The sequence below is a fragment of the Amborella trichopoda genome, chromosome 3 (assembly GCF_054954075.1).
Source record: "Amborella trichopoda isolate Santa Cruz 75 chromosome 3, AtrichopodaSantaCruz75HAP2 v2.0, whole genome shotgun sequence".
Taxonomy (NCBI): Eukaryota; Viridiplantae; Streptophyta; class Magnoliopsida; order Amborellales; family Amborellaceae; genus Amborella; species Amborella trichopoda.
Window position 1 is genome coordinate 49,488,671 of NC_142338.1, and position 72,089 is coordinate 49,560,759.

Consider the following 72,089-nt stretch of genomic DNA (forward strand, 5'->3'; position numbering starts at 1 on the left):
TCATCATAAGCTGCTTTCTCTTGATGATAGGTATGTCGTAGCACTTTTGGAAAGTACTGCAATCCTAAGGATCATGGAAAAAGGAAAACCATAGTCTAGTTAACTCTTTTTAAACTTCATTGCATTCTTTATTTCTTTTTTTAGCTACATCACGTAATTGCATTTTCCTAGACAAGAAAAATGGGGAACTATCAGTTAGTTATTTCTTGGGTGGGTAAACTGGGTTTGGAACACATGACCATGGAGCAACGGTCCGTATGACCTTGCCAGAAAGCCATGAGGGCAAACGCCTGTGTTGGTTAGTTTCAGTGAAATGCTGTCGAGTCAAGGTCATGTATGAATGCAGTGAATCAGCTGATACTTTTTAAGTCCTATAAATAAAAAGCTTTATTTCTTGAGTTATAGCTGGTTGATTAGGCTCATATCTTGAACAACATGGATAATGTTCCGAATTGCTTGAGTCCAGGTGTTAGTTAACTTTTCACCTTTGGAAGTCCCATGACACTTACCCATTCCTTTCCTCTTCTGTTCTGATAAATTCCCATTTTTTTCATCTTACCTGGTTGTAGAGGAACAAATGGAAAGTCACTGCCAGAGTTGCTACTGGCTGAACCTGAGCTCTCTCAATTATGCAGGCAAGTGATACTCAAAATGAGTTTCATGGAGGTGTTAATCCTCTTTTCTTATATCCATTATGTGAATTTTTTCCTATTTTCACATGTTTGTGTTTGTAGGGCAATAGAGAGAGAGAGAGAGAGAGAGAGAGAGAGAGAGAGAGAGATCCAATCACGCGTCATTTGTCCCCATTAATATTGAATTCAGGTTGGACTTTACAGGGTTGGGAGAAACTTGGCTGAGACTGTGGAGGATGAGATCTAGTTACCATTCTCTTGCACAATCCATAATTGGGCATGGGGTATTCCTATAGTTATTCTTGTTCACCATGTACAGTCATTGTTTTGATGTTTTGATTATGCATGTCAAGGAAATGCCACATGCTCCATTTATCGACAAAGATGAAGACTGCCTTCACATTAACATGTTGATGAGTTAAGGATGAGATTTTGCTTCCATTCGACGAAGTTTTGTGGCACATGGATGATGACATTGGGGTGGCATTCTTACATTCCATTGTTGTTGAGTATGATAGCGTAGCCTCTCTCTCTTTCTCTCTCTGGTGCATGGGTGATGATTTTTAAATATTCTTCTGTTATCGGGTCAGATAATAACGCATCTCTCTCTCTCATGCACGGATGATGATTTTTTCATATTCTTCTGTTGTGTCAGACATCTCTCTCTCTCTCTCTCTCTCTCTAAGATGACTATCAGCATTTGAGTGGCATGAGGCTTTCACTTATCAGGTTGTTTATATGTTGTTTGCACTGCACCTGGGGCAACACTTTTTGAGTGAAAGTATTGTTTGTACTAGTGTTTTAGAAATTGGATCGGTGGGGCTGATCATTCACCCACAGATCCGCGTCGAATTATTAAATCAATGATTTGGATTAGGTCTGGATTGTTCCCAATCGACAATTCAACAAATAAAAAATAAATGACAAGATAATAACTAAAATATGTGTTTTTTGGTGGGGATTTAGAAGGGATCCAAGAAACCATTAGATAAGAAAAAAAAAAGGATACAAATATTTAAGGGGCTGTTTGGATCCCTTGAAATACATTGTCTAGGAAAATTTATTTCTTACATAATATATTTCATTCGAAATGTAGTTCCTTGAAGAAAGATTTCTGCTGTTTGGATAGCATATGGATGCAACTTGAAGATTTTTGCTTCTAATTATCCTCATACTTATTATGTTACATTTATCATATTATTTTTTATTGTTATTATGATAATGTTATTTTTTTAATGCATTGTTACCCAAATATCTATCGTTTCTTATAGGTCACATCGCAGCAATTTTCTTAAAATCGGCTGGCACAAAAGCATCAAACAAGCAAATATAAAAATATATGCCAAAGGCCGAATAATTTATATTTAATTGGAATTAATAAAGATGATATCATCATAAAACACTATGTAATGAGATCAAGGTAAAAAATGAACATGCAGAGATTTACATACATCAATTCTACCATAAATCCATCTTGATCTCAACTTTATGAGAACAATGAATGGATATCAAATAAGAATAGGTCATGTAGCAAAAGCACATTTGGTGATTGGTGTCATGTCCTCCGGCCAAAAGAATATGTGTCGAGCCAAAAAACACAACATGCTAGCACTGGTGGTGTCTGTGAGCTCATAAAATAGCTTCTGATAGAGGCCTTCAATCTGAGAAAGAGTTTGTTGGATCCCTCGCCAACTGAATTGATCCTAAAGCCTCTGCAACTGAGCCAACAGTGTCAAACAAAGTTTAAACTTTTTCTTCGTCGAAGATTTAGAAAATGATGCTCTAGCCGCAGTTGCAGTATTCCTTCCGGTTGTTCTAGACTAGACTGTGTAGGTGTCTTTGATACTTCCACATCCTCTTCGACATCAACAGTCCATGTGCCACCCCGACCCTCTTCGTTGGATTCCTCTCCGCTCCGCTCCGCTCCGCTTCTAGCATGGCCGTCCTCCTAGCCTCAAACCCCACTACCCCAATCATTACTGACAATTATGCTCATCTCCCTCCCTCACTCCAATATTTATAATTTATAGCCTTTGTCTTGAAATAGATGCGCATCTTGATGTTTCTGCAGGAGTATTATCCACAAATTTAAGTGACTTGGAATGGTATATCAAATGACAAAATTAAAAACAAAGGAAGATACATACCTTACACATATCCTCCCAAAATGCACCATCAGCATTAAACTTTTCCTTTGCCCCATCCTATCCCATCCCATCCATACCGCTTTCATTCTTTAAATCACATACTGTCTTGTAGTGTGCTTTCATTGTTCTCAATTTGTTTTGGAAAGCATCCCATTTTAGGGGCATTCCAAGTTCGGCAAAAAAAAATTTCCCCTATCTTAACCCATTGCATGTTCTTGAAATCGGATCGGTCACTTGAATCGGCATCACCTCGGATCAGATAATCGGTGGAATCAACTTTTGTCTCAAAATCTTTTCAAAAAATTACTATAAATATTTTAAAAATAATGTTCTTTTACTTCCTAAACGTAATTAAGAGTAACGCATTATATACTTTCATTACTTTGTAAAAATAGGTGACTACTGAGACGTTGTTTTCCTGTATAGATGTATGTATAATTATTAATTATAATATAATATTATAATATTGCAACAAAATAATTTAAAAATATTAGAAAACATTTTCTTATTTTAATATTATCCAGTATCGAATCCAACATTTATTAATTCTCTTTACTCCTCCAAAATTATCACAACTTAACTAACAATAATATTATACATTGAAATAGAAATTATCGGTTTATACTTTATAATAATTTTACTATTTAAATAAGAATAAACTTTAAAATCTAATTTACAACTATAACAAAAGACACTAAATTATATAATTTATAATAATAATATATTAATAAATAATATATAAGATTTGGTTATCAATATAATTAGTAAAATTATTAATTATAATATTATACTAAACGTGATTCAAAAAAAAAGATGGCCCTTGTATGTATATTTTTTATAATAAAAAATAATTTATTATAAAAGACTTGCTCTATTAAATAAATATTTTTTATAATAAACATAATTTACTAAAAGACTTGTTTTATTAATTTAATAAACATTTTTTATAATAAAATGGATTCCACATGGAAGACGCCCACTAGTTTAATAGGTTTACAATAAACTGGATTCCACATGGAAGACACGCTATTTTAATGGGTTTGCATAGTTTAATAGGTTTGTAGTTTGCATGCTAATAGGTTTGTTCTCAAATTGCTATGAGAATTGTCCCATATCGAAAACTTTAAGAAGATTTCACTTCTATAAAAAGCCTGAGGACTACTATATCACCCTGTGACGATTGAATGGGACATGGGGCCACGATATTGTTTTTGCGCATTGATATATGGTATCATACTGTGTAGAAATGCCGAGTCATGACATCACCTACCGATTTTGTACAATAAAAACGGTAGATCCCATTTTATAGTCAGAACCGGAACGATCTAGCCTGTACCCGATCCAGATCGCTTAATTCCCGATCGGACCACCCATTTTGTAAACGCATTGAGCTCAACACAATTAGCTAACATACGGGGGGATTGTCATATATGTCATGCATTGCACCAAAGAGAGAGAGAGATACCTAAAAGAATAAGCAAGACATTTACAAGCATATGAGAAACATAAAGAAAATAAAAAACAAAGAAACTTGTTAATTGGTCCTTGTCCTGTTCTTTTTAAGTCTGAAACAAGATTAGTTCTTGCCATGCATCCACTTGAAATCATGTACAAGCAAATTATACAACCTTATATAACATTGGAATAAATAAATGTTACTCATCAGGTTGGGAGACGGATATTTGGCAGAAACAGGTATGGTGTCGTATGACATTGAAAAGGAAGAGAGAGAAGAGGCCCTTGGGCGTCACAGTGAGAAGTTGGCCATGGATTTCACGGAATTATGAAGACCATTCAAAAACTCGGTAAATTTATCAGTAAGTTCGGCACATTATGAGCTTCTCTATGACCATTAAAGATATTTCCAAGCAATATCTAGACACAAGGGATATCTTACACCCATGAAAGTAACATTGAGGCACCACCGACGAGCAAAAACACTCAACTCTCTAAGGTTCACAAAATAATAGAAAGTTGTAGAAAAAATATTTTTCTTATTTATTATGTTTAAATGTTCTTATGTATGAAAAAAAAAAAAATTTCGATTTTTTTCCAAGGTTTCAAAAAATGCTAGGCGGCCTGCCTGGAGCCTAGTGCCTAGGTGGCCTGCTTGGGCGCCCTATAGTGCAAATTCTTAGAATTTTTTTATATATTTGCTATCCAAATGCACATATATGCATATATTTGTGTCAAATTTTGTAATTTATTCCATTTGAGAATATCGCAAGTTCTCAACATATGTTTTTATATACAAACATATCTTATATCTCAAATTTCAAACATACAAAAGTAACAAAACATTTAAAAGTCTAATAGGCTATTGTAAAGTCTCCAACTCTCATATTCTCCATATTCCATATCCATAAAATTAACCATAATAACATCCGAGTCTCCAACTCTTGAAGTTTTCAACAAATTGACTTCCAAAACTATAAAAAATAATTAAGATCTTGGGCTTAGTGGTATCAGAGCCAATTTAGTATTACAGTAGTAAACTGTTGATGATTATATTGTTCTAAGGCCAAGGACTTTAATAAAATTTTATCATTAGAGATAAGTCCGAGAGTTGAGACCAAAGTCGTCGTAACCCTATTGCCGACTAAGGCCAGGAGAGCCTCTCAGGCGCAGTGGTATAAATCGATTGACTCGTGTACTCATCTGTTATCTCAATGAAAAATTTTATTAAAACATTGTCCAACAAATCAGCATCATCATCAAACAATACCTTAAGAATAAAAAATAAGGAAGAAATAATTATTGATAACATTGAAAAACAAATACAGAATTGGAACATCCCAAGAGTTCCTATTACAGACATATATAAAAGGGGTACATTTGAATTTAGAACAAGTTATGCAATAAAGACTATAGAACAAAGTATATCAGTTAATAATGAACAGGAAAATTTCCAGTTACTTTCAGAAAGAACGATCCAGGATCATAAGTCCAAAGACTATAAATATTTAGATATAAGGTTAATTCAGATAGCAATTAAACCTTTAACTAGATTAGGATTAAATAACTCTATACTATTATGTCTTAGAGATAGCCGTCATAATAAATTCTCTAACTCTATATTAGGTGTTGTAGAATCTAGTCTTTGTAATGGCCCTGTATATTTCAATTGTTTTCCCAATTTCTCCATCTCTTTAACTGACCCTAATTTACTTAAAGTCCTTACTTTAAATTTAAAAACACAAGGGTTTGATATGAACCCTGGCTCCCAGAATATTGCTTTAATATATCGAATATGTTATAAGGTGATGAACACCTTGAGTCCAAATGTTCTTCAAATGGATACAAAAGGACAAACGGTATTCTTCCAAACAAATGTGGAAAAATCCAATACGGTCGTACCTAAGTCTGTAAATTGGTCCTAGATTATATTTCCGAATAACTGGTCTATACAAATGAGAACCAACAATATAGGACTCCAGTTAATCAAGAACCAGATCAAATTATAGAGTATCCAGATGGTAATATTGAAATCCAATTCAATTCTAACAGAAGAACTAGACTTAACTTTTCTGAAGGAACAATAAGAACCCCCAGTAGGATACCTATTCCTTCAAGGCATTCTACTTCGTCCATAGCAGACAGACCAATAATAGAAGGATTGACTCGAACGAATAATAATATCCATATACCAGAATACAAAGCATATGAACCTAATATATCTATTAATGAACCAACCCCATCAGATCTGGACTTTAACATCTTAACCCTGCATAAAGAGGAAAAGTTAGTTATAGAATTAATAAAAAATGATTATCTTTCTGAAGAAAATAAGGAAATCCGTGACTGGTATTTAGCAGAGTTTCCAAAAGAAATGCTAAATGCCCTTCATAAAAGGTTCAATAAATTTATAAAAAAGAATAAAAAAAATATAGGATTTTTTGCATGGTTGACATCAGTTTTAGAAGAAAAGGAAATTCCAATACCAGACTTTAGAATCAATACCTTAGAAAAACAATATCAAGTCTACAATACTATTGAAGGAGAAGAAGTATATAGTATACATCCTCCAGAAAGCAGCCTTCAATTAAAAGGAACATTGAAAGATAAACCTGAAACAAAGGCCTCCCCATATAAAATCGTGCTCAAAGAGAATGAGCATCATACCCATAAAATAGATGTAATACCACATTTAATTGAGCAAAATAATTATACTAATTTGTGTGTCCAATCCATTGGAAAACAAAATACTAGGATTGAAAACATAGTAAATAAATCTCAAGATAAAAAAGAAGATGTTCTAAAAAGGCTGTATTGTTTAAACACCCTCCGGAGATTAATAAAGGAAGATTTAGTTTAGAAGGGATAAAAAAGAAAGAGGAAAATAAAGACCTAATTGATGAATTAGTCAAAAAATTATCCAAGTTAAATATAAAAGGAAAAGGGATTGTGGTTGAATCAGAAGCAATGGTCTTACAAGAAGATTCGACCAATGATGAGATACAAAATATGGAAGAAGCTTTCAAAGACGACAACTTGGAGATCAATAAAATAGACTATGGTAAAAAATGGAGACCTAGTTCTCATACAAGAATGTACCATACTAGGCCTACCCCAGTAGATATACAGTTTGAAGAAGATTTGATATCTAGCATTGTAGCCTACTCGGGAAGGACAATTGTAAATTGGAATATAGACGGTATGTCTGACCATCAAATATTAGATACAATGAAGCACATGACTTTGTATGCTATAGCTTGTAAAATAGCCGAAAATCATGACCAAGAAGTAGCCAAAGCAATTGTATGCGGTTTTATTGGTTGGCTAAGAGGTTGGTGGGACTTTCATATGGATGAAACCTCTAAAAGAGAAATATTAACCGCCACACGACAGTGGACGGTAAAAAATGAATTTGGCCAGGATATACCAAATAGTGAAAGTGATGCAGTAAATACTCTTATTTATACAATAACCCTTCATTCTGTCGGAAGTACAACTCTTTAGACGCTAGATCTGAAGATCTTCTTTCTAATCTTAGATGTCCAACTTTATCACATTATAAGTGGTATAAGGATGTGTTGTTTTCCAGACTACTTTCTCGAGAAGGCAGTAGGGTTGATCATTGGAAATAAAAGTTTATAGCAGGATTGCCATACTTGTTCGCCGAAAAGGTTAAAAATAGACGGAAAAATAAACATGGCAGAATAATACCATATTCCTTGTATACACTAGAAGAACTGTCTGCAGAAATATGCTCAGAAGGACTTGCCCTGTGCACTGATTTAAAATTAAAGAGACAATTAGATAAACAAAGGATGACAGGCAAAAAGGAATAAGGAGACTTCTGCGAACAATTCGGTTATAATACTTTACCTATATCCAATAAACCTGAGAAAAGAAAATATAAAAATAAAAAATATAAGTCTAGCAAAAAAAGAAGTAATGAAGAAAAATTTACTAAGAAGTTTGCTCCAAAACATAATTTTAAAAAATCAAAAGGCAAAAAGAGGTGTAACAATCCTAAAATTTCAAAAAAAAAAAAAAAAAAAAAAAAAAGGAGAAAAGATACTTTTAAATAGGTGATGGTCTGTTTGAGTATGATGGTCCTTGGGGACCATCACTATTTTCAAAAGTTTTTACTTGGTTTAAACTTTTGCTTGCCTGCTTTTGCTTGCTGCTGCTTTTGCCTACTGTTGCTTGCTGCTTGCCACGTCCTTTAGTGGACGTGGTTTTCGTATGTTAAAAGCAGACTCTTAACGCGACACCTCAGGTATGAGGTAGAGCGTAATAAAATAATATAATAATACGTTATAAGAATTTAAATAGGGGAGGTGAGCACTCCCACCCTAAAAAATTTCTGATCTCTTTCTCTCTGGTCGAAACACAGTGAACTCCTCTTTCGAACCGAATTTTTATCGGAAGCTCCCTCTCAAATATTTGTGAGTAAGTGACATCGTCTTCCTGAAAAATAGTATGTTTTTAATAAATAGTGATATTTCCGTCCAGGATTTTTATTTTATAAGTTTTGTGTGTAATTGACCCCAATGTCTCGAAAAATAATCCATTCTTTTTAAAAATGAAATGAAATAATTATTTCTGCTTATTATCATGAATTTTAAGCGTGATAAATTTTATGCTCACGTGACCTCATTATCTTGAAAAATAATCTTTTTAATAAAAATTGTGATATTTTATCTATGTTAGAAATTTGAATGCTGTAAATTAGAAAAATAAATTTATTTATTTTTCTTATTTATTGTTAGAAATAAATGTGATATTTCTGCTTTTAGTAAAATTGTGATATTTCTTTCTACTGTTCTGAATATTTAGACATTGTAAAATTCATGTGCAAATGACTGCCTTATTATTTAAAAAAATTGACATTTTTGCAATTGATTATAGTATTGTTGTGAAATGTTTATTTGTGGATTGATATCCCATAAATTGTGATAATTTCGTATTCTTGAATTTTTATAAGAGTTTTTCTATACATATTAAATTGGCAATTATGCTAGAATGCCTTTACAAACTGCTACCTTTCTAAATTTGAGCCCAAAATATTTAATTGGTTATTTTTGAAATGTTATAGAGAGTGACTGTTATTAATGGTTTAAGTGAAATTCATATTAATGATTTCAGTGATATGTTGAGTACATGATATGACTGCTTTCGAATGTTTAAAGAGATTTAGAAATAATTTAAGTATGCAAGTGGACTCATCCGGTTCGCCGGTGAGGTATAAGTGGACCTATCTGGGACGCCGGTAGGGATTAAGTGGACTCATCCGGTATACCGGTGAAGTATAAGTGGACATGCAGGGATTAAGTGGACCTATCTGGGACGCCGATAGGGATTAAGTGGACCCATCAAGACGCTGATGGGGTATATAGGTGACCTACTTGGGACACCAGTAGGGTATTTTGTGAAATCCTTTGAATTATGTACTGCCGTTAAAAGTGTTATAAGCATTTCAATTACTCGGATTATACTTAATTATGCATTTATTGAAAGTGAAACTGTTGATGCATTTCTGTTAATAGATCTCATTTTGGAAAATATTGATATCTTTCAATCATGATTATTTTTAGGATTATGATGATCACTTACTGAGTAGCCAAACTCATCAAACTATGGTAAACATTTTTTCAGGATAACTGCGGATTCATTTTGAGTGCTAGTCAAGATCAACCTTGGAAGATATTGTTGTTGTGCTAGCTTTCTTTATTTACTTTGTAAGACCTCGCCACTGTAAATTTGTCCTATCAATAGATGTATATATGTTTTGTCTGTCACATCTCAGGAATAACAGTACTGTAAATTCTTGGGGTGTGACAGTAGGACACTACAAAAACAAATGTAAAATAAAAAAGAAAATCAATGCATTACAAGTAGAAGAAGATATTAAAAATCACTTATACCAAATATTACAAATAGAAGGGGAATTTGATGATAGCTCATCAAGTTCTGATACGGAACCCCTTATTGGGGAAATAGAACACGAAAATTTAATATTTAGTAGTTCAGACTCAGACGAACAAATGGAAAATTGTTTCTGTAATACCCTTACTGAAGAAGAAAATTTGATAATAGAATTAATAGATAAAATAACAGATCCGAAAACTAAAAAAGAAGCATTAACCCAATATATTCACATAGCCAAAACAAAAAAGAAACCTTCTCCTCTAATAAAACCTCAAGGAGAATATAGCTTAGCAGAAATTCTAAAAAGAATTAATAAAAATAATATCCAAAAACAACCATCTATTGCTGACCTTAAGCATGAGATAACTGAGGTAAAAATGAACTGATAATTCTTAAGAATAGAATACAAGTTTTGGAGTTAGCATCTAATCTCCAAAATACTCCTGATATCATGGATGAGGAAATAGAATTTGATAATATTATAAGTAACTATAAAAAACCTTTATCTCCGATAGAAGAAATACCAGAATCTTCTAGTTCTCGACAAACTACTACTGATCTACAAACTAAAAATTATGTAAACATGCTTGACACAGTTATTACACAAAAATGGTTTACATTAATAAGAATAATTGTTAATAAAGAATATAGTTTTCAGTCTTTAGCACTAATAGACTCTGGAGCAGATCTTAATTGTATAAATGAAGGACTACTGGCTACAAAATATTTTAGTAAGACAACTCAAATATTAAATACAGCTGATGGTAGTAAATTATTAATAAATTATAAATTATCAAACGCAGCAGTATGTAATAATGGTAACTGTTTTGAAATGCCTTTCATCATGGTCAAAGGTTTAAGCCAAGCAGTAATACTTGGAACCCTATTTTTAAATCTATTATATCCATTAAAAATAGATAGTTCAAGAATTGAATCAAATAAAGAAGGACACAATGTAAAGTTTGAGTTTATAGATAAACCAAAAATAAGAGAGGTTATTAATGTCAAACAAATTATATCTAATAAAGAAAAATTATTGTGCCATCTAAAAAAGGAATTAAAATATAAAATAATAGAAGAGAAACTCTCCTTGCCAGAAAATACAAAATGTATTGCAAAAATTAAAAATAAAATAGAAAAAGAAATTTGTGCAGATTTACCTAGTGCTTTTTGGAACAGAGAAAAGCATATAGTAAGTTTACCATATGAAGAAGATTTTAATGAAAGTAAAATACCGACAAAAGCTAGGCCAATCCAAATGAATCCTCGACTACTCGAAATATGTAAAAAAGAAATTGATGATTTGTTACAGAAACAGGTAATTAGAAAGAGTTCATCTCTCTGGAACTGTTCAGCATTCTACGTCGAGAAGGCCTCCGAAAAAGAAAGAGGAGCACCCCGACTGGTAATAAATTATAAACCTCTTAATAAGGTATTAAAATGGATAAGGTATCCAATCCCTAAAAAGGATTTATCAGAAAGGCTGGTAAATGCTTGTATATTTTCTAAATTTGACTTAAAATTAAGTTATTGGCAAGTACAGATTTTTGAAAAGGATAGATATAAGACTGCTTTTAATGTCCCGTTTGGACAATATGAATGGAACGTAATGCCCTTCGGGCTTAAAAACGCTCCTTGAATGATATATTCAACCCTTATATGAAGTTTATGATTGTCTATATAGATGATGTTTTAATATTTCCCGACAACATTGAGCAGCACTTTAAACATATAAATGTTTTTATAAATGCAATAAAAGCTGCAGGCCTAGTAGTCTCAGCTAAGAAAATCAATCTTTGCCAAACCAGAATAAGATTTTTGGGTCATAATATCTTCCAAGGCAGTATTATTCCAACAGATAGAGCAATAGAATTTGCTGATAAATTTCCAAACATTATTTTAGACAAAACCGAACTACAAAGGTTTTTGGGCTGTCTAAATTATATTTATGATTTTTATAAAAATCTGGCTATTGATGCTAAACCCTTATTTAATAGATTGAAAAAGAATCCACCCAAGTGGACTGAAGAACATACTATGGCAGTTCGAAAGATAAAACTTAAAAGCTAAAGAATTACCTTGTCTTACACTTTCAAACCCCAATACCTTTAAAATTATTGTATGTGATGCCTCCGAAATAGGGTTAGGAGGAATAATTTTAAAACAACAAATATCCAATAAAGAACAATTAGTCCAGTTTACATCAAAGGCTTGGAACAAAACTCAGCAAAACTATTCAACGGTTTAAAAAGAAATATTAGCCATTGTACACTGTGTTACAAAGTTCCAAAGTGATCTTCTAAATCAAAAATTTCTTATAAGAACTGATTGCAAAGCTGCCAAAGATATTCTGCTGAAAGATGTTAAAAATCTTGTCTTTAAACAAATCTTTGCCAGATGGCAAGCAATCTTATCCTCTTTTGATTTTGATATTGAGCATATCAAAGGTCATACTAACTTCCTTCTTGATTTTTTAACCCGTGACTTTTTGCAAGGGGGACAAGGACAGAGGAAATAGAGATAGACGAATGACATTAAATACAATTACTAATATTAATAAAGGAAAAGAGAAAATGAAGATAGTTCCATCTCCTTCTGAGAACCCTAGTCTCTCCTATGAACCCAAATCAACTTATTAAAAGACAAGCCCAATCCCAAATTTCTTCTCCTACTTCAATAACAACTCCAGAAATAGAGAAATCAAGGTTTATAGAAACCACTTTTTTATCTAAAAAATTATCATAGAAAATGACCATCTTGATATGGATCCAATAAATATAGCCCATTTATATCTAAAACATAATCTAAACTCTTCTAATAATAATAAAACCAGAGAATTGTATGAGGCTATCCTTTTAGAAACAGGATCAATATCATTAGTTCATTTTTACCATAAGAATACTAATACAATAGGATACTCCAAGTTCCAAATAAGAAAATAATTTCTTACAAAGAATGGCGCATGGATCCCATAAGAAGTAGAAAGTTGCTGGCACCAGAATTTAATAATAAATATTACAATTATGTTGAATATATTGATGTCTGGCACAAGGTTTTTACTTATCAAAACAATAATAATTCTCATACTTAGTTTTTACAAATAAAAATACCTGTGGTTATTGAATTTCCTAACTGGTTTAGGAATTGGTTCCAAGTTTGGGGATCTGGAACAGAAATACTCCCATCAAAGATACAGACCTCGCAAACCAAGTTTGCTGAATATAATAATAATAATACCCAAATAGATCTCCATATGTTCTTTATGGCTTACTACCAAATTCTTTGGATCATGAAATGGTCCTACGCAATATCAGATGATTATACCAAAGATTGGGAATACATCACAAAATTGGGAAAGCAAATATATATTAAATGGTGGGATGTATATGAAAATAAAGCAATCGATCCTGAAAATATTAAATTAAGAAAAATCTTTATTCCACCACCGGAAACCAAAGATAGCAATATTGCCAATTACATCAGCAAGATGAAGCAACAAAATCCAACGGCAACAAAAGAAGAACTGAAGAAAAAACAGTTGCAGATATTTGATGAAGAAGAAGAGGCCATGTCAACCTCTACCCAGAATGATGAAGATTATGCTGTTGGAAATGAAGACTGCGGGCTTATACAACCAAGTATCGACTTTTCCTAGAAGGCCCAAAAGAAAGCCCAAATTATAGCCCGTCGATATACTGTCAATACTCAATAATATCAACAATTGCCAAGATTCCACATCATAAAAGAATATTGCAAAGATGCTGCCTGTCGGCCACCTGTTTACAAAGATGCTGCCTGTCTGCAACCTGTCTACAAAAATGCTACATGCCGGCCACTTGTTGGCCATAATACTATTCCTAGATTCTCCACTAACAACAATATTCACCCTTTTTACTGTTCATAGATGCTGCCGACGTTTACTATTCACCTTTTAGTTAGTTCAGAATACTGTGCCACTGCTTTTATCAAGTCAGAGATACTGTTCATACTTTTGACATGGTACCCTATTATGAAGCCAGTTTGATAACCATTTGAGATCCGAGGTCTATAAGAAGGAAGCAAGCCTCAAAAGCAAATCATCGAAAGAAGGAGTCCAGGCTTTCTTTACTATCTTCTCTGCTCTTCTCTTCCAGCTTTATTCTCTGCAATCTTTTGTACTCTCTTCAACCTTCTCTATTCTTTGCAATCTTTTCTACTCTCTTCAACCTTCTCTATTCTCTGCAATCTCTTCTACTCTCTACTCTTCAACCCTCAATCTCTATGCTAAACTTATTTATGAGAATCTAAAGTAATTTCTGATAATCAAAAGTATTGTTTGTAGATTTAAAAGTTTTATTTTCTCATTGAAATTATTTTTAAGGTGCCATTTGTGGCATTAGAATACTTTTGAGTTGATTAGTAGGTCGATTAAGGTAACCAAGCAGAAAAGGTCAATTTGTAATCTTTATTTGAGTTCAATATTTCCAATTTGAGATGTCTTCTGTGGGGTCTACCAGGGGTGGAGATCTGAGATGGAAATATTGTGTTAACCCGGATAATAATGATAAGAATAAAATTATGTACAATTTTTGTGGACATGTTTCTAATATCGGCATAAATAGATTTAAGAAGCATCTTGCCAGTATTAGAGGTGATGTTGCCCCATATAAGAAAGTCTCAGAGCTTGTAAAGAATAAATTTCTGAATACATTAAAGGTGAAAAGAGTAAAAAAAATTCAAAACAAAAAGATATAGCAGAATTAAAGTCAAGGGTCCATATTTTTTATGATAATATTGACATTGAAGAAGAGAAAAAAGCGAGGGAAGAAGAGGTAGCCATGGTTGATACTCAATGCTCTAAGAGCAAGAGGGCTTTTGAGTCTACGAAGCCTCATATGAGAGGGCCTATAGATAGTCTATCTATGAGGCATCGTAGTCTATCTATGAGGCTTCGTAGCCTTATGAGAGTCTACGAAGCCTCATTGATAGTCTTTTACGCCTAGCCCTGAGATAGTAATTGAGAAAGGCAGGAGAGGAAAGGGGAAAAAACAAGTGACAATTGAAAATAAATTTAAGAAAGAAGATAGAGGCAGGGAAATTCAGTATATTGCTCGGTGGTTTTAACATGCAGGCATTTCTTTTAACATTGTTAGCTTGAATAGCTTCCATACAATGTTGGAAGCAATTGCGTCAAGTTTGAAAGGTCCAACTCTTTATGAGATTGGAGGCCACTACTGAAGAAAGAAATTGAGCATACTAACGAATATCTCAAGACCCATAAAAAAGGATGGGTTAAATTTAGGGTTTCTTTAGTGACAGATATGTAGAGTGATAGGAGGAGGAGTAACATGAATTTCTTGGTAAATTGTCCCTTGGGTACATTTTTTTTTTGATCAATTGATGCTTCCAATGATATTCATGATGCTCATTACATATTTTCTTTCATTGATAAGGGTATTGAGGAGGTTGGGGAGGAACTTGTAATTCAAGTGGTTACAAACAATGCTGCTTCCAATCCAGCTGCAAGTCATTTGCTTCGACAGAATAGGCCTCGCATATTTTGGACTTCTTGCGCTGCACATTGCATAGATCTTATGCTTGAGGCTATTGGTGATTTGCCTACTATTAAAGAAATTCTTTTTAAGATAAGGAGGTTACAATCTTCATATACAGTCACATACTTACCTTTAGCATGATGCGCAAGTTTACAAAGAAAAGAAAGCTAGTGAAGCTTGAGATCACTAGATTTGCCACTGTCTACCTTAGTCTACAGAGCATATATAGGAAGAGGATCGCATTAAGGTCTAAGTTTGCTTCAGAAGAGTGGAGTAGGTGTAACTAGTCTAGAGATGTCAAGGGAAAGAAGGTACGGGATATTGTTCTTTCGAAATATTTTTGGCATGAGGTGAAACATGCGATAATAGTATTTTTTCCCTTGATGAAGGTCTTGCACTTGGTTGATGCTGATAAACCCTCCATGGGCTTTATATATGCTGCAATGGAAAGGGATTACAGAGAATTTGGGCAATGATGCAGCCAAGTATGACCCAATTTGGGAGATTATAGATGACAAATGGGATTGGCAGCTCCATAGACTATTGCATGCAGCGGGATACTACTTGAACCCCAATTTCTTTTATGTAGATGCACATATTGAGTCAAAAGGGAAAATTATAGAAGGTTGTAATGAGTGCCTTGAGAAATTAGTTCTCGATCCACATATCCAAGATAAGATATCAACTAAAGAGCTTATTTTGTACAAGTGTTCTTTGATGTCATTTGGGAAAGATATGACATTAAGATAGAGAAACAAAGACGAACCAGATAATATACTTTTTACTTTTGTTTTACAAATTATAATTTTCTTTCGAGTTTCAAGTACCTAAAATTATGTGTGACAATGTTAAATACCTAAATGAATTATAAAGGTTGCCCACATATTGCAGCCCAATGTACCTGATCAGTAAACATAACATTCCTTTTGTAATTCTACACAAGCATTGAGACATAATCCGGTGGAGAAATAAGCCCATGCTCCCTGAAAGATTCCCTCTGCTCCTCTAAGGTCTTTGGTCCTCCAATTTTATATACTCAAGCAAAACTTGCTCATGTTCTGGCCTCCATCCTTTTGGGAATGGAGTATAATAAGGGTCAGGCACAAGGGACATTCTTGTGTAATGAAGCCCATCAATCGAATCCATGAGACCCATCCTCAAAAGGTTGTGATACTCAGGTGATTGTCCCTTCTTCTCCTTCAACGGACGGCTGAGATTCCTCGAAGCTAACTTATAAATCTTGCCTCGAGACCTAAGCTTGTACTTTGCGGCATAAAGCTTTTTAAGAGACCCTCTGATGATATAAGAGCAAAAGTTTCATATTCTTTTTGCGATTATCTGCATATCTATACCATTCCACCATAGTGGAAAGAAACTTGTTCATTTGTGCATTAGTGTGAGCTTGGGTAGCATGAAACATCCGAAAACAAGGTTGTGGGTCTGGATCCCTATCTCCCTTGAGAAACTCTAGCTTCCTAAATTGCCTAATGCATTGCTTCAAGCTGGCTGTAACAGACAAAAGTGTACCGACTCCCTTCTCACTGATAATCTTCCCCCCAGTTGTTGTGTAACGAAGAGTAGGATACACAACCCTTCAACATATGACATGGTCCAGTAACAAAATCCCCTTAGTAATATTCTCTATTGGTAGGCTCTCATTATCAAGGTTGATAAGATACTTTTGCTCATAGAACTCTATTAATTGCTTCCTTATGGTGGAGGCATCAGGCCTTGGGCCTCTCACTCCAATCAAAATATGACCACCATGGCGAATATAATCCATCTTTCTAGTTTTATTAGGCCACTGGTTGGAACAAATTCAGGCCATGAAGTGTTCCCTTTATCTTCCTCCCCATTGGGTTCATTCCAAATAACATCAGTTTTAGTGGGGCGATAGAATTCATTGACTCTACCCTCCATCCAGTGGTCCAATTCATTGAGACAAATGTTTGCTAAGAGTGGGCTCAGAATTACACAATGAGCCCAAGAGGAGACCTTCTCAGCCTCCTCTGGTGCAAAACCAAAGAATGCTTGCAACCAATATGGGCCAGGTTTTGGCTCAGCATCTGGCAACACCTTCTTCTAATATTTCCTCTTTTTCTTTTCCTTCTTCAATTCTTCTTCATTTTCAGGCCGACCAGTTATAATGGAAGTCACAAGTGCCGATTTTATCAAATCAATCACCTTTTTATCTCGAACATCTCTTAACAAAGCATTAATCACCATACCCACTTTGACCCCATCTAAAAGTGTGCTTAAATCTCCTTTGATATACCATAAATAACCAGCAAAGCTCCTTCGAATTACTCGAAGAATAGTATGGGCATTCCTACCACGCCTGAAGGCGAAAGACTTTTGAGAGAATCGGGCTTCATATATTGGCTCAAGGATCATAAACATGACTTCTTGAACAATTCGGTCTTGAAATGGAGGTGGTTGAGAAGAGGTCATCAAGATTTTCAGCTTACGTTTAGATACAGACTGGATATCAACCTTATCTTTTGGAGAACGAATGAAGAATTCAAGCCTTGCTCCTCATCTAAACCTCGAATCAACCACTGCATCTCTAAGTACAGAATGTCTTTCTATGGCTGACATATCGATCATGTTTTTGGGTAGATATGAACCAGTTTCATCCGCACAAACCTTCTGGTACGCAAGAACCCATAGTTCCAGTCTACTTAGATAAGAAGTCAGACTAGTTACAGTATTGTTGGGTTCTTTAAAACTCTCAATCCAGAGCCTTGAGCAAATGCTAACTCCATCTTCTTTGCCAAAAGAGTGAGAAACTTCACCCCTATTATGAGAATGACTCTAAGTTAAGAAAAGAGAGCGAGAGCCACCATAGAGAGAGCTTTCTAAAATTGGGTTGTTGGGTTTTGAGAATTGTGAAAGTGGGCTCATAAAAAGTCACCATTGATGACCAGAATCAAGCTTAACAAGGATTCTTTTTCAGAGAAGCAGCCGTAAAATCAATGAATGCGATGCATTTGCAGAAGGGGGTTCGCCAGTTCAAAGCGCATTTGGATATTCCAAATGAGGTCAAACAAAAAGAGAAAATTGAGCAAATAGAGCAAAATGGAAGTCTTAGAGTACACAAATAAGCTCCTATAGTCTAAAAAGAGCTCAAAAAGAGCTGCAATCAACTATGAGTGTTCAAGCAAAGTTGAGGTTACAATTTGATGAGAACAGGACACCTACCCCAAAAAATCCTAAATCTTGATAACCTGCAAAATTCCACCATGCCAGGCATGGCCAACAAAATTCCATGAAAATAAGGTAACAGAAAACTCATAAATTACAAATGATTAGCCAAATTCTACTGCACTTGTAATCAACATCGAAATCCCAAGTTAAATGATAACAACATAAAAACCTATCCCATTATATAAAAGAAGCCCCAAGTTGAGATAAGCAAGAGATCATTTCAAGCAGAGAGTGCAATGCAAACCGATTACTTATTGAAGTTTGCCCATGGAATTGGAAGCCCTAATAATAGCGATGGGCGATCCATGGTTACACGGTCTTCAAAAGCTACAGGGCTCTTGAGTACTTAGAGCTCCTTGTAACTCTGCTAAAGGGCTGAGAAAGAGAGCCCCAGAAGACATGGCAAGCCGTGGCCGAACTAGAGTGGGGTTTTGAGAGTTTGGGAGGTTTCAGAGACAGAGAAAGGATGAAGCCCTTGTTAATGGAGGGTAAAATGCCCATCTGCATAATGTAATAACGGTGATACGGCTGGTTTAATCTTGTTTGTAGGAAGCGATTACTTTGATAAAATCATTTTACAGCTACATTCATCAATTTTTAAGTTACAACTATTATTAAATTTAAAACAAAATGTCCGTCATTGAAAATCTCGAATAATTATGGAGATTTTGAGCATTTGGCTCATAATACAACTGGGGTTGAAGTATAGCAGCAAGTCTTCGTTAAACGAATTTTTAAAAAAATCTTACTTCTCGTTTCTTAAAAAAATATATAAAATTATATTTTTTAATGAAATCAATATAAATCTGTTTATTATTTTTTTTCAAAAATATTTTTTCTTTATAAATTTATTTCTTCTTTAACTTAATATTATTGAATTTTGGTTTAAAGATAAGCACATTAGTGGGAGTAAATTAAGAATCTTGATTTAATAAAAAATTCCATCAAAAATTTCACCAATAATCAATATGTTCTCCAAAAACTAAGTTACCAAAATAATTGTATATGTCACATAATCCGTCGAGTTAAAATAAGAGTAACTCAAAGAAAAAAAAAAAAAATTTCCTTAAAACCTGGAACGTCCATATAAAGAACAAGAGAGAGATTCAATATGAGATTTTAACATTTATTTAGGTGAATTCAATGTGAGATTTTAACATTTATTTAGGTGAATTCAATGTGAGATTTTAACATTTTGTTGCTTCCTTTATGCATGGAGAAGTTTGATTAATTTCATATTTTTATTTTTATTTCGTTGGTGTATATAACATAGCATTTTGAAATACTATTATTTTACATATTTGGATGTTTGTATTTTATTTCAGTTAACTACAATCATATACCTAGGATCTTTTTTATTTTTATTTTATGAACAATAATCCTATACTTTGGTTTGCAGTACTTGTTATTTACTAATGTAATTTTTGTTTTTAGCATTGTCTTTATTGTTATTTCATTTTATGCCCCGAATAAATCTATGCTATGTTTTTTTTGTGACAATACAGCAAGCATTATTGTTGGCTTTATAGAGAGTTTCGACAAAAAATTATCCGTTATTACTCTAATGATCCTAGTTAAGGCCATAAAATTATTGTTCAATGGCTTTAATGTATCTATACAATAATTACAAGTCATAATACTATTTTGTGTCATTTTTAACATATCCGATTTTTTCATTCTATTTTTTTGAGTCAAGTACAAAATATTCACGATTCAGGACAAAATATTCACGATTCTATAACTTACCTTATTTTTGGGTGACTTGTATTTTTTATCCGATTTTCCCTTCAACTTTTTAAAATAAAACTAATTTATTACTTTTGGTTTGCTGATATATTATTATTCCCCGACTCACTAACTATGAGTTGAACTGCAGTTAGCAAGTTGAGGAAGGGCAGAAGTAAAAACCAAACTAGGCATAGGGTCAAAAAATTAAGATCTCATAGAGGTGGTGATTACACTTTCATGCAATGGTTTAAAAAACGGATCGGTGACCCGGATCGGGCACCCAAAAAACCGATTCGGATCGGCGAATCGGCGATCCGAATCGAGAATCAGGTGAATCGGTCAGAATAAAGCTTAAAAAAAATCTGAAAAAATTATTAAAATTCATTATAAATATTGTTTTTTAGGAATTCAATAAGAAATGACTCCATTAAGAATTTTCATGTTTTTGAATGAATATGCGAATATTGATATGTTCTTTCCCTGCATGAACCGCCATTCAGCATTTAATTTACATCACACAAAAGGATAAACATTGAATTATCATGGAATAAGTATATCAACATACATGGGCTACAATAAAGCATAAAATTAGTAACATATGATCTAAAAATAAAATGATAGACGACGTTATTGTTCTTCTTGGTCACGCTGGTGCCATTGATTGAATTCGTTTAACAATTCATTGATTCGATCTAAAAACGAATCATCGATATTAGCAGGCGTTTGACTATTCTCAAATCCCTGAGTGTTAGTGTTTTGTTGTGTTCCCAATCCAAAATTCCCGAAGCTTATTTATCCTTCATGTTCACCAGCACTGTCGTGCTCATTCCTACACTGTTGCTGTTGGGACTCGATATGTGAATAATATGGCTGGGATAGGGTGGCCTCAGAATCATCATTTCTCTCATTTTGTCTTTGAATAATATGGATCAAAAAAAAAATTAACAAATTTTCAAAAAAATTATCATGGATTAAAAAAAAAAATCACAAATTTTCAAAAAATTCTATCATGGATTACAAAAAAAAATTCGATCATGGATTAAAAAAAAAAATCACAAATTTTCAAAAAATTCTATCATGGATTACAAAAAAAAATTCGATAATGGATTAAAAAAAAAAAATCACAAATTTTCAAAAAATTCTATCATGGATTACAAAAAAAAATTCGATTATGGATTAAAAAACAAAATCACAAATTTTCAAAAAATTCAATCATGGATTACAAAAAATTCAATCATGGATTACAAAAAATTCGATCATGGATTACAAAAAAAAAAAACATAAAAAAACAAAAAATTCCATCGTGGATTACAAAAAAAGAAAAAAACAATTCGATCATGGATTACAAAAAATTCAATCATGGATTACAAAAAATTCTATCATGGGTTACAAAAACAAAAAAAAAACAAAAAATTCGATCATGGATTACAAGAAAAAAAACAAACATTTCGATCATGGATTACAAAAAATTCGATCATGGATTACAAAAAATTCTATCATGGATTACAAAAAATTCGATCATGGATTACATAAAATTCGATCATGGATTACATAAAATTCAATCATGGATTACAAAAAAAAACAAAAAATTCGATCGTGAATTACAAAAAAAGAAAAAAACAATTCGATCATGGATTACAAAAAATTCAATCATGGATTACAAAAAATTCTATCATGGGTTACAAAAAAATCGATCATGGATTACAAAAAAAAAAACAAACATTTCGATCATGGATTACAAAAAAAAAGCAAACATTTCGATCATGAATTACAAAACATTCGATCATGGATTACAAAAAATTCTATCATGGGTTACAAAAAAAAAAAAAAAAACAAAACAAAAAATTCGATCATGGATTACAAGAAAAAAAAACAAACATTTCGATCATGGATTACAAAAAATTCGATCATGGATTACAAAAAATTCGATCATGGATTACAAAAAATTCTATCTTGGGTTACAAAAAAAAAAAAAACCAAAAAATTCGATCATGGATTACAAAAACAAAAAAAAAACAATTCGATCATGGATTACAAAAAAATCGATCAAGTATTACAAAAAAATCTATCATGGATTACAAAAAAAAAAAAAAAAAAATTCCGTACGGGACTCGCCGATTCACTATATGGAATCGGCGATTCCGTAAAGTGAATCGGCGAGTCACTGTGCAGAATCGTCCGATTCTCTCTAGAACCGAACGATTCCTGTTTTTTTCACCGATTCGATCCGTCCATGACGATTCCCGAGTCGAACTCGACGTTTTTTTAAACACTGCTTTCATGTATTCTATGACTACTACATGGAGCATAGGATAATGCTGCAAACCACTATGCCCTACTCACCCACTTAGAATGAAGTAGTTGAGATGGGAAATAGAATCCATTGGGATGGTTAGGAGCATTGCAATTATCCTTAGATTTTTGGGAGAGGCGGTTCTTACCGCTACATATATCCTTAATAGGCCTTAATAGGACTCGTACTAAAGCGGTCCCAGTACTCCATATCAACTCAATACATGAAAGTCTACATTCTTCCGGTACCTCAAAGTTAGGGGTTGTTTAGCTCATATGTTAATACTTTCTCAAAAACATAATTAAGTTAGATCCCAAAACTATCAAATGAATTTTGATAGGTTACCCAAACCATAGTAAGAGCAACAGGTTTTACGATTTGTCTAATGGGAGAGTCATTAAGAGCCTAGAGGTGCACTTCCTAGAAGATGAATTTGTGGAGGGAGAAAGTAACTCACAAACTTATTGATCCTAAGAAATCAAAAAGGTATACCAACCAGCCCAACCGTAGTGGAAGAATTATAAGACCTCCTGAATTCTTTGCTTGTGTTCGAGAAGTTTATAAGAGAATTTGCGAAGAGCCCAATGATGAACCATCCACATATGAAAGAATTGTCCAAAACATAAAAAAAAATTATAATTGAGAATAAATTTGATGAATAAAACTTGTTGGATATGAGGGAAAACTCCTACAAAATTCATGGCCAATGTTGGATTATGGAGATGAGGGTAAGGTGGTCAAATCAATTAGTTTGCTTTACTTTAATAATATCATTTCACCTAAATACTTCCTTTAATATTTTGTTAAAAGTACACCCAAATGCCTTTGTTTTGGGTTTGAAACATTGTCTGAGCAAGAGTATTTTGATAAATTGGCTCATGATGAAAGTGATTCTCAATTATCAAAATGCTCTCATTTGTTTTCGATCCAAACTTAGAAAATAGATTTTAATATAAAAATACATATTTTGGATTTGGAACATGGAAAAAGTTGAGGTAGTTTCATCATTTAACGTGGCTTTTAAATCTAGTCAAATGATATAAATATATGTTTATGCTATGTTCCAAATTTGAATCCCTTAAAACCAAAATTGCCCTGCTTGCTCCTTAAATAATCAAAATAGTAAAGAGAATAAATTTGAGCATTTTTAAGAAATTACTTCAGCAGGTACCTAGGTGAAATTATCTCTCTCACACACACATACATATATAGAAGCACACACCTACACTATCTAATAGCATGTGGATTGCACAAGGCTCTAATTTGTGAAATTTTTCATAATTTTATGTTTACTTCAAGTTCCCATTTTTTAATAGATTTCACACACACACACACACACACATATATATATATATATATATATATATATATATATATGAGTAATGATCCTATGAGACCCTCCCACACTCATGTGTGTAGGACTCCAAAAGATCACCATTAAATTTGGCACAGATCTCTAAAAAAATCAAATCCCACAAACATTCTAAAACTTTTCCAGAAATCTGTGCCAAATTTAATGGTGATTGTTTGGGATCCTATATACATGGGTGTGGGAAGGTATATATATATATATATATATATATATATATATATATATATATATATATATATATATAGAGAGAGAGAGATTTCACACACACACACATGCATATAAGCACATACCTACACTATCTAATGGCATGTGGATTGCACAAACCTCTAATTTGTGAAAATTTTCATAATTTCATGTTCACTTCAAGTTTCCTTTTTTTTATAGATTTGAGCTATAATGTCACGACTAGATTTTCCATTAATCTTGCTTATAACTTCTAATATGCTATAATTTTTTATTTAAAGTTTGAGTTATGGATTTTTTTTTTAAAAAAAATTAATTCCATTTCAAAATGAGATATTTGTGTTGGGTGTGTGTGGCCATTAAAGACCTTATGAGTGCTTGTAATTGAACTTTTGATATAATGGAACATGAACTCAATGGGAGTGTCGTCCCGTGTAGACTATACTAAACAAACAATGTTTATTGATACCAGACTGAACTTGACGTGCTAGGCTAGTCGGTCGGGAAAAAACCATATTACCTGGGTATAGAGATTAAACCGATAAAAGTTATAATGAGTCATCCCTTGATGAGGTCAGAGTATACCTGGATGAGTGAATCGAGGGACTGTGTGACCCTTGTGTATGATGAAGGCCTTTAAAAATGAGGGTCAAAGCCTCATTCGCATATCATCACACAGCATGCACATATGATAACTATTTCGGGAAAACGAACAACTTTTAAGGGTGAAACTTGTGTATGTGCGAGAGATTACCCTTATGCATCATAGAGCTATGATTGCATCAGGTCTAAGTAACATTTGTACATCTCTATTGGAATCACGACCCTTTGCCTATTGGCTAGACTTTGATGACTCACTAATGAGCCCCTACATAGACTATAGGTCATGAGCAACATTGGGCCGGTTTGAGAAAACAAGTGTGGACCGTAGTCCACAATAGAAAGTGGAGTATCCCAGTGTTTATTTATTTATTCCTAGAATATATGAATCTATTTCACATCAAAAGTATTTAATTATATTTGTTTTAATGATATTTAATTTATAGAATTGTTATTTGAATTTTTCTAAACCTTTGAGTATTTTATTTATGAAATTTGGATTTATAAAAACAAATCTATTTATTTTACATTAATTTAAATATTCGAATGAGATTTTTGGGAATTCTAAAAAATCATAATTTATTTTTAAAATAATTTAATATTACATAGGAAGCCCAATAGTGCATATAGGTGCACCATGACAATTTTGTGGGGCCCATGGAAGCCACCGTAGGGTGGCACGGCCCACCCCATTCACTTTTTATTTTATTGAATCAATATTGATGGCTTGAAAGAAAATATATTGTATTTTGGAAAGTTTGATTTAATAGAATGTTTAAATCAAACTATGCAAATTGTGAAGATGATTGCCTATGAAATTGGCAAGTGTATTATTATTATTGATATTTTTATATTTCAATTAATTAATAGAAAAATGGTTTAGAAAATGGGGAAAAAGGTTATAACACATTCCATATGATCAATAGTATATAATCAATCTCACTGGTAGTGCATAATCAATCTCACTACATGTGTTCCAATATGGACTGGTATGATCAAGTATGGACTGGTATGTATCCACATATCTCTACACACCAAAATCTCTTATCTCTCTCTCTCCCATAAGAATATAGAGGGGCAATCTCAGCCATATAAAGTTTGTTTCTCTCTCTTCTTCCATAAGGGGCATGCCTCAACTTTGGTTATCTCTTTCATCTCCCATCTCTCACATAGCTTAAAGTGTTAAGTGTTTAGTAATGTGATGATATCTCTCGCAATTAGGTTATTAAGGGGTTAAAACCTTTGTTTGAAATCTAAGTTTTGAAAGGAGTTCTTGTTCCATTGGAGGGTTTGGCCTAATTGCTTTTCCATATTTAAGATTAAAGGTTGACTATTGATCCAACATCATTGGAAAGGTGGTGACTCAATATGGGTGTAATAAGCATAGTTGAGGTAATTTTCGATATTCACTTTCTTGTTTATTACCATATTTATGTATTATGTCTTTTGTTATTCTCAAGCACAGTATTGTGATTTTATTTGATTGAAGAAAGATTAGTTTTTGTGCCATCAATTTTTAGATTCTAGTTTTTTTTTCTTTATTTAACGACTACTTGTGAGTGATCTAAGCCCGAAAAAAAAAAAAAAGCATAAAAAGAAAAAAAAAAAAAAAAAAAAATTTATATATATATATATATATATATATATATATATATACATCGGCTAGATCACATAAGTCCAACTTTCAATTTGAAACTTCGTAAACCACTACAATATATCCTATTTTATCATATTTGTATAACTAGTTTATGCCATGATAACCACTTAGAATTTTCAATTATTCTTAAAGAATAGTTTCTTTATAACAAAAGCTAAATCATTAATCTTCATCATTTTAAAATAATCAATGCCGATTCAAACCAAGCGTGGACCTTGTGGATGTCTACCACTTCGTTCTCGAGGAGACGGTGCCCCCCCCGCTGAGAGGAGCAACCGGAGCTGAGAGAGTCCAACTCTCTACCATTGGTCTTAATTACCTTAAAAGAAGGGTAGGATTTGAAGCAATGACCTTGCATTCCCTATCCCACAATACAACCAATATGATATATCACTGTAAATGTAGATGTGAAACTTACCTTCCATATGCTGTTAACATAGAGGATCAAGGATTATTGGAGTTAGTGATGGAGATAAATTTATTGAAGGTCGTGGTGTGGATGCGTTTGGGAACACACAAATTGTAGTCTCACCCTTCCATAATCCATCTCCGATATGGATTGACAATCAAAATTTTTCAGATCTACCATTTTGTCATCCTCACTCATGACTCTAAAAGAGAGTGAGAGAGAGACCCTTAAAAATTATCTATCTTCTGCCTTCTTTTTTTTTGGAATATGTTGATTGTCTGTCTTATACCCTTTTTTGAACCATTCATTTCAATTCAGATATTGTACCTTTTTTTTGAACCATTCATTTCAATTCATACTTTATGGAGCTTCAAATTCATGAATCTCAGGTGAAAATGGGTTTACAAATATTTGAGATATGTTTTGAGTCCTAAAACTATTGAAAATCAGGACAAATGTGCAAAAGATTTACTTCATTCAATGCCTTCTTAATAGATATTGAAATATAGTGTGAGGAGCTTATGAAATATGGACACGTGTGTCCAAAGATTTGACCATATGATGACACTTGATGGACACAGACACCTGTTGATCTTGTAAAAATGTGTACAACACTCGTATAGATTGTCCAATGGCGTGTCCCCTTTTTGGACACATTTTGTTTCTGGAATGTGGCATTTTTTTGTTTAAAGAAAACCATTATTTAATAAATAATATTTTATTTTAATAGTTCACTATTTTAAAATTAAAAAAATAGTTTACAATAAAAATAAAAATATTTTTATTTTCTTGTCTAGGGTTTACGTAAGTTATTATTCTTATAAATAAAAGTATGATTTTAATTCAAGTAGTAAAAAACCTTTTAGGGTTTCTCTCTGTCCATTTATTCCTTTCCAAATCATGGACCTATGGATCTTCATTTGACCTCTTCTACAAATTTTCCCTCTTTCCTTCTCATTTTATTGTGTAATATCTTTTTACTTGACTAATTTTTTTTTGCTATTGACAGTGTTGATCATGTTCTACCTTAGTTTCTTAATTTTAGTATTTTAGATCATTTTAATTGCATTGTCCAAGCACTTAAGTTTTACGAGTTTTGAATGACGATACTAATATTTGATAGTCTATAAATTTTGTAGTACATTTGCCTACAAAGTCCAATATTTTGCTCTTGTATCAATTTTTAGTATTAATCTTTTAGATAGCTTAGATTTGTTCATAGCAATCTAAGATTGCTCATGAGGAGGCAATATACTTCTAAATGTAATCCATGTAGATATTGGGATGTGCATCTTAGTGAAGACAACATAGATAGTCCTACTGAAATTGAAATCGAGAAACATGGTGTCCAATGAATCAATTTTAGAGAAAGATGGATCTATTGCGAGTGTGAGTGGTGTGATCCCATGATTTTGTATGAATACATTAGGACCATATTCACTAACCATGCAAAAAAGGTACTACTTTTCGAATTAATAATTAGTGAAGAGTTATTAGTTTTTTTTTCATATTATTATGATGCAACCTTAGATTATAATAAATTTTTGTTGAATAGAATTATGATTGATGAAGTAACATATTTGGACTAGTAATTTAATTTATTTCTTTTATGCGTTGCTATTGTTATAACATATGCACTGTTGTATATATAAATGCAGATGTGAACTACAAATAAATTTTAATATATATATTTATAGCCATATGCATATATATAAACACCATATATATATTGTATGAACGTGTCGTGTCTAGATGACATTTATTTGAGGTCATCGTCTTTGACACTCACATCAATGTCACAAATAGACACATATATCAGTTTCTATGTAACATAAGTGGCGAGAGGGATGATCTCATAACTCTAAGAGTGTTTGATATTTTGGAGAGACGTTTTAAGAAATTTGGAGGGAAACAAGTTAGAGTGGAACTTAAAATTCATTTTCTTCTTTATTCTCCTTATTTATAGTCATATTCTCACGACAATAAGGTACATGCACATTAAAAACTGAAAGAACTCATAATAAATAGTTTTAGGGGAGTGATTTCATGCAATGGTTGTATAATAATATAATGAAACAATCTTCAAAAATCATGTCAGGGCTACTTGTTTGATCCAAATTTTAAAATAGAGCAATGATCCAATGCAACAGTTGTATCATAGTATAATGCAACGACACTTCTAGACAATCATGTTTGTGCTATTTGTACGACCTCAAATTTTGCACACACACTCTCTTCATCTCAATAATCAATCCCCAAAAGGAACAGCTTATGTTAGTTGAGCTAAAAACATACTTTCTAGGTTGTGTGTTTAATTTTTTATTTTTTTTTGTGATTGTTCATTAGAATGAAAATAATATATATTTCAAAATTTGGATCAAACAAATGGCCATAAGATGGTTTTTTAAAGTTGTTGCATCATATTACTATACAACGGTTACATGAAATCATTGCTCTTTAAAATATAGTATCTTTTCATTTTAATGAACAATCATAAAAAAACAAAAATTTGAAAACACAACCGAGAAAATGTTTTTTAGCCCAATTAACTAGGCCGTCCATTTTGGTGAGATACTTGGACTAGACCTTAGAAGAACTCTTTTTATTTCCAAGTATTTTAGATAATTAGATTAACAACATTAAAAAATAAAAATTGATTTCGAATTCATAAAGAGCTAGATATTGAAATTCACTAAATGGACAGTCTAGATTCATTGTTGGAGGGGACTCATTCTGACCAGAGCACAAATTAAAGTCTTTTTGATATTGATTATTGTGATGAAGAGAGTATGTGTGCACATTTTTGGATCCTATAAGCACCAGAAATATGATTTTCTTGAAGTGTGGTTTCATTATATTAAAATGATATGATGACATGATATCATTTCCCATAGTTTTACGAGGACAATGAAAGCTGGGTCAATATTAGCTCTCTTTTCCATGCGATGTTAAACATAGGGTTAGATATGCTCATTTTATTTATTTATTTTATTTCTTAAGTTGTTAATGTAGTGTAAAAAAACGTCGAAGTATATCAATTGCACTATTGCATACCATGTTTTTAGTGTAAAGGACACGTTTTATACAAGTTCATGTAGAAATGAGTCCCCTCTTAAATTTATTTTTTAGATGGATCTTTGGACCCAATTTTTAATGACATATAATGTCATAGAGATCATAAAGGATGAGGTTTCCATAAGACGCATGCTTTATAAAAACAAAATGAAGCTTCACCTTAAATCTTTATCTAGAAAGTACTTTCGGCAATGAAGATCTTTATGATGGTTCTAAAATCAATTTCTAACATCGATAATGAAATTTAAAACTTAAAAAATGGTAAAGATCCTGCGGATCTACGAATAATTATTTTTAGGGTGAAATAGATGGTCTAGATAACTTGTTATAATATACACTATTTTTAGAGCTTGAAATCCTATTTTTTTTTATAACCATAATGTTTCATGATAAGATGATCTATGTAATGGTTTTTCAATACTTGAATTGTAATTTTCGATGAGTTATGAGATAAGGCTTATTTAGTTTGATAGGGTTATAACCCTATCAAATCATTTTTTGATCATAAATATGAAAAAATAAATAAATTTAAAAACTTAAAATAATAATTTTATGAAAAAAACATTCGGACTGTTAGTTTCAACCGTTTTTAGGTAGACCACCCATTTGCACCCATCTTTATGAAGGGTGGTTTGTAGGTACGGCAGACATGCCTCCTTCAAAGACCGGCATATCGATAAAAAATCCAACACTTTTGTCTGCTCTTGGAAATTGAAACCACCCACAACATACCATCAAAATCCAAAATTTTTGTGTGCTCCTGAAAATTGAAACCACCTACAACGTACCATCATCCGGAGAGGCAAATGTAGAAATGTGTTCTCAACGCATGGAACAAATTTTTTTAATGTAAAATCGAAACTACTACATACATAAATTATAGAGCTAAGGGACAAGCATCATTTACCTGATTAGTTTTAGAATAGGGTGTGGTTTCTATAGATAGGGTTGCAATTTTAAACAATCCAATTAAAGCGTACCTCTAAATTTTATTATAACAAGTAATTTTGGTGTAAAAATTCATTAAGATTATTTGAAATTTTTTTTTCTAATTATAAAATTTTAAATTATAAAACTAGTTAAAATCAAGTAGATCTATAAACATAGGGTGCGGTTTGTATAGAGCCTAGGCTCTAAACAATCAAATTAGAGCCTACCTTTAAATAGTGTCGAAAAATATTGTTTCAACATTAGAAATCTTTGTGATAGCCTTAAAATATATTCTCTTCTTTATCTATAAAGTTTAAAGCTTCAAAAAGAGTGAACAACATATATATGGAAACTTAAAAATCTTGAAAACTGACAGTAAAAAAATATGTTATACATTATTTCCAAAACTTGAAATCGAATTTTTTTTCATGTTCATGCATCTTAATGCCGAGATGATCGATTAGAGGATATTTGAGTATCAAAACAACCTCTCTTAGTGAAATTTTTGAGGTAGGCTCTACTTTGATGGTTTAGAGCCTGGGCTCTATATAAACCTTTCCCATAAACATATGAAAATCTTGACACTCTAGATAATGTATGGCAAGATGCACTAATTATGATACTCAAAATCATTTTTTTTTTTTCATGTTCATACATATGAGATGATCAATTGGAGGGGTTTTCAACATTAAAACAACATTTTCCGATTTTGAGGTGCATCTTTAATTCTACACTTTTTCTTTTTTTAGAATATTATTTCCTCCCCTACAAAAGAAACTATGTGTTGGCATTTTGCTGGTTCAAAAATGTTTTTGAACGAAAGCTTTTTACACATTGAAAACCCGAAATGAACCCATAGAAATTGCCGATATTTTGAATAAAAAATAGGTGAATAAATAAAACCGAGGGTTGATATATCTCCGTTTGAAGCGTGAGCCCTCTTTCGCAGAACATTACAGTTCATAAAACCAGCCTTTTTCTTTCTTTTTTTGACAATAAACCAGCGTTTTTCTTTCTTTAGCCGCCATCGACTCCACCCCTTCAACAAAATTCAAAGTGAGAGAGTAGAGATCAAACCTTGGAAGGTTAGCCATGGCGACTGTTTCTCCTCTAGCGAAATACAAGCTGGTTTTCCTTGGAGATCAATCAGTTGGAAAGACCAGCATCATCACCAGATTTATGTATGACAAGTTCGATAACACTTATCAGGTCATAGTCAATTCCCTCTCTCTTTGTCTGTCTACTGATATTTGCTTGTTGATTCATAATTCTCCATTTTCTAATCTGAATATTCCATTTTCGATGAGCAATTATGCTTTCCTTCTCTACATCTTCCATCTTTGAGCCGAAGTTCTCCATTTTAAACTTGTTTGTGGATTAGAACTCTATTCCTCTTTCTGGATGTTAAATCTGTAATTAGGAATTCAGATCTGTTATTTCAAGGGCCTACCTTGGATAAAATTTATCTGCTTCGAAATCTTATTTTGATCATCAAGTTTATTTCTCTTAATGTTTGAATCTTGACTCATAACTCGGATCTTTTATATTTGTAGCCCTGTCTTCGTGTAAAGCCCTTCACTATTTATCAGATCAGCATATTATTATTTAAGTATCTCCTTTGTCTCTCTAGTAATTGATTCACTGTTATGAATTAGAAATGTTTGCTTTAACGGGCTTGATTCTCATATAAGATTTGCTATACTTGTGAAATTCATCTCTGGTGAATTCACCTGTTTCTCCATCTAGATATCTAATTATTGAAATGAAAATGAAATCTATTCACCTTTTGAGCTTATTTTCAGTATTGCTTTCAATTTTCTGATAGTAATTCTCTAAATTTCTCTCCCTTGGCCTCGTCGATTTTTTACATCATTTTATTCCGTTATTTTAACTAGCTAGTCACCCTAATAATTCCAATAATATTCAACAAACCATTTATGTAATTTACTCTTTTTGCTGTCATGGTATTTAATGATTCAATTCTGTTCCTTTTAGCTAATTCTAGAGGATCGCTCTTGTACATTTGTTTGTTTCCCTCATTCCTTGTGTTTTTGGAGCTATGGTTATTGTATGTGTAATAAGTATATTGATAGTGATCAATTTGATTTTTCTCAAAGTTCTTGTCTTCTTGATCCATTTGATTTGGTAATTAGTTTTTAGAATTATGAGTTTGTGGATCCTGTCGGATTGGATTGTGAGAAATGCTTTCCTATTTTATGATGACAACTTCCGCTAAAGGGAAGTGTTCACATTCAGATGTTTGTTAGTTGGAGCTCTCTTATATATCTAGTCCCGATGTCTAATGTGTCTTTGTTTTATTTTCCTTGTCATGAGTAATGACCATGATTTATTTAGCAGGTTGGTTTATTGGAGAACCTTGCGTCTGCTAGCCCATTAATCTTGGAACTTGTGCAAGATCCATTAGTTGAACTGCATGTTGCACTATAATTTTGTGATATATAATTATTTGGGTGATTGCCATTTCCATTCCTTATCAGGACTTTTTAAGTTGTAGCTTTCCCCTCAAATAGTTTGTTAATGCAATTTTTGATGTTTGAGGTGCCACTTACCAAACTACAATGGGTGTTGTTGCATTTTTTGAAATTCCATTCTTGATTGGTTCCCTTTTGATAATAAAACTTTGCTTGACTTTGGAATTTTCATGTTCAGTTGTGCATTGTTCGTTTGAGATGCTGCTGCACTTGCTGTGTATTTCATGTTATCGTTATGCCGAAGGTCTTCTTGTTATTAGTGTATATTTTTCAAGGTTTCTTAGTTTCCACTGTTGGTTTTTGAGTGTCACTTCAAATTTATATGACTGATGAGCATTTGAATTGGGTAGGAAATGTTAGCTTGCACTTTGTTTGTTTTTCTGAGCCTTGCTTCAGGTCGGTATTATACATTAAGTATTTTTAAGGCTTACATTGCATCGAATTTTATTTTTAGATCTAATGAAATTTATGGTTTGCAATGTCAATGAATGGATAAACACGGGAAGTTGCAAGCTTAAACTAACGGTTATGTTTTACTCTCTGGCGTTTCTTGAGGATAGCAAGGACAATCATGTGTCTTCTTGCCAGGAAAAAATAGCGTGTGAAATTTATAGTATCAATGAAGGATGTTTTGAAGTTTTGTTATGTGCCTGCTTTCTACGCAGTCCTCTTAAATGTTTTTTTCCCAAAGCAGAAATTTCTTCTCATTATTTGCTTTCTGGTTGCTATTATTTGTTATTTAACTATTTATTTAGCAGCCTAGGCATCCTGGTTATAAATTTTAGGTAATTCTTAGATTAATTCATTGCTATCAATCTTTGTTTTGGAGGACTTGTGGTTAATTGATACTTTTCTTATATAAAGGCTACCATTGGAATTGATTTCCTATCAAAGACAATGTACCTTGAAGATCGAACAGTTCGCTTGCAGCTCTGGTAAGCTTGGCATTAATAGGTTATTTTATTTACCAATAAATTGCAGCATGTTAGTTTGTTTTGATTGCAATTTATATTTAGCTATATTATAAATGAAAGAAAATTATCTTTTATCTGTTTAATGAATGGTTCCTCCTACTACTGATTGTCATTGTTATGCTTTCAATGAACTACATGAATTGGTAAGCCCAGATGTGGACTCCCTTGCACAAGTCAGAGTTAGTGAAGAATCCCTGTCTAATGGGACAATGTTTTGTGCTGATGATATTTCTATTATATATATTTATATTTTTGGTGAATCAACCTATTGATTGTGTCCTTCAAGCGACTTGATGTATACTATTTTTGAGTAGCAATGACTATTAACTATAGAAGAGTTCATTAAGGGGCCGTTTGGGTACGTGGAAATCTATAACGTGACAATAGATTATAAGGAAATATGATATTTATACTGTTTGGGTACACTTTAAAGTAAGGAAATGGAAAGACATTAGACGAGATTACTCGAGATTTCTCCAAAAATCACGAAATCCATTACGCGCGGTGAGGGGTTAAAAATCTATTACGAAGTTGACAGGTAATCTCTGGAAGGAAATCTTTTGCGTGAGTCTCTCTGCCCTATCCCCGCTTAAAAAAACATTTCCCTCTCTTAAGTATACCGTGTACCTTATAATTATTAAGGTGAGTAGAAAGTGAAAGTAGGGGATATGAAAAGGGTAATCTAAATTAATTTGAACGAGGATAATTTTTTACTGCAATCATAATAAAAAATTTCTATATCCCTCTATCCCCAATTTGGGTTGTACTCTCATATACAAACAAATTTTTTTAATAATTGGTAAGTGAAAGTAAGGGGAAATCTAAATTGATTCCTAGTATGGAATGAGTCAATCATCCACTTTGGTATCTTATTGAACCAAAATCGTGCTATTGTTCCTCCATTGATCAATAATTTTGATCTTTGGGTACCATAAAGATTTTGATTTTGTTATCATAAATTTATTGCTTATTTGAAATTGTATATAGAGAGACATTTGAAAGGCTTCTATAAAAAACATATAAAAACAAGGCTTATCACATTAAAATCATGTTATTCCAATCATATTATTCCAATGACTTATCATGTTGAAACCAAAGTCTAATCATGTTAGCCAAACATAGCCATATTTTTCATATTTGGATGGTAATGCATTTCTCATATTTCTAACAGACAGCCAAACATGAGCAATGTATTTCCCAAGTTGCATTTAAATACTACCCAAACAGTTACAATCCATTCGTGGGTAATGTATTACGCCCATAATATATTTCACAGACAATATATTTTCAGGTATCCAAATGACCCCTCAAAGTATACCACATGAACTCATCATCATCATCAGAGCCTTTTTCTAACTAATTGGGGTTGGATACATGAATTTTAGTCCGTCATTCTGCTCTATTAAGGGTCATAAGTTCGCATATTTTTTTTTACTCGTTCCAACCATTGCCTTTTGGGCCTACCATGTGCCCCTTTGAGCCTTCCACTTGAACTAACTCGTCCCTCTTAATTGTTGTACAGGGTCTGTGCTGCACATGGCCAGCCCACCTAAGTCTACTTTCTTTCATCTTATCTCTTATTGGTGCCACACCTAAATTCTCTCGAATGTATTCATTTCGAATTTTATCCATTCTTGTCTTGCCACTCATCCATCTCAACATCCTCATCTCAGCTACACTCATTCTATGGGCACGTTGTTTCTTGATCGCCAAACATTCCACCCCATAAGGCAGAACTGGTCTCTTAGTTGTCTTATAGAAATTTTCCTCCAGCTTCATTGGTATGTAGCGATGACATAAAACTCTAGTTGCACATCTCCACTTTGCCCACCCAACTCTAATTCTATATACGACGTCTTCCTCAATATACCACATGATTTAATAACTTAATATATCCTTATTGGCTTTGTTCTATATTATTAAAGGTTGGGAGTCACTACATGTTAGGACCAAAATAACATTGTTTTGGAAACAAATAGGAGTTTCCCATTATATATGTTATTTGTGTGTTTGATACTTCTATGAAGTGAAGTTTAGGGTTTAATAACAACTGAATGAAGTTTTTCTTTTTTCTTTCGGTTCCTTTTTCTGAACAAAAATGCTAGAAACACAAAACGTTTCTAGAATACCTACAACTATTGACCACTTGCTTGGCTCAGAAACTCAAGACAACTTGTCCAGTATTTTCACAAAATGGGGTGCAGTTTGCAAATGACTTTCCTTGCCTTCTAAGCCGACAAGATGCCGCTTAAGGACTTGCTCCCAATGCCTGTGAATTCTTGGGGAAACAAGGAAAACCAGTGCTAAACAAAAAGGTTCTGAGTTGTAACATTACTGAAATCTTCTACACCATGAGGGCCAGCCAAGCATCATCATCATCAAGCCTTATCCCAATTATTTGGGGCCGGCTATAGGAATTATGTTCTTCCATTCTTCTCTATCAAGGGCCATATCCTTAGTACATAGGTGTAGGATTCATGATAAGAGTGGCAAATTTTTACATTGGCTGCCTACCTAATGCACCTCTTGTACGCAGGTTTGGGATGGTTAAGGAAAATTTTAATGTCCTCACCCTTATTAGACCAAATGTTAAAAATCCAAAAGCCAGATTCCTGGATATTTTGAACTTTAAACCATGAAACTTACCAGCTCAGGGGAGCTCTCAGTAGCAAAAAAAAAAGGATGATCCAGGTATTAAGTAGTTGAACATTCCATAGTATCTGATTCAAAATATGCAGCAATGAGTATATGCATGAGTTCCACCATTCAATCACATAATACAGGTAAGTGAAACACAGACTTGGATAATAAATTGGCAAATATTAGAAACCAAAAACAGATACAACAAAACAAAAAACTATAACAGACATGCAAACCCAGACAAAATGTGGCATAGGTGTCCAAGCAGTGAAATATTGGTCATCAAAAGCTAAAACATGATGAGCAAGATCCATTCGTACCTGGAAATTTAGCTAAGCATAATATTTGAGCAGAGCTGAAATATTAGCAGAGCTTAAACACGTGTTTTAGCAAAGCTGAAACATGATCAGCAAGGGCTAGCCAAGCATAATATTTGAAAATTTAGTCTTCTTTTCTATTTACTCCATTGAAGCCTGCTTGAGCTGCCTTTTTTTTCCGAACTTCCATCAAACTTGAGCTTTAAAGACGTTCTTGGTAAGAACATTTATCCAATATTAAATATTGATTGAGGCAAGCAACCCCTGATCAGTAACCACCTTATGTTGTGATCCATCTTTCCTTCTTCACCCCTATAGCATGCAGAGAACCAAATTAAGACATCTGTGTGAATCAGATTGAGCAAATCCTATATCTGTTTCTGTGGACTCTTCACCTGTATTCCCCCCTTTCAAGATCCTTAGGTTTGTTGCTAAAACATGAGATGGGAGGATGGGAATGCTCAATTGGAGACTTGTTAATACATTCTAAAAGGTTGTTGATTATTGCAAGTTGATTAGAATGATGCTCTTAGAGTCTTAATTATGGTCTTAGGAAGCTCATTTGAGCTCTGGACAAGATGTATAAAATGGCTTGGTATTATGGCACACCCACTCTTTCCAATGGCTTGTGGAGGCTGTGATGTCTACCATTTTCTAATTATCATTGAACAAGGAAATATATCACGCTTCCTTTGTAGATGCTTAACCATTTGTTTCTTCTGTGGCTCAAGTGTATCTCCAAGGAAACTAGTTTCCGTATTAGATATAGGATTGTACTGGTTACCAACTAATTTGGCAATCCTGAATTCAGTGGGATGAGAAACAGAGTGTTCTTTGTTACTGAAGGATTCAGAGTTCAGAAAACGGTGGTGGCTGGAGAAGAGGTTTGGGGTAGAGGGGTTATTGGGGTAGAGGTGTAGGGTTGTTCTGAGCACTGTATTGAATAATAGGCAGCCTCGGAGGCTATCTTTCTCTTCAGGGGATAAAGGGCTTGCCATAGGTGGATGAAACTGAATTTAGAAGAATGAGAGATTGTGAGATGGCGCTTGAAACATCCATCAACTTGGCAAAGAGGGAAACTCTTTTTCATGGATTTTTGTACACATTCAAATGAAGTTGTGAACAAAATAACTGAACTGCTCCTTTATTAATAATTCTAATACAAAAGATCGTAACTATGATACATAAGATCATAGTGCCTCTATTCTCTTATATAGATCTATGGCAACTACCTTTTGGTGTGATAGATATATCGTAGTACAGAGAGCTGGAATGAATCTAATGATATGCACGAAACTAGACTTAGTCATGTAAAATGTATCTGGTTGTCAAAGACTTACTGCACTCTGCTGCCTCACATGTGCCCATGGATGTACAAAGAGTAGATTGCATCACAAGGTTTCTAGGTCAAGATAATTGTTACTACATGTTTAGATAGGCGAGCCTATTGGTGTTAGAAAATTAAAGTACTAGTGAAGTTCGCTTTTTTGTTTTTCAATTGCATTATGTCCAAATATGAATTACCAAGGTTCATGCCTTTAGATTGATTATTTGTACGTGTGAGCTTTCCAGTGCCTTATCATTTCTTCACGTTATTACTCATACATGATAAAGTTTCATTTTAACAGGGATACAGCTGGACAAGAGCGATTTAGGAGTCTTATTCCAAGCTACATCAGGGATTCCTCTGTTGCAGTCATTGTATATGATGTTGCAAGTATGTGATTGTTCTAACTGGTTTGATATGGAATTATGGCAGGATCATGTGGTGATATATATAGGAAGTTAACAATTGGTTTGTATATGCTCAAGTGCTTGTGCATGAATTATTATCATGATTCCTGTGCCTGTGTGCATACTTGCATGTTTACGTACGTGTATTTTTCAATTCTCTGGTAATGGTACATAGGACTGGGTTCATTAGGATTAGTGCAACACTGCAACGAAATTCATGCATGTGCATTTTTGTCAGGAATTGCTCCTCATGAACCCTTTTGTGGTCCTTTTATGGCCTTGCTCATTTTGCAACTTTTCCAACATCACGAGTAGTTGAAATGATCTAACATGGAAAACCAAAAAGATCCGCAAAGTAATTGCATTTAAGTAGTGCTTCATATATCTGCTTCATTTTTTTCATCAAATAATTATGTTTTAGCTAAGCTTGGATGCAAATTATTCCCAGATTCTTAGTGCAGTACATTCTCTGGGGTTCCTCTTGTTGAATATTTTTCTTGGTTAAGGTATGGAGAACTGATTTATCTTGTTTGTAAGAAATTGACTACCCTTTGCATTGCTATGTATTTTATGTATTTCAGGCCGACAATCATTTTTGAACACTTCTAAGTGGATTGAGGAAGTACGCACTGAGCGTGGTAGTGACGTTATCATTGTCCTTGTTGGAAACAAAACGGATCTTGTGGACAAGAGGTGATGGTTTGCGAGTTTAATTGACTTTGAATAAGTTATTATTGTTTTATATTATTCTTAATTCCCATTATCTTCTTTATGATGAAATTTTCATTCATTTCCGTAAATTGACTGGTATGCCTTATTTGACGTTTGGCTGATAAGCCTTGTAAGTCTTTACTGGTTTACCTTCTTTGACTTGTCTCACGTTATTATTCTGATATTAAATCGAGCTGAGTATCTTGAGTGCATAATAATTGTGGAAAATATTTTTTACAGATGTTGTTTTCTATTTATTTTGCAAGCAAATTAACCTAACGTCATGAAGGAACCCCTTTACATAGATGTCTACATATGCATCCCTGCTACATGAATCATTGTTTCGTCATCGTCATCTTCATCGTAATATAAAATAACTTGGTTTTGCACAGTGGCTAACGCTTGGTGTGTCAAGAGAACTCTGGACATCTATCCAGGTTCGAAAACTTGGCTTGGGTTCAGGACTTAGGCCCTACCCAAACCTGAGCCAAGTTACTCGGGTAAGTGAGAGTGGACATGCCCGAGTAGTGTACTTGCCCAAAAATGGGGTAAGAAATAAAAGTAAAAATAAAAAGCTAAAAATATAAAATCAGTAAAAATAGAAGTAAACTATAAACAGTTCGTACCAGAGTTTGTGTCTCTGCAGGGGGACTGAGTCCGAGTAACTTGACTCATTCCAAGTGTATGGGCTGAAGCGCTGTTCTCATTGGATGAATGTCAGATGCTAGGATCTGTGACTATGGTTTCCTCTGTTTTTTCTTTTCTGCCCCCCTCCCCCAATAATTTCCATTATTTTGTCATCTAATTTACCTAAGAATATTCCAAACTTGATCCGTGATGGTATGCACCTCATTTAGGTAGGATAATGATATTTCTGTCATTACCTGGCTGTGTAATGTGGTATCTAACTTTCATGGAGTATGGTTTGCTTCTACCCTTGTTTTAGAAATGGTCTTATTTCCTCAACATATATCTAGTAAATGGTTGCATTTCCTATTAACAGATTTTGCATGTGTTCTACTTGATATTCCTATTCTCCCATTGAGTGCCTTACCAGTTGCAACTGTGTTGGGGTGGTTGGGGGGGGGGGGGGGGGGGGGGGGGGGGGGGGGGGGAGAGAGAGAGAGAGAGAGAGAGAGACTGTATCCATTTCTAAGGTACCATACATCAATATTTCAGTACATATCAATCAACTGTCTTGAGCTTCAACTGTCTTAGAGACTGTATCCATTTCTAAGGTACCATACATCAATATTTCAGTACATATCAATCAACTGTCTTGAGCTTCAACTGTCTTACGCTTTGTGCTTTACTTTTTGTCACAAGGTACTATATAATTAAGAATTTTTTGCTTATCAGTGTATTTATATGAGGTTTGTTTGTAACAGGCAAGTTTCAATTGAAGAAGGGGAAGCCAAAGCGCGTGATCTAGGTGTGATGTTCATCGAAACAAGTGCCAAGGCTGGATTTAACATTAAGGTTCTGCTCTCTCCTTGGGCCTAATGTGAATTCCCTTTCATTCAATGATTCTGTATTAATAGACTAGAAAGAAAAATATTATGCTTGATTCTAAACTTTTAACTTAAAAGCTGCCACTACACTTATGCAGGCTCTGTTTCGAAAGATAGCTGCTGCTCTTCCAGGAATGGAGACTCTCTCTTCGACAAAACAAGAAGACATGGTTGACGTGAATCTCAAGGCTACGAATGCAAACACATCACAAGGCCAGCAACAAGCAGGCGGATGCTCTTGTTGAAACTAGTTTCCATCTTCATCGGTGTGCTCTGGTCCATTCGTTTGTGGACTCGGCTCAAGTTGTTTCTCTCTTTCCAGTTTGGCGGATTAATGTGCCAAACCCTTGAGAAGTGCAAGTTTGAAATTTCAGAGAGAGAAAGTTGGCTGTTATCGCGGGAGGGGGCTTCCTTTTCATGGTAGAGTCCAAAGAGATAATTGTATTCGTATATGGAATTGTTTGTATTCAGACACGTTGGGAAGGTTTGTTGAGAGGCTTGGCCGTCTAGAATATGCATATCCATAACCTTATCATGATTTCTGAATATGGTAGTTTGAGCTGTAGCGCTATATATTTAGAAATCCTTTTTTCTTGTTTTAGAGAGAGAGAGAGATGGTTGGATCTCAAACCTACAAGTGGTCCTAGAGAGAGAGAGAGAGAGAGAGATGATTGGATCTCAAACCTACAAGTGGTCCTTGCGAACCCATGTATTCCCTTGTTCATTTCTGGTGGATGAGGAGCTGTTGCCCATTACTTAGTATCCTTGTTGAGAGAACTGGTGGATGAGGAGCTGTTGCCCATTACTTAGTATCCTTGTTGGGAGAACGACTTACTTTGTGCTTTATGGACGCTAGTAGGTGGTATTCCACATCAGATGAAAAACCTTTTACAGTCACACTTTCGGCACCAGTTTACATGGCGTTGTTTGCCATGGAAATATACGACAGGAAACTATTTTAACTCCTTGGAATGATACAGCAGTCTCTTGTTGAAAGGCCCAATTCATAAATATGCCATGTAGTGAGTATAGATTGCGGGCGCATTTCCTTGACCCCTCACTTTTATCTCAAGTAGAAGTGGGAGTTAGATTCATGTGCAAACCTAAAAAGTGGGTGTGTTAGATTCTACGCTTTACAGAAACTTAATCCAATAAGAAATGGGGATTTGGATCGTATCTTGGATGCGGAGGTCGAAACAAGGGGTGAAGCCCACCAGTCCTCAACCACGTAATGGTCCTGGCCTTTTTGTCTTTTCCGTGAGTCGCACCACACCTGCGTTTGACTTTGGTGCGTGTGGTGATATTTGTTTAGTACCTGCGTTTGAAGTCAAATGTGGCGTCCCATCTTGTTTGTAGGGATATTAATATTTTAGGGCTTAGAGCGGTTGGAAAAAGATTTGATAAATGGCTATCCCACTTGGAGAGATAAACAACCTCTGAGATCTCATCAGAGATTCATATATAGAGAGAGAGAGAGGCGGAGCGAGTAGAGAGAGAAAAACCAGTGAGATCTCATCATCAGAAAGATGAGAGAGAAGCGAATGCGTTGTATCTCCATCCAACGTCTTACTGCCGCTCGGTCAGGCTGGAATTACAGTTAATACTGCCGCTCGGTCAGGAAGCATAAGAGCCTGAACAGCATAATACAAAACTGGGACCTAGTTTCTCATACCCCATCCACCTCCTCAAAAGGCCCACAGCCCAAGTGAGAGAAACGCAGTACCGAACAGGAAAATATAGACAGAGTAAAACACAGTGAAAGAAAGACAAAGAGAGGAGTGGTCCTCTTGATTCTTCATCTTTTCAATGGATGCCAGGCTTAAATACCAGCAACCTGACAAGGACGATGGCAGCCAAGGTAAGCTTGATAGAATGGGGGACTTGATCTCCTTCATATTTTGTTGAATATTGTGCCAGAGAGAGAGAGAGAGAGAGAGAGAGAGAGAGGGAGGTGATTTAACTTTCTAGAGAGACAGAGGGAGTAAAAAAATTAAGTCCAGAGAGAGTCTCGGATATTTTTTTTGTGTTTTTTGAAAAAAAAAGATGGACAAGCCCTAAATCCGAGGGTGGAGTTTGGTGCAGTAAGCCCGAGAAAACCCCAAAACCCTACAAGAGAAATAAGGGAGAAAACGATTCAGATATTTATCAGAAGAGAGGGAGAGATCTAATTCTAAATTTGAGGAGATAGAGAGGGAGAACAAGGGAGAAAACGAAACAGGTATTTATCAGAAGAGAGGGAGAGATCTAATTCTAAATTTGAAGAGAGAGAGAGAGATCAATTGTAAATTCTTACTCTTCTTGTTTTCTCTCTACCGATAACACTATGACAGTCACCTCCACAACCACTCCCCACAGTCATCGCTGGGGGCGGTGGCTAGTGGTCGGTCTGTACGCCTGCTCCCTCCTCTTTGGCCAAGCCGTCGCCACGCTCCTCAGTCGCCTCTACTTCGAAAAGGGTGGCAACAGCAAATGGCTGGCCACTCTCGTCCAATCGGTCGCCTTCCCTCTCCTCTTCCCTTTCCTCCTCTTCTATCTTCCAAAACACCATCACCCCTCTTCCTCCTCAGATCAGAATGGCGACAATAGCAGTACTGGTAGCTCTCATACACTTGCTTTAGCCTATGTAGCTCTCGGCCTCTTGATCATAGGAGACAACATGCTCTATACATGGGGCGTCGCCCTCCTCCCTGTCTCCACTTACTCTCTCATATGCGCCTCTCAGCTTGGTTTCAATGCCCTCTTCTCATTTTTATTGAATAAGCAACCATTGAAGCCTCTTACTATAAACTCAGTGGTTTTACTTACATTTTCATCTGCCCTTCTTGCAATCCAGTCCCCCTCAGACCGTCCCCCGGGCCTCTCCCGTATAAAATATGCCCTGGGTTTCATATGCACGGTTGCAGCCTCTGCCCTGTATGCCCTAATCCTCTCTCTCATGCAAAAGGTCTCAACAAGATGGAGATGCCAAAACATTTCGGGGATTTTAAGAATGCAGGTTTGGACATCGGCAGTGGCGACATTGGTGTGCGTCATAGGGATTTTTTGGAGCGGCGAGTGGCGGAAGCTGCGGAAGGAGGCATCGGGTTTTACTGCAGGCGGTGCAGCAGGGTACACACAGGTCGTTGTTTGGATGGCGGTTGGGTGGCAGATCTGTTCAGTGGGTGTTGTGGGTTTGGTTTTCGTGGTGTCATCTTTGTTTTCAAATGTGGTGAGCACATTGTCGCTGCCACTGGTCCCGATAGTGGCAGTGTTTCTGTTTAGGGATAAGATGGATGGGGTGAAGGTGGCGGCGTTGCTGTTGGCGTTGTGGGGATTCGGGTCTTATGGATACCAACAATATTTGGATGAAGGAGCAGAGCGGCGGAAGATGAGGAGAGTGGTGGAGACGGAGGGGGGTTTAGTGCAGATGGAGGGGACGAGAGGGGGTGGTGATGGTGAATTGTGCTGATTCTCTTCTCGTTAATATATATGGTGAGAGTGGATTGTGTTGATACTTGATTCTATATCTCTTTCTGGCGAGGCTGAGTTCTGTGAATTGTATTGGTTCGTTCTTTCTCACTACTTCTCCCTTGAGTCTCATGATTTCTGGCTCAACTGCTGACAAGATGATGTTGGTTCTCTCTCTCATGTGTCCATTGAAATGTTTCACCTCTTCTGATAGTAAGGCGTTACTGATGGTTCTTTTGATATATATATATAAATTTTTATAAGCAGTAGTTTTCAACTTTTTTTTTTTCCAATTGGTGTTTGTGTTTTGCTTCAAAAATGGTGATGAAATGATAGCAAAAGTAAAATAAGGATGTTTAAAATAATGCAAAAACAAGGGTGGGGCTGGATTGGCCAATTCCTTGACAGGAATGGCTGATTACATCAGAGAATCAGCTGGTTCCCAATCTGTGGTGGGGACTGAACTGTCCCCACTGGTTCTCAGATCGGATCGATCGATTCCAACTCGACCCAGCAAATTTTTAAATCCTTAGTCTGTGGTAACCATTTGTGTGCGAGACACAACGGCCTCATATGGCCAAAAGCCGTCTGTGTCAACTAGGTAATAGTCTTGTGATTATTCTAATCAGAGATTATGATGTTGTGAAGCATTGTGAAACTATAATCCTTCGAGTTTAGCAAATTTTTGTTTTCTTGGGGGGGAACAAGGCTTTTGACATCGATAAATTTTCATAGTTAATAGAAATGCAGGAAACTGAAACATGGGATTTGATTCCATTGGAGCATGAAATGAGATTTAGAGATTATCACTCCCATTGTTTTAAGGGCTTTGATAGTGACTTTCCATCTTTCTTTATTATGCCTCTATGCCATAACAAACCAATTCACAGATCTTCAGGCTCCACCCAACAAGTGCTCTTTGATATTGGACAAATGACCACTAAACTATATAAGCATCTCTCAATGCGAAAAATGAAACAGGAGTCTTGTTATTTTATTGAAAAACTTCTGAGCTTTCGAATGGCCACTTCTAAAGTTATGATGTTGTCTGTGTTTGAAAGGCTAAAGATGCTTTTCAAAGGGATTTGAGATGAGAGGCAGGGATGAAGATTTCAAAGCAGAATTGGATTTAGATTGAGTGGTTTTTTTGTATCACCAGAAAACCAGAAGTACTTATATTTCTGGTTATCAGGATCGAAAGATACAATGATAATTTTTTTGAAAGAGATGGATTGTGAGAATTTGGTGAGGATTGAAAAATACATGGGGAGAAATATCTGAAAGAGAGGTAGATTTATAAGAGTTGAATGTTTTAGCATTGAAAGATATAGGAAGTATTTTTAAAAGAGAAAGATTAATCTTTTTAGACTCGTTTGGTCATGGGACTCGTTCTTGGCCAGAGACAAGTAACTCGGGTGAGTTGAGTTATGCAAAGGGCCAAAAAGCCCTAAAAAATTAAAAGAAATTTTACGAACTATAAAATAGAAACTCCAAAAGTGAAACAAAACTCAAAACTAAAAACTAACCAAAGGAATCTAGACCAGCTAAAAAATAAAAACATGGATTTAGAAAAATTAATTTCTGGTTGCAAATATTTCAGATAAAGAAAGAGACGAGAGTTTTTGAGCGAGAAAAATTATTACAGGTGATGCACCTTTCCAATTTCCCAAATTCGTACAACATTAATATCTACTTTTTCAGGAGAATTACAAATCCCTTATACTGTCGGTTCCAAAAATATAGAAAAATTTATTCAGTTTGATTTAGAGGTAATCATCAAAGAACAATTGTTTCGGGGCTGGACTGCATTTCTGCATGATGCGGTCCGGAGGTACAAAGCATTCATCTAAAAGATAGATGCAAATAGGTGGTCCATCTGAAAATAATTGTAATTAACGGCCCAAATGTTTTTTTAATATAATTATTATTTTTAGTTTATAAATTTTTTTATTTTTTTATTTCATATTCAAGATCTTCATGTTAAATATTATATATTCTCCAAACATTAGGATCAAATTATGTTTGAAAAATATATTTATTGCCAAGCCTGCATTTCTACATGTGTAGACTTGGCTGCAAGCTAACCGCGTTCATTATCAAAAGGGTGTGGTTTGCATAGGGTTGTAACATTAAGCAATCAAAGTAAGGCGCACCTTAAATTTTATCATAATATGTAATTTTGATGTAAAAAATTCTTATGATGACCTGAAAATTTATTTTCATAACTAATTATAAAATTTTAAACTCCAAAAATTGTTCTAATCAAGTATATTTATAAACACTTGAAAATAGATAGTAAAGATAATGTGTTGCAAAATGTATTATTTTTGGGACTCAAAATTCCTTTTTTTTTTTTATTACATCTCGATATGGAGATGATCAATTAGAGGGTTTTCTAATTTCAAAACAGCTTTTTCCAATGGATTTTTTAAGTACACCTTAATTCTAAAATTTAAGGTTACAACCTTATATAAACTTTTTACACTTTTGATGTCAGGTCGATAATCTAGGAAAATAGAGAGATTAAGGAAAATGTCGCATATATAATTAAAGCTGGGTGGACGTAGTGTAGATGTGTAGCTGGAGTTTTAAGTGATTGCTGTATACTAATGAAGTTGAAAGGAGAGTTCTATATGACATATGTGAGACCGGCTTTGCTTTTATAGGACAGAATGTTTCGCGGTCAATAAACGACATACACATAGAATTAGGTGTCATACCAATATATAATAAGATGAGATAAAATAAATTTAGATGGAGCTGGGAGACTAGCTTTACTTTTATAGAATGGAATGTTTGGTGATAAAAAACAACATACACATCGAATTAGGTGTGATACCAATATGCAATAAGATGAGAGAAACTAAATTTAGATGGGCTGACCATGTACGGTGCATACGTAGTATAACACTGATTAGGAAGTACAAGTTAATTCAAGTTGAAGGTTAAAATAATACTGATTAGGAAGTGCAAGTTAGTTCAAGTTGAAAGTTAATAAATGATAAGAAGTAGGCTAAAAAAGATATGGTTGGAAGTAGAGAAAAAATATAGGGACTGTTGATCTCACTCAGAATATGAATCCTAATAGAGTACAATGGTAAATCAGAATTTGTATAGACGTTTATAATTAATTGAAAAAAAAGACCTTGTGAACCTTATATAAAATTTTCCTCATCAAGGTTGCACTTTATTCAACAATTTTAAAGTTGCACCTTAAAATATCATTTAAGAAAAAAATAAAAAAAGAAATTTATGAACTACCCAAACTTTTCCAAAATGACGTTCATACCTAGTTCTTTTTTTTTTGGTTAAAACTAAAATGCTCACGTTTCTCCCTAGGTCACCCTAAAACTAGGGATGGCAATGGTCACGTATGGGTCGAGTCCAGCTAGACCGAAACCTAGACTCAGACCCGAATGTATTCAGATATAGGTTTTGAACCTAGATCCAACTCATTAGGTTCAAAAGTTAGACTCATACCCGTACCCGTCGGGTCCCAAGTCTATCTCCTTGGGTCTCGAATCTAATCGAGTCCATTGCCACCCTCAGTATGAGCTTCCTTTTTTGTAGTCCACAATGGTAAACAAGAGAACTAATTTTTGAGGGATGGGCGGTTAGAGAGAGAGAGAGAGATTTGAGATTGAGAGAGAGAGTGAGTTATGTCTCCAAAAAAGTAAGGAAAGATTGCGATGGGGTTTGACCATTTGAGGAACTAGAGAAGCAAAAAGTAATGAAACGAGTATAGAGTTGGGGCTTTAGCTTTTTTAAATATACCTGCCCGGTCAGGCATAGCAAGATCGCACCCAAACTTGAAACTATCTGGATATCCTTTATTGAACCCACACCCTATCCGCAGGTTGAAAACTTAGACCTATACCCGGATTCATGTCGGGTACCCAGTGGGTACGGGTCCGGGTCATTGCCAACCCTACCTAAAACCCTTCGCCTCAATTTTCTCTTTCGAATCTCTGCTTCACCTTCACAGACAAAGAGCCCGCAAGAAAGATTAAAAAATAATACAAATCATAGACACAGAGCCCGTAAGAAAGACCCAAATATAATACAAAACAAGAAGCATCTGTTTCCATGACGAAATCCCATTTGTAGATAGAGAATAAAAACCAAGACGCCCCTGTTTCTTATACATTAGAACTTAGCCATTATCTCATGGAAACCCAAAGTCCGCATTCTAAGAAAAAGCCGTTTTTCACCCATTGGAGAATCAGATTCTTAATCCAGAAAGCAAGCTGCCACTGAATATAGAGAGCCCAACATTCTAGAGAGAAAGAAAGCAACAACAAAGCCCCGAAAGCCCCTAAAACAAAAGTTGGACAATGAAACCTTTCTCCCATTTCAATGGCGTCTGAGCCCTCTCCAGAAACCCTAATTTCTCCCTTGAAACTCTCTGAAATAGACAAAGATGGCTCCTTTTATGGAGATTCTGTGAAGAAAACTCCAGAAGAACCTCCTAAAAGTGTTAGCAAGAAAGCAGCAAAGAAAGAAGCCGTGAAAGCTGAGAGGTTGAAGAAAAAGCAAGAAATGGCGGCCTCTGCAGCTCCAGTTGATGAAGCAGACCCTCTGGCTTCGCATTACGGAGATATTCCTTTGAAGGAGCTTCAATCTAAGGAGATCAGTGGTCAAGCATGGACCGAAGTGAAGTCCTTATCAGATGAATTCAAGGATAAAGAGATTTTGATCCGAGGACAGGCTCAAACCATTCGAGCTGTGAGCAAAAACATGGCTTTCATTGTAGTGAGAGAGAGGGGGTTCACAGTGCAATGTGTTTTCACTGTTGCTCCAGGGTTTGTCAGTAAACAGATGGTTAAATTCGTCACTGGTTTGAGCAGAGAATCATATATTGATGTCTATGGGGTGGTCTCAGTTCCTGGAATGGAAATTAAGGGCACCTCTCAACAGGTAAATTAATATGGATTTTCTTTCCCCTTTTTGATCAATTGTCATCTTATGTGCATTGAACTGCTCAATTTTACTTATTTATTTGTATTTGTATTAAGGTAGTTGAATCCAAGCTTGATTCCTGTAGAAATGATACGATTGTTGAATCTAGATACTCTTTGGTTAATTTATAGTATTTGTTTCCAATGATTCTAGCTACATGTGGACTGAATTAATCGAATCCATATGTCCGATGATTCCATGCATTTGAGATTCATATTTGGGTAGGAACATGCAGCTTAAATTTGGAATAAATCAGAAAAATTAGCAAAGATTTGGAACATAATTATTGTCTATGCTCTCAGAGTAACTTAAACCTTCACTTTACGTGGCTTGCCTTTGCAGTATTTCTATATCAACAGCAATGGTCCCTGTTGATTACTAGTAAATTAGATAATATCCAAATTTTGCTCTTCCTTGTATTCTAAAGAAAACATGAATATATATATATATATATATATATAAGGGGGAAAGAAGAGAGAGAGGTTAAGAAGAAGAAGTGGAATCGTGGCGAATGTGGTTGAATCGATCAAAAGGGACTGATCTTCAAATGAAGGTGATCTGCTAAAAAATGGAGTGAAGGCGCCAGGGTGGGTCGGTACAGCTTGAAGCCCAACTAACAATGTTGATAGAGTGAGCCTCTACCAAAATCCCATGTTATTGACGAGCCACAAGCGACGTTCTCTAACTCCTTTTAGCAAAGCCACAGCTTCTGCAGTAGTAGCATCTGAAAATCCTAGATAGCGAGAGAAGGAAAGTAAGACTTCTTTTGAGTTTGCCAGCGTACCTCCAAAGCCTGAGGGTCCAGGGTTTCCAAGAGAAGACCCATCCGTGTTCACTTTAAGAAAGGTAGGCTGCAGAGGGATCTAAATAGCCCTGATTGGTTAGGAGGGGCAGGCAAGAGAGAGAAGAAAGTCCAATCCTTTCTAAAGTTTGAGAGGGTAAGAGATTTATAAACAAATATATTCTGGGCCCATAAGGAGATCAAAGAAAGGGTTGAATCGATTATGGGTGACAAAGGTCTAGCAATACCTCTGAAAATCCTAGAATTCCTTTCTAACCAAAATGACCAAAGGATATCCAGAATGGAAATTCGCCAAAGGGCACGACAGTTCTTCGGGAATGGGGGGGAGAACATGGAGTTGAAGAGCTGGGGTAGGGAGGCGGGAGTGACCCAGTGGATTCCAAAGAGTTTGAGGAGAAAAACCAAATGGGAAGAGAGGCTTCACAATGAAGGAAAAGATGAAGAATGAATTCCTCATCTTGCAGACAGAGAACAGCAGTTGGGGAGACCTAAGCCTCTCCTCTGCAGTTGATCCAAGGTTAGAACTTGTCCTTGAAGAAGGACCCAGGCGACAGCTTGGATCTTAAGAGGAACCGGGATGGACCAAATTTTATTGAGGAGAGGAGGGGGATTCAAAGGAGGAAGGAGAGAGGAGTAAAAATAAGAGACATTGAAATCCCCATAAGGGTTGGGAGTGCATATTAAGGAATCCAAGCGTGAAAGAGAAGCAAAAACAGGATTGAGTAAATTAAGGAGGGAGTTAAGAGAGTGATTTCCATGTCAGAAAGGTTTCTTCTAAAAATTGGGGTCCATATCAAAGAGGAGCCCCTGCGTTCCACATAATTGGCCACAAGAGAATCTTGATCTGAGGCTAAAAGGAAAAGAGACTAAGAGAGGGGAAGAGAAGATCCAAGGATTGGTCACCTATCCAGATGTCCTTCCAGAACCGAACTCTAGAGCCAGAACCTATTTGAAATCTAGTGTGAGAAATGAACAGGGATCTAGAGGAAGAGATAGACTTCCAGGCACCAGATGCATGGTGCAAAGGGGATCCAGGCAGCAAGTGTCCACTCCCATGCCATACTTGGCACTGATAACCTCCTTCCAGAGCAAGGGGTGTGGGGGAGATGAATCTCCACCACCATGTACCCAATAAGGCAGAATTCATAAGGGTAATTTTTCTAATGCCAAGCCCACCATATTTTTTGGGGGTACAGATGCTATCCCAGGCAACAAGGTTGAATTTGTGGCCTTGAGATTCCCCATTCCAAAGAAAGCCCCTCATGAGTTTCTGAAGGTAATTAGCAATGGAAACAAGGATTTGGAAAAGAGACATCTTATATACCAGGATGTTGGCCAAAGTGGCCTTAATGAGGGTAATCCTACCATCCAAAGATAAGAATCTACCTTTCCAGTTTGCAAGATTCCAGGATACAGTCGGATTCCATTGGACATGCTTTATCTTGGTGCATTAGTATATTTTATGTATGCTTTATCTTGGTGCATTAGTATATTTTATGTAATGTTTGAATGCTTGCAGCTTTGTAAGATTTATTTTGTCAGTTGCATAATGGTTTTTGGAAGTAGTATTTTGTCTTTTGCATAAATGTATTGCTATCTGAGTGCTTCCTCTTGTATTTTTGTGGTTTCCACCCATTTGAGTGGCTGATTTTGCTCTCAAATAAGTCCCATACGTTGGTATAAATTGGGAGCATGGTTTTAAAACCCTGCCTAGTCGACTCAGACTGGGCACCTTGCTTAGTCGATCCAAGGTACAAACTTGGTTCTATAAAAAATCGTAAAAAATACGAAAATATATATTTTTTTACTAAATCAATATATAAATGTTTTATATAATTTTTTGAGGCTTTGGTGTTGATTTGTGAGTTTTTCTTAGGGATATATAATGAAACCATTTATCTTTGGTACAGGTGGTCACAATTAATCCTGACCATTGGATGTGAAATTGGGTGGCTGCATATATTTCATTGACCAAGCTCAAAGTTCAAAAGAAATTTCTTCGAACTTTGTGACACACCCAAGCTATCAGATTTCACATCGGATGGTTGTAAGTAATTGTGACCTCCTTATACCAAAGGTAAATGGTCTCATTGTATACGATCCTTTTTTTTTATCATATGCTATATTTTTTCGTTTTTCCCTTTGGATTTTTTTTCAATTGTTTTAAGCTAAAAACCTTTTTTTCTCAAGTTCTATATTTTATATTATTTTCATCGTTTTTGGACTTTTAATGTTGTTTATAGTTTTGGTTTTTACTTTTTTAACGTAGTTTTTTATTTTTTAATCCCTTTTTGGGTTTGTACACTATTCAGGCGAGTCTACTTGGACTCCCTGAGTTACTCGGCTCCAACAGGGCCCAAGTTCCTAGCCCGAGCCTAGTAATTGAACCTTAATTTGGAGTTTTGTGTTATGGGGAAATTATCAAGCTGGTGAATGTGTGTTTATATTGCATGTATTCACTCGTGTCAAAGACCATTTACATGATTGCATGTCAGTGGGCATGTGCATTAATGTATTATTCTTGTATTTGCAATTTTCATGTAATTTATGATGTTAGTTTAGTAAGAGATACTTGTCCTTAACTTTTTATTGATGTCGAATATCTTTGTAGTTTTACTTTAACCAGTCATTTAAGTTTCCCAGTCTTCAATTCTATTGATGCTTTCCCATTTGCCTTAAACAATCTTTGTTTCTGTTTGGGTTGGACTCATTTAGAGATTATCATCCTCTATGCTTTTCTGCATGATCCATCTTCCATTTCTTGCAGGTGGAAGTTCAAGGAAGAAAAGTATTCTGTATCAGTAGAGCTATTCCAACTTTACCCTTTAATCTTGAGGATGCAGCTCGTAGTGAAACTGAATTCATAAAAGCTGAGCAGGCAAGATTTGTTGTTTACGGAGGAAATATGTTCTAGACTTCTAGTGTTATGTAGATTCTATTGTTATGTTTTCTATGTCTTGCATTTTATTTACTTTGAAGGGGTACATGTTCTTTCTCATGAAAATTGTAATATTAACTCATAAGATGGGACAATTGCAAAGGATATTGAGACCATTAACCAATTCAAAAGTTATCTTGATAACATTGATTTGGAAATTAGTTGCTGATATTTTACACAATCTTTGTTCATGTTGATAAATGATGGTTTTACTTAAATTTGTGTGCCAAACGTTCCAAAACATCTTTCAGCATTCTATGGACTAGATGCATCTTTCTAACATCTTCTTTCTTTGATTCATTGTAATTTTCTTACTTTTCATGACTAACATCATCGTCCTTGAATATGCAGACTGGAGAACAGCTTGTTCGGGTCGGTCAGGATACTCGTTTGAACAACAGAGTGCTTGACATTCGCACTCCTGCCAATCAAGGGATTTTTCGCATTCAATATCAAGTTGGAAATGTAAGCATGTGGGTTACATTGCATGGGATAGCTCCATTGGGATATCGGAGTTGTTAGAGTTGCAGAAATGCATGTTACTTTTTCTGAATGCATCTAGAATGATGACCATCTTTGTGGATATTCTATTTCTTTAAACACTGTTGATGGGATTAACAGCTTTATTGGAAATCCATTTGCAGATAACTTGGAGATTTACATGTACAGTTATGTTCTGGAGCTAATTCTTATTGTTTGATGTGCATATATCTCGTCTTGTTTTGTTTGGTTTGTTTTATTATCTTTTGTTGCCATGTCCATACTACATATGGCATTTCTGGTTTTAATATTTTACCATATCATGTGAGTCCATTTTCAATTATTTTATATTTGTGATTTTCTTAATAACCTTGTTATTGTTTTGAAAATAGCTATTTAGAATGTTCTTGTCATCTGAAGATTTTGTTGAGATCCATACTCCAAAGTTAATTGCGGGTGCAAGTGAAGGAGGTTCGGCAGTTTTTAAACTGGACTACAAAGGTCAACCTGCTTGCCTAGCACAATCCCCACAGTTACACAAGCAAATGGCAATTTGTGGTAATTTTGGTCGTGTTTTCGAGGTTGGTCATGTTTTCAGGGCAGAAGACTCTTTCACTCATAGGCACCTATGTGAGTTTACAGGCCTTGATGTGGAAATGGAAATTAAGGAGCACTATTTTGAGGTACTTGAACATATTATGAGCTTGTTTTCTTCAATAAATAAATGTACCCAGCAATATCTGTGGTCTTCTTTGGTGATTTCTAATGTACTTTGGATCTCAGTGAGGAGCACTACCAATGAAAAAATTGCTATGTTTATACAGGTACTGGACATTCTGGACAGATTATTTGTGCATATTTTCGATGGATTAAATCGGATGTGCAAAAAGGAGCTCGAAGCGGTAAACAAGCAATATCCATTTGAACCTCTGAAGGTGGGGTTTCTCCATCTTGTGTCCTAATATGTCATTTTGGTATTTATTTGGTATTGAATGACTGTTTCTTCTTTTTCAGATGCCAATGTTTCTCTGTTTATTTGTTTTCCTTTATCACTTTTTTTGTCTTTGAATTTTTTCTGAGAAAATTTGCTATATGCTAGGAACCCATGCAGTACTTCAAGATTAAATGAAATGTATACTTGTAGAAACAATGAAAATAGAACTAGTTCTAAGCAGTCCTCATTGAGAAGAAGGGGGGTGGACATTCTCTCAAGGTTGTTCATTTTTGTTGAACTAGCATCGGTTGATATTCCCATTCTGTGCTCTCTCAGTAGCACTTTTCAGTATTGCCACTAGTTTCATTGTTTCTTCTTTAACCATTTTCTTATGTGTATTTTATTATTGTCAGCTTCCAATTATTGATATTTTTGTTTTCGATTTGTTCAGTACTTACGGAAAACTCTGCAAATTACTTTCAAAGAGGGGATTGAAATGCTCAAGGTATTTCATTTATTAAAAGAAAAAGCTCAAGTTAATCAACCTGTTAAAAAGATCCCATTGCTGGCATATGACTTACGGCATAATTTCAAAATCTATACTGTAGGAAGCTGGCTTTGAAGCAGATCCCTTGGGTGATCTAAATACAGAAACAGAGAGAAACTTGGGTCAGCTTGTTCGGGAAAAGTGAGTCCGTAGGCCTCTCTCTTTTTTCTAATTTACCTTGCCCTTGATCTTCTTGAATCTGGAGTGATGGTGCTGAATATCCTATTTTTTCTACTGATGTTAGGTATGACACTGACTTCTATATACTTCACCGCTATCCTCTAGCTGTACGGCCATTTTACACCATGCCATGTTACGATGATGATTTGTACAGTAACTCATTCGATGTATTCATCCGTGGTAAGAAAATCTAGTCTCAATGCATTATTATTCACATTCTCGTGGGTGAACTTGGTTGATGATGTTTTCTTCTTATAATTGACTTTTTACAATATAACTATCTTCTATTTATCAATAAGGTTTTGTTTAAGGGTACCATGTTGTTGTCAGTGTTAAATCTGGTGCTGGTTCTCTTTGGGCACTCACTAATCAACAAGTTTATGAGATATGCTAGAGAATTAGGAAGAAGCATTGCCTAAGCATCTTAAACTAAAACACAGTTTCCTACACAATTCTATGCTGCTGATAAGTAATCTCTTGGCATTTTAAGAGCTGTGGACCAGTGTCACTGAAAAGCAAGTAGAAGCATGGGTTTGATCTGGTCTTAGTTGGACTGGACCTTAGTCCAGTCTAGCTATCCTTTGGAGACACTAGTAAAGTCTCATTTGACTGGACTAAGGTCTCTCTGAACCAGGTCAGCAGATGTGCTCTTTTCACTTTGGCCTTTTCCATAAAAGGTCAGAGTTGAACATCTGTTCTATCTTCTTTGAGTAAACATGGACATCACCAACTAGCCTTACTGGTATTATACGGGTGAATGTTTGTCTAGCTAATGGATTTGTCTTTGGCTGATTTATTTCTATGGATTTCAAGAGCAACAAACTAGTTATATTAGAGCTGGATTGCGCTGGCTTGTTCAATAGGGTGTGGTCAAACCAGACGCCATTATGAGATAATTTTTGTCACGTTGATGTGTCATTCCTATTATGTCGGTTACTGTGGTCTCGTTTTACTTTAATTTTATCTGTTGTATCAATGAGTGATTTAAACTGTTCCTGGAGAAATTAGCTACCGTTATATTGATTGAAGGATTTGAAAGCATGGCTCTTTTTCCTTTTTCCCATCCTTATATGCAGTTCCATCTAAGAGAAGTACCTGCATTTTGTTTTCCCATGTCCAGGTGAGGAAATAATTTCAGGAGCTCAGCGTGTTCATGATGCCGATTTCTTGACCAGTCGAGCACAGGAATGTGGAATTGATGTGAAGACGATATCTACTTATATTGATAGCTTCCGGTAAGATAACATGTTATTTCCTTTTTTTTTCTTCTCTGTTAAAATTTCACTTGTCCCGATTGAAAGCAATGCCAGTGCCAACATCTTGCTTGGCCCAAATGCTTTCAAAGTTTGTGTTTAAACCTGTGACCCCCCCCCCCCCCCCTCCCCCCTGCTCAAAATTTAAAGTGGTTTTCCGGATTTGGTTGCAGGTGTGGTGCGCCTCCTCACGGTGGGTTTGGTGTAGGATTGGAGCGTGTGGTGATGCTTTTCTGTGGCCTTAACAACATACGCAAAACTTCTCTTTTCCCTCGTGACCCCCAGAGGCTTGCTCCATGATACTAATCCATGTTTCTTCTTCTGTGGTCTGGTTTTGCCCCTTTTTTTTTTTCCTTTCAGAAATTGGTCCGAGTACTTTGTATATTTATCCCATTTTTCTCTACTGGGCTTTGTTTCATTACTAGCTTCTAATCAAAATTTTTAACTAGGCATTTCTTTTGATAAAGCAATGATTTAGGAGGATTGTTAATTTTTCATTATAATGACATGAAATTTATCAGGATTAAATTGTTTGATAAAGGTCTTGATATTGGGATATGTTGCCACTAGTATTTTTTTCCCATATGGAAAATTAATTCAAAAGTTTCTAACAAATGTTGCTTCGGTTGTAAGACTGTATAACTTGAGCAAAACGTTCTTTTTGAAAAGAATGAAGTGTATTTTTTCGTGATATTGATAATAAGGGAAATTATCAACAAGAAAAGTTTATATAGAGCCGAGGCTTTAAACAATCAAATTTGAGCCTATATCAAAAATTTCACTAGAAGAGGTTATTTTGATGTTCAAATATCTACAAATTGATCATCTCAACATCAAGAAGCATGGACACCAGAAAAAAATGGATTCAAGTTTTGGAAATAGTGTATTTTGTAATGTGTTTTTGGATTTTCAATTTTCAAGATTTTAAACTTTTCATAGATCTGTTGTTCTACACTATTTTTGAAGCTTTAAACTTTATAAATAAATATAAAAATATATTTTGAGGCTATCACAAAGATTTTAAATATTAAGACTACATTTTGGATACTATTTAAAGGTAGGCTCTTAGGCTCTATACAAACTGCACCCTTTATCAATGCACCTGAAACTTCAACTATTTAATCGTTTGCCTTAGGAGTAATTTTATAATGGTTGAAGTTTATATAAGGCTTAGGTTTTATGAAAACAAAATAAAGCCTCACTTCAAATCATCATGTAGAGAGTACTTTCAATGACAGCAATTTCCATTAGGGCTCTAAAATCAATTTCTAACATTGACAATAAAATTTGAAACTAAAAAAAAGTATAGACTTTGAAGATCTATGAACACTTATTTTTGGGGTGATATGAACCGTTTAGATAATTTATTACAATATACGCTATTTTGAGAGCTTGAAATTTTAAATTTGTTTTTTACAACCATAATGTTCAAGCTTAGATGATCGATGCAAAGGTTTTTCAATGCTTGAATTGCAATTTTTGATGAGTTAGAAGGTGAGGCTTTACCTATTCTGACCATAATTGGTGAAGTCTATGTTTAAAGCATGATTTTTTCAAAAAATCTCTATTTTTTTAAAATCCATTAAGAGCCTTGAGTTTTTCAAAAGATGTTGATCCGTTAAGAGCTTCGAGTTTTTCAAAAGATCTTCAAAAAGTCAAGTTTTTTTTAATGGAACATATATTAATTTGCAATTTATCTTTTTTCAAAAAAACTTTTTCCTATAATTTTGCTTCTTCATTAACTTAATATTAGTTAATTTTGCTTTAAAGATAAGCACATTAACGGTGGGAGTAAATTAATAATCTTGTTTTAACAAAAATTTGATCAAAATTTTTGCCCATGAGTTCCCTTAAAAAACAATATAAAAAAATATAAGCATTATATTCCCCAAAAAATAAGATATTACGAAAATCATATATCTTAAAATAATAGATAGAGTTAGAAAAAAAAAGTAATCTAATGAAAAATCTTTTTTTTTTTTTTTTAAACCCAGAGTGTCCTTATAAAGAGGCAACTATGAATTGTGTGATTCGAATTTTCTTAAGCAGTTTGTTGTTTTATTTATATATAGAGAACTTTGATTTTTTTTTTGTTGGTGTATATAGTATAACATTTTGGAAGGACCACTATGTTACATATTTAGGTCTTTATGTTTTGTTTTAGTTAACTACAATCCTATACTAAACGTCTTTTTTGTCTTTTTCTTTGAATAATAATTCTATACCTTGGTTTACATTTTTTTGTTATTTACTAAGGTAGGTCTTGTGTTTAGTGTTATTTTTATTATTTCATTTTACGCTCCCAATAAATATATGATATATTATATTGTGACAACAAAATAATCATTGTTGTTGGATTTGTTAGAAGTTTAGATAGTAAATTGGCAAGTATTACTCTAATGACACTAGGTAAGGCCATAAAATTATTGTTCTTAATGGATGTGATGTATCCATACAATATCTGCAAATCGTATCCTATATTATGTCGTCTTTACATATCTGATTTTTTTAAGCAAATCCAAAATATTCATGATTATATAACTTACCTTATTTTTTGGCGATACGTACTTTTGAACTTAATAACTTACCTTATTTTTTGGCGATACGTAATTTTGAACTTAATAACTTACCTTATTTTTTGACGATACGTAATTTTGAACTTATTTTGTCCTCCAACTTTTTAAAATAAAACTGATTTATTATTGATGTTTGAAGCGCCGATATCTTATTATTCCCCTGCTAACTATGATTCTAATAAGGCTGCAGCCCTATCATACTATTTTCCTTTTATAAATTATAAAACCCAATTTAACTTGTAATTAATGTGCTCGTTGAAATTTGCTCAAACGAATGATATTTTCAAATTAGATCACAATGCTAAATAGTTCAAATATTCCCTGTCGAAAATAATACTCCCAAGTAAAATAGAAAAGAATTTGATATTGGAAAATTATATAATAATACCAATTGCTTGGGCACAAGTTGATAGAAGCGTGCTGCAGTCGCCCTTAGTCTTTAGACGTAAAAAGGGGCGGTTATTGAAAAAGTAAAGCATCTCAAATCTTAGCAAAAAAAATTGTAGTTCAGGAAAACTTCAAATTGATCATCACAACCTTTACTATTAAATATGTGGAAAAAAAAAAAGATTTCAAGCTTTTAGTTTTCTGATATAGATCATTCCTTCTAAAAATGAGGCGGTCTCTTTATTCAATCTTGATACATTATTCTTTTCGGCTATAGAGGGTACAAATAGGAGTATTGTTTTTTCTTTAGTAAGGTTAATCTAAAGTTACAACTCCAAAATTTGGGGTCTTTAAATTAATCTTTGATGGGGTTTAACCTGAGAGTGTAAATAGACAGTATACTCCCATTGAAGGGTATTATTGGCAAAAAGTAAATAGTCTTAGCACAATGGTGAATGACATATAATTTTACAGGACATAATATGGCTAGGAGTTGGCTGCAGCCGTAAATGTGCCTACTGCAATGCTTCCACCATCCAAAAGTGTACTGTATTGTAGATGGATTCAGGCTCCATAATTGTGTAGGTCTCTCGTTTCGACTACCTCCCAAAATTCAAGCACGTTGTCTCAACAATCATGTTTATGAATTTTTAATAACAGAAAATTTTGAGCCTAAAAAATAGTCCATTTGCATGAAGTTTTTACAATAAGAAAATTTGAGCCATAAAAACAGTTGATTTGTACTTTCGAATGAAAGTCACTCATTTCATTTATTCAAATTCAAACATCATTAGATTTGTGCTATTTTTGGAGCTGTGGATTCCTAGAGTCGAAGCAAAAATAGATTTGCAGTACATCCAGCCATCTATACCTACACTTTTTGTTACACAACACTTTGTGCCATTAGAGAAGGAGCCCGACTTAATTGGTTAGCACTTGACGATTAGCAACACCACGTTCTAAGCTTAATTCCTACCAAAAGTAGGGGCCCTCTCCCCACCGACTCACCCAAAAAAAAAAAAAAAAAACCCTTTGTGCCATCTCATTACTCACCACGCAGCCTCTCTATCCCTAAAGATATGGACTTCATCTGTATTTATTTATTTTACTTGGGTCCTTTTGATGATGGACAAAGCATGAGCTAAAAGGAGACTATGAACACAATAGTCTCAGGTGCTAAACTTAGCTGGTGCCTAAATTGCTTCATTGACGCTTATATGGGTCTGTTACAATGACAAGAACCCTCATTTATTTCCCTACCTATGGGGTCATCGGCCCTCTCGGTCTTCCACCATCTTTACTTGTAGAATTATTTATTTCTATGAGACGAGATATTGACTTGGATAAAAACCAGTGATTCAAAAATGGCCTGTCAAAATTGGGAATTACCTTAGTCTATTCGGAGGCGTAAACTCCAACCTGAAAAAGAAGCAATTACATCATTAGCATCCAAGTCATGTCCCAACTACTTACGGTTGGCTATACGAATCTTGTTAAGTCATTATGCTATATTAATGACTATACTTTCAATCAGATTGTAAGTTATGATATATCTTCCCACTACTTCCATCTATGTCCTTTTAGACCTTCTTTTTATCTTTTTGGAGCCCGTTTCTTGAACCAATTCGCCCCTTCCAACCCCGTATTGTATTAAACCTATGTTATATATGACCAACCAACGTAAATCTACTTTCACTCGTCTTGTTAGCCCTATGTTATATATGACCAATCCACGTAAGTCTACTTTCACTCACCGTATCACCTATTGGAACCACCTCTAAGTTCCCGCATATATATTCATTCTAAGTTCTATCCTTTTTTGCCAGACCACTCTCTTCCATCTCAACATCCGCATCTCAGCTACATACATCTTATGGCTATGTTGTTTCTTGACCGCGTAATATTTCATCCACTAAAGTATGATTGTTTTTTATTTTTTAAAATACTTTATTAAAAATGCCCGGTCCTACTTTTCTCTTTTTTTAAAAAAAAATATAACCAGTCCAACTCAGGAACTGCAGAATTGATCCACGAGAATAGGAATCAAGCTCCTGCGGATATAAACAAGAGATTTCCCACTGTAATGTTCTATACTTCAACCCTTTCTGGATTGTAGTTGAATTCTCAATGGTGTTCCAAAGCCTTCTTCTAGATTATTTTGGAGAATTTGATATGACTCAAGCTCTGTAGTTACAAGAAGTCCACAAAAGATCAACAACCGTCTCCTCTCTAGAATGAAAAGGACAGTAGTTTTAGATTTGATTCCACCATTACATGTAGCAAAATAGACTGGGCTCTAACACGCCATCATACCTCCTCTCCCCATCCAAGTGTAATAGAAACAAGTTTCTTTTGTCTCAAAGAACACTGCGTCCTTTTTTACAAAATAGCGACACTTTATTTGTATGAATTAACTACCATTGATAGAAAGCTTACCAGATTGTTTAGCATTTGGCTAGACTAATATACCCCGCAGTTAGTCCACAACAAACTTAATCACAGGAGGCATCAACGATCTCATCTATAAAATCCAAAAAGCAGAACGAACAATAACTAAACCAAAAATTTGAATGCCATCAGAACCAAAGGTTGAGATCAATGTATATCAAGAGCAGATCAGCCATCAAAACAATGCGAACATTCTAAACTAGGCAGACCAGCCAGTTCACAGTCCAGATAACAGGTCTAAACCAGCTCAACCAGCCGGTTTAGATAGTTTTACTTGTTCAACGATCGCACTGGACTTGGTTCTAGGCCATTTTCAGGTCCAACAGCGGTCCAGCCTGGTTTGATGGCATTGACCGAGACGGCTCTACAAATTAATAGAGGACAGATTAAACCAATTTTATCAATTTACCCTTCCACAAAGAAATGAAAACAGCTCAAGCAGGTGCTCTCAAGTTGAACCATACGATCACTTGCAATATATATATTCTAATCATGAATCCCATAACATAGCTTAAAAACCTTATTTGCAATGAGATATGAGTGAAAACATGAATAAAATTTTGGGATAGCAGACTTACCAAAAGAACTCTGCCAAACCATTATAGCTCCCAGATATGGGAAATGTCACATCACCCCGGAAAAAGAAAAACACTTAAGGAGCAAAATATTCCTTCCTAAGTGGAGGCATCTTAAAATTTTTGACCAATCAAATCGAGGTCCTAGATCATGGAGTCCTAAGGAAGCATTAGATAAATGAGAATAACCAGTATCACAATTGGCAGCGCACCAAAAAGCACAGTTTGCACTTTCTGACAGAAGGAATTCCAACTCATTTGGAAATAAGTACTGCTTTGAATCATTTTAGTAGCTTTCATAAAAGCCTATTAACTACCAAGTGTGTTCAAGATCTACAAATTAGACATTATGCTACACAAAAGTGGCTCCAATCACTTAAATACATGATAGACCAATGTTTTAGCGTTTCAGAAAGAAAGCCTTGATGAGCATTGAGCATCACGAAATGATAACACTCAAAACTTGGCAAATAAAGGGCCAAATTTTACTGTTTCAGGATGCCCATAAATATGTTAATGCAAATCTGTGATCATAAGAAGCATTTCAACGGAGCGAGAGCGCCAAATTATCCTAAAACCAAGCGCCAACAAATGTCCTGAGAGAAGTCCCCGGAAGGACTTCTACACATCAAGGCATGTTCCAAAAAAATGAAGAAATTTAAAAATTTCATGTCCAGAACAAACATTTAAGTCTATTCCTCAAATCACATGAAAACTACCCAACATATCGCGCATGGAGAGGTGTGGGACTTCTTATGCCAATACCAGTGGGGGGAAAAGAGTAGAGAGACACTACGGGGTCAATCAAGGGCAGAGGGACTTATGAGAGTGATTGGTTAACAGCAGCATTGAAAATAAGAACCAAACCAGGTGCAACAACAAAAATTATACAAAGATAAGAAGCCAATACAGAGTGTGTCATAAGTACATGTTCAGTTTGTTAAGGTGGCTCGCAATAAAAGGAAAGAAGAGAAGTGATTGGAAGCTAAAGAGGAGAAAGCTGGACAAAGGTCTACAAACCTCATTTTCTAGCTGCTATAAACCTTAATCCTTTAAATTCCAGATGTTCGCCAGCTCCCACTCCATCCATTGATACCAAATATTACTGAAAAATGTCACTGGGAGCATGGGGTTGTTTCTTCTAATTTTGTTAGACAATAACTATTGAGGCAATATGATTCTAACAATAAATTTAACACGGCTCCTCATATCCAACAAGGGGTTGGAAACATGTTAGACACTCTCATTAGGTCTTCACATAATTTAAAAACACATATTCTACTTCATCAAACTCTTCATAACATTCTTAAGGAATTCTTCTACAACTCTTTCTTGCTTCCTTTCTCATTACAAAAACCCAGTACATGTGCTCCAACAAGAAATACAAAACCCTGAGTAAACCTAAATGCTAGACCCGAATATCATAAACGCAGGTCACAATAGGCAAAGTCACCAGATACTTTTTAAAGCTCAAATCTATTGTCAGTTCCTATGAGAACCAAATACCATCTGGAGCGTTGGATTTAATAAATGCCAATCTAGGAACAATCCGTAAGATATTCCAAGGGTACATGACTCTGCCAATGCCCTATGTGGAAGCCCATTTGATTGGGCTAACCTCACTTTTTATTGAGCATACTTATTGTGAAATGCTATAAACCTAATGTTATTAGATGGCCTCAGATAAAGAGACAAATCATACCTAAAGATTAGAAAATATATATGGAATATTGGGAGGACAGAAAAATATGTCCATCTCCTAATTCCATGTGCTCAACGAATATAATTGGAAGGCGGCTTCCCTCTGGGGGGAAGGAGTTCAGGATTACTCTAGATTGGAGACCCCTTTTCTCATGAATTAGTAATTACCATTCACCGTTTATCCTTTTTACTTTTCAGGTTTCTATCTTTTGTGTTCATCAATCAACAACAAAAAAATATCCCTTTGCCATCACTCATCACATAAACCTCCATAACTGAGCCACTCTTACCTATGAAACAAAGATTTCCTTTCTTCTACACCGTGTATATGGAAACATCAATACGCTGCTGTGTTGTGTGTATTCTCAGTAAAATTGAAGCATGTAGCATATACTAATTGTTTAGTCAATTTAACCCACTTAAATCGAAAATAAGACTGCACATGAAGACTTCTGACTTAACATAAGATACTGCTAATATACATAACTTGTTGCTTAGACTAAATGAAAATAAAAAAGATGACATGTATTATCTTTACATGCACCATATCAACTAAATCATCATGAAAGTTAATCAAGCAAATCCAATCAATGAAACCTCGTAATTTCTGTGATAACACATCACAACAACTTTAAGATAAACCAAACAAATGCGAAAAATGCAAAACAAACTGAGCAGAGCCACGACTTCAATGTACACAATGCCTCCAAATACAGTGACCAACCCACAGGAAAGAGAAGATAGAAATACATATCTCATGAAAAGGGAGATCATTTAACTTCATTTATCACAGAAAAAAAGAGGAAAATTATTGGTTATACTCATCTTATCTCATAATTGTTCTCCATTACCTTTTCTGTTTCCCTTTTTGGGGGGTGAGGGGGAGGGGAAAGAGGCAGTAGGTAGGCTAGGATTAGAACCTTCTTCGCCATATGCAAAGCAGAGGTCTAACGCCCTAACCACCAAGCCAGATAACAAACCCATACAACAACCATTTCACTAGCCTTTGAACCTTACCAAGGGGGATTGCTGCCCTCTCTCACAGAGGGAGACCTATTTGACCCCAAGCTCCCATCCCTTGCAAACCTGGTGGGAACCCGTGGGCTTGGGCTTGCCCTATAGCTAGCTCGAAGTGATTCATCCACTGTACTTGATACCTTTGCTCTAACGCTCCTCACAAACTTTTGTGCAGCCGACGATAATGTCCGCACGCCTGGGCTTGCGCTTCTACTCCGAGCTCTTATGGGTAGTGGTGGTTTCTCTCTCATACCCCCCGATTTCTCTCTCAGCCTCCTTGCTGCCTCTCTAGAGAGATTATGAGCAGTCGAATCTCTCAATGGGGGAGCGGGGATCCTGAACTGGGGCCCATCTTCACCACCCACAGGAAAATCCTCGCCATCCAATCTCACCGGTGTACCCTCAATCTCACCCCATGTAATAAAGGGTGATTCTTCCACACCGGGCATAGGAGAAGGTGTTCTAACAAACCCATATTTTCCAGCGCCTTTATTATCGGGTGTTTTCCTCAAGACTTCAAGGTCATATTTCTTTGAACTATCAGAAGCCCTGCTGGGGAAAGGCCAAGTTCCCGGCGTTTGGCCGGGAACGGGAGTGTAAAGAATAGCAACTGGGTCCTCTTCTCGTGGCCTAAGCTCTGAAACCTTGCCATGAAACCTCGTATTTTCTCTATTAATCTCCTTTGTAAACCCCTTTGCTCTCTCAATCTTTTCAGCCTCAGTTAGTGGTGCCTCACTCCTATTAGATGAATCATACATCAGGAGGTTCTTTGCCTCAAAACCCCAGCCTTTTAATGTATCAACTGGTTGCCCTGAGGTCCCATAACCATCAGTTTTCAGTCCAATTTCTAGCGAATCAGCCGGAACTTCACCCTTAAGCAAATATTGTAACTTCTCTTCTCTTTTTCTATTAACCGTCTGCATAATCTCCGAGAAGCTCTGGTTATCCTCACTGGTGTATTTCTTAAAGAACTCATTAAGCGACAGGGACTCATTCACTGGACCAGGAGATGTGTCTGGTGGGTTCAAGTGGCTCAATGGTGTGAAGCCAAAATCAGAGCCAGGTGTGGGTGTGGGAGTGGGAGCATTGGGATGGGCTAGACCTGGATTCCTTCTCTCTAGGATCTTGAGCTGTGCGTCTCTAATGGACATTGGATCACCTGTCCGAGCTGCTTCGAGCCAGTCAAGGCGATCTTGGAGCTTGGGTATATCAGGGAAGAAGTCTCGCTCGACGATCTTTTCAATGGCGGCCACATAAGAGTCTTCATCAAGGACCTTAGGGTGTGCGCACTTGGGCTTTTTGAGATAACTATGAATTGGGGTTTCTGAAGAGTCTGGTTCAGGAAGATAGCGGGGAGATCGACCAGGGGTTGAAAGCATGGTTGAGAGGAAGGTGGAATTAGGGGTCTCAGAATAGGAAAATTAGGGTTTCAGGAAGAGGAGGAATTAGTATTTTGGATTAATGAGAGATGAGAGGAAATAAGAGGTTGGGGTAACAGGGATAAAAAAAAACACAAGAGAAAAGAAAATTAGGGTTTTTTATTTTGCAAGAAGAAGGAAACGATAACAAAAAAGATAAAATTAGGCTTTTTGGTCAGGGAAAGGGAAATTTAAGGTTCGACAGGTTTTTGAATCAGGATTTCTTTTTGGTTTAAAGGAATTAGAAAAGATGCAATCGAAACTAGGATTCAACTTTGAGCGAAGAAGGGAACGGCAACACAGAAAGGAAAGACCGGTTCTTGGATTGCAGAGAGAAGAGAGGAGAAAATTCGTGGATTAGGGTTCAGAGGTCATAAGATTAATGGAGGAAATAGAGACAAAAGGAAGAAGAAAATCAAGGTAAAAGGAACGAGAAACAAAAGGAAGAAGAAAATCAAGTTAAAAGGAACGAGGAATTAGGGTTTAAGATTCTAACCTCGACACCCTCTCTGTACATGAGTATAGGCTTGCCAGCCTCAAACCTTCTTTGTTGAAAAATCAGGCCTCTTTTGCGATTACACCACGCTTTGTCTCTCTGGAATGCCGTCCCACGCCTGCTCTATATTATCCCAGAATTTCGAGATTGCAGCAAGCTTTCTTCCTCTGACAAGCCCCTCTCTCTCAACAACCGCGCCTTCTCTAAAAACCAGAACGGTATCTGATTTCGAAGAAAATACAAAATAATTACCCGAATATATATTCGAAATCTCGTAGCCAGCGGCGCCACGTACGGCCCGATAAAGCTCTTGAATTTCATTGGATGCCCCCTTGCGTAATGGAAGTTAAAAAAAAGGTTTATATAAGGTTGCGGCCTTAAACGATCAAATTAAGACGCACCCCCAAAATTTACTAAAAGAGGTTGTTTCATGTCAAAAAAAACTCTCAAATCAATCTTCTCGACCTCAAGATGCACCGACACTAAAAAAATTAGTTTTCAAGTCTGAAAAATGACGGATCTTGTAATACATTTTATGGAGATCTATATTATTTTTTAAGCTTTAAATTTTATAATTATAAATGAAAATAAATTCTTAGTCCATCACAAGGACTGTTACTACCGAAAAATCATCTTGGACACTATTTAGAAGTATGCCTTACTTTGATTATTTAGGATCTCAACCATGTACAAACTAGACCCTAATGAAAATCGACAACACATAAGTTTTAGTAGTTATCCCTTATATTTTTGTGAAATTTAAAATTTTCTTATATCCTAGTTTTTAAAATCATATAAGGATTTAATTTTCATATTTTTTTTATGAATCGGATTAAGTTTACTTTTCGAATGTTAATACTTCTCACTATTACGCACTTCTAAAAACTAGAAAAATAAGATTTTAAATAATAAAATAGCTAAAATACACCTAAAATTGGTAGAAGTATAATTTTTTCGCATATATGTGGTGCTGAGAAAATATAGATACAAAAATTAAATTCAATCCGATGTATCACCATTATCATCATCAAAATATTATCCCAACTATTTAGGAACGATACGAATCCTATTTCGTTATTCTGCTCTATTAAGGACTATACCCATAGTCAAAATCATAAGTCACCATATCTCTTATTACTACTTTTATACATGTCTTTTTGGGTTAGTCCCTTGCCTTTTAAAAACATTCTACTTGAATAAAATTGGTCCTCCTAATTGGAGTTATAGTATGTCTACACTACATATGACCAGCCCAACTAAGTCATTTTTTCTTCGTCTCATCGCCTATTGCAGCAACTCCTAAGCTCCTTAAATACAAGTTGAATCTAATGTGTAAAAAATTAATAATTACAAAACAATTCTTAAAATGTAAGAAATGAATGTAAAATATAAAATATTATAGATATTTTGTAAGTTCTGAAAAATGCAGATGATATTTATATAAATTTCCCTTGAAAAAAATTATCAAATAACCTCAAACTCAAGTAAATTTATCTTCAAATAATCTTTAAGCACCACATGGATACTTGTAAAAGGATTACCAGGAAATGGTTCCTTAGGGAGATTACCCATTTCCGCCATTGGCATCCAAAATCAGGGGTGAATTTTTTTTTTTTACCAAAAATAGTTTTTCTCTATTTTGAGCACAAAACATATAAACATTTTTCTCCCCATAAGCTAAAAAAGTAATTTCCTTGTCATATTTCCTTTTGTAGCTAAGCAAAGAAAAAAAAATAAAACAAGTTTATTGTGGCATAAACAAAAAGAGCAATCTCCTCCCCTTTCTCTACCATCTCTCTCTTCCTTCTCATTCTCAAATGTATTTGTACCTTTCCTTCTCATCTCTCTTTTATTGTGTCTTCCCATTCATAGAGATCTCGTTTTACTTCTATCTTGCTCTAGTTATTTTTTTCTCTCTTTATCTCTACCATATTTTCCTTTTAAGTTAAATCTAGATGCTATCCAAATAAATAAAAAAAACCATTTTTAAAAAATATATTTTTCCACAAAATATATTTCACAAGTAATAGGTTTTTCGGACAAATTTTTTTTGAGGGATCCAAACCAAGCGTAAAGGGAACCAAAGAGAGAATGGCTTGGATCCAAACCAAGCATAAAGGGAAACCAAAGAGGGAATGGCTTGAACTCACTCATGTTTTCTTCAATATTTTCCAATTGAAACCCTCGAACTCGAAATTGTAGAGTCCTTTATTAGTGGTGGTAGGTATTCAATGAAGGCATTGAGAAACAAACAGAGCATATGCCAATTTAACAATTACAAAATTCCCAAAACCATGCCATCATAAGAATTAAAACGAATAGGAAAACAAGATTTTTGCAATCAACGAGTCAGCTTGGAAATGCCCGAGTTCACTCGGGGCTGATGGGTATTTGGTTAGTTCTCGTCTAGACTCATGGTAGTCGCCCACTACCTCCTTTTATGTGAAAAAGAAAAAAAAGGCTTTTATTTCTTCATTATGATCGATTTAGACGCAAACCGGTCCCTTGTTAGCCCCAAAAAATCCATCAAAAAATTAATTTGGGTGAGTGTTTTTTAAAAAAATGACACCAAATCTGAAGCCTATAGCCTAATTCGACATTTTTCCTACTTTCTCTTTTTCCTACAATTTGATTCAAAATGTTGGTATTGGAGCCCTCTAACAAAACCCCATAACAATGGCTAGAAAAAAAGAAATTAAAAGTTCAAATGTTGACGTTTTGTTTAACTTGAAATTAAAAATTTTAAATTCTTCTCTTAGGTTTTGTGAGAGAAGACCTTTCTCTGTATGTCATTAATTCAATCATATTACAATACCATGACATTTTTATAGAGACTGTACAACCAATACTTACTAAAACCGTAGGATACAGTTTCTATATAGACATAGCATACAATTAGACACTGACAGGTCTAGGATACAGTTTCGATGTAGAGAGTTGTCATATCTGTTCACACTCCCCCTCAAACTCGAGATGATGTGAGAGAAATCATGGAGAGTTTGGAAACAAACAGGGAGAAAAGATGCGGGGGATGAGACTTAGTGAAGAAATCGACGAGTTGTACTATGGTAGACACATATCGTAAGGAAATTGTACCTGCGAGATATTCTTGTCGAACATAGTGACAATCAACTTCAATATGTTTCGTGCGTTCATGAAATTCTGGATTTTTAGAAATATAAATGGCACTTTTATTGTCACAATAAAGTGGAATAGGAATGGAGATAGTGACACCCTTGTTTGCGAGCAGCCAATGGTGCCAAACAATCTCGATGGTTGTCTGTGCCATAGCCCAATATTCAGCTTCCGTAGTCGATTGAGTAATTCGTTTATGTTCTTGCTTTTCCAAGATATGATAGAATCACCGAGAAAAATGCAGAATCCTGTGGTAGATTTGTGATCACTTGGATTTCCGACAAAATCGGAGTTTGTATATATACCCGAAGCACAAGTGAGGTAGAAGAGGAGAAGAATAAGGCATGGTGACGGGTACACCTGATATAACAAGTGATGCACAAAACAGCAACGAGATGTATCGAATGCGAGGCCCTAAAAAACTGACTAACTATATGTACGGCATAAGCAATATCGGGGCGTGAAATGGTTATATCTATCAGTTTCCCAACTAGTTGGCTATAAAAGATTGGGTCAGGAAGAGCTTCACCATCAATAGCCCGAAATTTAGCATTGACCTCAAGAGGGGTATCAACCTTTTTTGTATCATTCTGGAGTCGAGCTTGAGAAACATTATCGGAAGCATATTTGAGCTATGACAATAGATAGCCACGAGGAGAATAAGCACCTTCGAGTCCAAAAAAATACCGGAAGAAATCCAAATCTTTCATTTCAAATGCGCTATTGAGCTTCTGTTTGATTTTTTGAATTGTGCCCATATTATTGCCAGAGATAATCATATCATCGACGTATAGTAATAAGAGAACCCGTCCAGCAGAGGTTTCAGACACAAAGTGTGTTGGATCATGATGACTTTGTCAAAAGCCAACCGAAAGAACTTCATTACGAAATTTCTCAAACCAAGCACAATGTGCTTGTTTGAGTCCATATAAGGCCCGTCGAAGTTTTCACACGCGGTTGTGAGAATCCGCAATGCTAGGATGTAACTTCATATATATGTCTGTATCAAGATCACCATTGAAAAAAGCATTTTTTACATCCAATTGATGGAGAGACCATTGATGAACAAAAGCCACCGAGATCATGTATGAACTATAGTCATATGAGCAACAGGAGCAAAAGCCTTTGCAAAGTCAATGCCATATTGCTGAGTGTAACTTTTTGCCATCAAGAAGGCTTTATATCGTTCTAGACTGCCATTTGTATTAGTTTTAATTTTATATACCCATCGACAACTTACAACAATTTTTCCTTTTGGGAGAGGTACCAGGTC

At 35.0% G+C, this 72,089-nt stretch overlaps 5 protein-coding genes and 1 pseudogene across 27 annotated transcripts in view; 4 read left to right on the forward strand and 2 right to left on the reverse strand.

The window, feature by feature from the left end:
* The window catches only part of LOC18429091 (SH2 domain-containing protein B), an 8,070-nt gene extending 6,802 nt beyond the window's left edge, over positions 1-1,268 (forward strand). For 16 of the 20 annotated variants that reach the window (XR_016051445.1, XR_016051442.1, XR_016051441.1 and 13 more), the window contains 3 exons: positions 1-30; positions 570-635; positions 837-1,268. The exon at positions 1-30 is cut by the window's left edge and continues 314 nt beyond it. Coding sequence is in view for 7 of the 20 variants with exons in the window: in XM_020664367.2 (XP_020520026.2) it covers positions 1-30; positions 570-635; positions 837-879 (139 nt within the window). In the remaining 13 variants the exon portion in view is untranslated. The remainder of the gene's footprint in view (positions 31-569; positions 636-836) is intronic. The other 4 variants (XR_016051446.1, XR_016051443.1, XR_016051449.1 and 1 more) reach the window with 1 other exon arrangement.
* A 13,218-nt stretch (positions 1,269-14,486) lies between these two features.
* On the reverse strand, positions 14,487-27,337 carry LOC110006829 (nuclear intron maturase 2, mitochondrial-like; annotated as a pseudogene). The gene is made up of 2 exons (XR_016050996.1): positions 27,263-27,337; positions 14,487-18,504 (listed from the first exon to the last, which is right to left on the reverse strand). The product of XR_016050996.1 is annotated as a nuclear intron maturase 2, mitochondrial-like (transcript).
* Positions 27,338-32,091: 4,754 nt separating this feature from the next.
* Positions 32,092-42,106, forward strand: LOC18429094 (ras-related protein RABH1b). Its single transcript, XM_006838387.4, has 6 exons — positions 32,092-32,353; positions 34,501-34,571; positions 39,196-39,284; positions 39,883-39,994; positions 41,401-41,491; positions 41,622-42,106. Exons 1-6 carry the CDS (start codon positions 32,237-32,239, stop codon positions 41,766-41,768), a joined length of 627 nt encoding a protein of 208 aa, XP_006838450.1. The 5' UTR covers positions 32,092-32,236; the 3' UTR covers positions 41,769-42,106.
* A 334-nt stretch (positions 42,107-42,440) lies between these two features.
* LOC18429095 (putative purine permease 11) lies at positions 42,441-45,236 on the forward strand. The gene is made up of 2 exons (XM_006838388.4): positions 42,441-43,381; positions 43,854-45,236. The coding sequence occupies exons 1-2, from the start codon at positions 43,330-43,332 to the stop codon at positions 44,969-44,971; spliced, it is 1,170 nt and encodes a 389-aa protein (XP_006838451.3). The 5' UTR covers positions 42,441-43,329; the 3' UTR covers positions 44,972-45,236.
* A 3,979-nt stretch (positions 45,237-49,215) lies between these two features.
* Positions 49,216-57,603, forward strand: LOC18429097 (aspartate--tRNA ligase 2, cytoplasmic). Of its 3 annotated transcripts, XM_088861095.1 has the most exons (11): positions 49,216-49,887; positions 52,642-52,808; positions 53,499-53,609; positions 54,021-54,134; positions 54,542-54,832; positions 54,974-55,084; positions 55,535-55,588; positions 55,692-55,771; positions 55,875-55,990; positions 56,931-57,045; positions 57,237-57,603. In XM_088861095.1, exons 2-11 carry the CDS (start codon positions 52,773-52,775, stop codon positions 57,361-57,363), a joined length of 1,155 nt encoding a protein of 384 aa, XP_088717221.1. In that variant the 5' UTR covers positions 49,216-49,887; positions 52,642-52,772; the 3' UTR covers positions 57,364-57,603. The 3 variants fall into 3 exon arrangements, with proteins under 3 accessions (XP_088717221.1, XP_011621478.2, XP_088717220.1); XM_011623176.3 differs by lacking the exon at positions 52,642-52,808; XM_088861094.1 differs by lacking the exon at positions 52,642-52,808 and having other exon boundaries at positions 54,033-54,134.
* A 7,900-nt stretch (positions 57,604-65,503) lies between these two features.
* On the reverse strand, positions 65,504-67,401 carry LOC18429098 (DGCR14-like protein). The gene has a single exon (XM_006838391.4). The coding sequence runs from the start codon at positions 67,144-67,146 to the stop codon at positions 65,764-65,766; it is 1,383 nt and encodes a 460-aa protein (XP_006838454.2). The 5' UTR covers positions 67,147-67,401; the 3' UTR covers positions 65,504-65,763.
* Between the last annotated feature and the right edge of the window lie 4,688 nt (positions 67,402-72,089).

Coding starts and splice junctions, on each gene's coding strand:
- LOC18429094 (XM_006838387.4), top strand. CDS start 32,237: ATGGCGACTGTTTCTCCTCTAGCGAAATACAAGCTGGTTTTCCTTGGA. Junction 32,354..34,500: donor AGTTCGATAACACTTATCAG/GTCATAGTCAAT, acceptor TCTTATATAAAG/GCTACCATTGGAATTGATTT. Junction 41,492..41,621: donor AGGCTGGATTTAACATTAAG/GTTCTGCTCTCT, acceptor ACACTTATGCAG/GCTCTGTTTCGAAAGATAGC.
- LOC18429095 (XM_006838388.4), top strand. CDS start 43,330: ATGGATGCCAGGCTTAAATACCAGCAACCTGACAAGGACGATGGCAGC. Junction 43,382..43,853: donor CAAGGACGATGGCAGCCAAG/GTAAGCTTGATA, acceptor ACACTATGACAG/TCACCTCCACAACCACTCCC.
- LOC18429097 (XM_011623176.3), top strand. CDS start 49,327: ATGGCGTCTGAGCCCTCTCCAGAAACCCTAATTTCTCCCTTGAAACTC. Junction 49,888..53,498: donor TTAAGGGCACCTCTCAACAG/GTAAATTAATAT, acceptor CATTTCTTGCAG/GTGGAAGTTCAAGGAAGAAA. Junction 54,833..54,973: donor TTAAGGAGCACTATTTTGAG/GTACTTGAACAT, acceptor ATGTTTATACAG/GTACTGGACATTCTGGACAG.
- LOC18429098 (XM_006838391.4), bottom strand. CDS start 67,146: ATGCTTTCAACCCCTGGTCGATCTCCCCGCTATCTTCCTGAACCAGAC.